Below are 71,051 nucleotides of genomic sequence, written 5' to 3' on the forward strand. Positions count from 1 at the left end.
AACTTTGATCTAATTTTATTAATAAGCGCTTAAGTTAAACACTGTTTCCGGGAGAAAAAGAATTATGCCGTCGTTTATTGTTATATATATATATATATATTTTATATATATATATATATATATATATATATATATATATATATATATATATATATATTTGATTATATGTCGCATATCAATAAGACTATATACAAAATAAGACTTTTCAAGTACATTTTTTACATTGAATTAAATTCAATGTGATGCTTAATTTTCAAAGGAATATGTAAAATCGTGATGTTAGTCTTGTAAGGAATTGTGAAGAAATAAATCACTTGTTACAATTTAATACTCCGTAACATAGAAAATTCCTTGGACAGGTAAACTAACTCTTTCAACTATTTGAAGGTGATCCGTCAACAAATTTTTTAGGGTCAATTTCATTAGTGTCGTGTATGACACTATGAAATCTAACACTAAATGATCTTTTCAATAGCTAAAGAGTTAACATTGCTAAATTATCCATTGTGTTTGTAACTAATTTAATGAATCAGATTCTATGTTACTAATTAAGACAGTTATATATTCTACAGTTTTTCAATCACATGTACATTGCTACTAATTAATGTACTAACAAAGTTAAATAATAATAACAACAACAACAAACAACAACAACAACAACAGCAACAACAGCAGCAGCAGCAGCAGCAACAGCAGCAGCAACAACAACAACAACAACAACAACAACAACAACAACAACAACAACAACAACAACAACAACAACAACAACAATAATAATAATAATAATTTTACTTCATTACTGTTGCTGATGTTTGACATTTTGAAGTCTTACACTAAATGATCTTTTCAATAGCTAAAGACTTTTCATTGCTAATTTATCCTTTTTTCTCTATAACTAATTTCACGAACCAGCATTCCATGTTACTAATTAACAAAGTTTTATATTCTACAGTTTTACAGTAACATGTATATTGTTACTAATTAATGTACTAACCAATTGAACAAAGATGGGGTGGGGGGGTATTAATAATAATAATAATAGTACTAATAATTATAGTAATAATAAACATACTAATAATGGTCATAATAATAATCTTATAATAATAATAGATGAAGAAGAAGAAGAAATATCATCACAATAACAAGTATAGTGAGAATTAAGTTTTTCAGTTACATTATTTACATAGAATTAAATTCAAGCCAATGATTAATTTTTCAAAGGAATATGTCAAATCGTGATGCTATTTTTGTAAGGAATTTTGAAGAAATAAAACACTTTTTACAATTTAATACTCCGTCACATAGAAAGTTCCTTGGACAGGTAAACTAACTCTTTTAACTGTTTTAAGGTGATCCGTCAACAAATCTATTAGTGTCAACCAAAATAAGGGTTGCTCATGTATGACACTATGAAATCTTGCACTAAATGATCTTTTCAATAGCTAAAGAGTTATCATTGCTTAATTATTCATTGTGTTTATAAATAATTTCATAAATCAGCTTATCTGTTACTAATTAACAAAGTTGTATATTCTACAGTTTTTCAGTCACATATACATTGTTATAAGATATGATATGTCGCATATCAATAAGGACTATATACAATCTAAGACTTTTTAGTTGACTTTTTTTTACATAGTATGAAATGCAGGTCACGATTATTTTTGTAAAGGAAATCATGAAAACGTGATCCTAGTCTAGTAAGGACTTGTGAATAAATAATACACTTACTATAATTTAATACCCCGTAACATAGAAAGTTGCTTTGACAAGTAAACTGACTCTTTTAACTCTTTGAAGGTGATCCATCAACAAAATTTATAATGTTTACGTCATTATTGTTGTTCATGTATGACACTATGAAATCTTACACTAAATGATCTTTTTAATGGCTATACCTAATTTCATGAATCAGAATTATCTGTTACTAATTAAGGAAGTTATATTCTACAGTTTTTATGTAACATATATAAGGTTACTAACTAATGTACTAACCAAATGAAAAAATATGAAAAAGCAAGAGTTTATGACCTGCCTTTGGTTTATGACTTCATACAAAAATTAAAACTGACTTTGATATAAGTCGTTTAATAAGGGCTCAAGCTAAACACTATTTCCAAGTGAAAGAGATTATAATATTGACAAGCTCTTTACCGTCTTTTAGTATTTTATATAAGATATGTCGCATATCAATAACGACTATTTACAAATGAAGACTTTTCATTTAAATGTTTTATATAGAATGAAATACAAGTCAATGATTATATTTCAGGGGACCTTATCAAATCGTGATGCTAGATTGTTAAGGATTTGAGAAGAAACAATACATTTATTACAATTTCATATTCTGTAACATAGAAAATTCCTTTGACAAGTATACACGTACTTTTTAATTGTTTGAAAGTGATCCGTCAACAAATTGATAACATTTACTTCATTATTTTGATTGTGACATATGACAATTTTCACACTAAATAATCATTACAATTGCTAAAAAAACATCATTGCTTGATTACACAAGATCACTATAAATGTAACAAAAAAATATAATAAAAGGAAGAAACATTGCCTTAAAATATTCACGTTACTCGGAATCGATATGTGCTTACTAAGATTTATAGTATGTTTTGTTTGTGTCGTTTTCAGACTTGTGTGTACCATGTATAGTTTCCTGAGTTACTAAAAAAATTTCTAATAACATTGTTCGAGTATTTTGGGGGTTTTCCGCCATTGTCGACGACCTAACACCATTCTCAACCATTGCTGTTGTCGAGTTTCAAATCTCCTAATTACTTATTAATCAATTTGGCCCTCGGTTACTTGTGTGCCTATAACAAATATAGTATTCCAACAAAATATCCAATTTTATTTGAAATCGATAGGACAAAGAACATACCCATTTCACTGTTTCAATTGAAAATTAGTATATTCTGCAAACATACTCATTTACAAATAGGGGACGATTAATGGAGGAAGAATAAGTCAATTAAACTGCATAATATATAACACAATAGATTCTACAAATAATATATAAACGTTTACACAATTAACTGGAATAAATCCAATTCAAAAACCCCCAAATCGAAAATTTCAGAAACCTAATTAACTCAAATTTCTCAATATTCTCAGGTAAACAACGATTATTTTGTTCAATTAAACAAAAAAATCTTTGCGGATGATGTAAATTTAAGCTTCTGCATGTATAATGAAGCAACTTCAAGGTTTTTTTGTTCATCTTCCATTGTCGCCCATATCTTCCTCTCTCTAAAAGTTGTTCATCGATGTTGCAGAAATGATTTTTTTTTTAATTTTTTTTTTTAAAAAAATAATAAATTAATTGCATTGGAAATGACAAATTAATTTGAATTTCAAACCTTTGAATTTTCATTCAAATTTGAATGAAATCTGAAATTAAGTGGAACTTGGGCCCCAAACAAACACCCAATGAAAAGCTGTCATGTCACAATGTATGTGGCTCCCACATACAGTGAATGTATGTGTAGCTTTTTCGTTATCCACCCAATTCAATTATTTCATCATTAATTTATAATTTAATCTATTAAATACATTATTTACACACTAATCTAAACCGTAAGTTTTTACTAAATACGAAGATAATTTTGAAGATGATGATAGACTTGTCTTTCATAGTATTAATGTTTTTTTTTTTTTTTTTTGACAGAATAGTATTAATGTTTGTAATCTATATTGATTGGCAAATAAATACAATTATGGTCAAGATTAAGTGTTAGCAAGCTAGCACTAAAGTCAAGCTGTAATAACTAGTGTTAACATCTCTCTCTCTCTCTCTTTTTTTTTTTTTTTTTTGAAAGAATACTTTTAACATCTCTAAATAAAAGAGCTTATTTCTTAGGCGTATTATGTTAGAAAATGAACAATAAAGGAGTACAAGTAAGAGAAAATATGAATTGTATGATAGGGTTATAGGGTTACAATTAATAAAATAAAAGTAGTTGAATAATAAACCTTTTCCAATCAAATGAGGAAAAAAAAAGACTTTTACTTTAAATATAATATATAATGAAAAAATTAAAGATTATTTAGAGATTGAGGAAGTATTTCATAGAGAGAAAGAAAAGAATAGAAAGAAACCTTTTATAAAGGGGAAAAGAAAAAAAAAAAAAAAAAGCAATCGGAAAAACTACAATATTTTTTGTGAATTGATTGGTCTTTATATTTTCTTTGTTGGTTTGGTAGTCATAAAGTAAAAGGTCTGAGTCATTAGTGATTAGTACTTGATGAAAAACGACAACTTTTTTACTGCATTGGGATTGACAAGCATGGGTATGACTCAAAATGGCATTATTTTGTTAAGAGTTGGAAATATGTCCCCCCATCTCTTAAAGTTTCCGATGTTTAGGGTCTTTGATTTGGAGATAGATGGTAATGACCATTAAGGGGGTGTTTGATTAGTGTATTTCTAAGAGCGAAAACGGATTCGATTAAATCGATATTATTACCGTGTGTTTGGTTAAGGCATGGTAACAATTACTCTTACCTAAGAGTAATGGTTACCCCTTATTTGTTAGCTCTTAAAAACTTAAGGTAACAAATACTTTTACCCTCCTGGCCTCCTCAATCACAAAGTTCTATTTCTCTCATTTCCATGGTTAAACTAAATAAATGAAAAGGTAATAGTTGTTTGATTCTTTTCCCCCCTCTTGTTTGTTTCCTTTACACTCTATTTACATTATCCAAACCATACGCCCCCAAGTGTTCTTATTTATAACGACTGGCAATAATACTTGTATAACCTAAGACCTAACTCAAAGTCATTAAAATCAAAACTTAACTTATATGAGAATAATTTAATAATTTTATACGATTTAAATGAAGTATTCTTATATATGACGACTAGAAATAACATAAAGTCAGATCATTCAATTCATAATCTATATATATATGAGAACAATAATTTTACATGATTTAAATTTGCAATTATCTAATCCAACTAAATCCATAATTCGAATTGATATGATAAGTTGATAACCCAATAACCTAATTAGACTACAAATACTGCATATATATTAAATAGATGTAGAACTAGTTGTTAACTTTTGTATTCATTATTCTGGATATATGTTAAATTTACTTTCGATCTTGAGGGTATCATAAAAGTAGAAGGCGAACAACTCTAGCATATATTCATTTAGAAGAGGAATCTCAAGATCTCTCGTTTTAAAGTGTATTATACTCTATATTTATATTCATTCTTGACTTTAGTCTTATAACACATAGTTCAATTCCCTTTATGGGTAAATTTCCACATATAAAAAAAAGCAACTTGACCTTTTCTTTTATGCTTTCTTTGAAGCTAAGAACCTGGATGTATGTTGAGCATACAAAAGCCAACATTTAAGAATTTCTTCTTCCTTGTAACTTATTCCAAAGACACTTGTTTTCCACAATACTATCACTTTGTGACCTCAAATTTGGTATCAATTAAATTAACCACTTCTAAGGAATATATAACGACTACCAAAAAGCATATAAGGGTTAAATTAATATTGGAACTTGGAAGGGAATAAAAATACAGACTATATTAAAAGAATAAGAATCATGTCTTTTTTTGATAGATATGGATAGAAATTAGAAGCACATTTAAACAAGTTTAAAGCACTATAAAAGTAGTTAGCAGAAGAATCTGATCATCAACAATGTACTATAGTACAGGATGCTTTTAACTGACAAAGAAACTTAAAAAAAAAAAGAAAGAAATGTAGTATGAGATTCTCTAATTTTTTACACACAATTAAATGTCAAAGATATCCCCATTTTTAAGCTTTATTTTTTCTCTTCATTTTGCATATTGCATATAATCATAGTACTTGTAGAAGATATCCCATTTTTTAGTGTCGTTGCACCCCCACCCCCTTGAAATGAGTGCATTTATGTACATTACACCTTCTACTATACGGTCATTGTCAAAGCTCCAAGTGAGCCCAAAATAGGCCATGGATTTGGATCTATCAAATGAAAATAAAGTAACTGAGATTCAATCGTAAAACACTTTGCCTCAGTTATATGTATACCCCCTTCACCCGCACCCCCCTAAAGTGGTAAAGAGGGGTTCTTTAGGGTCTCATTTTCTTTCGATTTAACAAGACTAAGGGCCTGTTCTCATTGACTGAACTCAGCTGAACTGAACTGAACTGAACTCAGCTGAACTGAACTGAACTAAACTGAATTGAGTTGAACTGAACTCAGCTGAACTAAACTGAACTGAACTGAATTTCAACGTAAGAGAACAGGCCCTAAGAAATTCAAAAGGATGATTCTTTCATTACATTGATAGAAGTCTAACTAGAAAAAGATCTCTCTGTTACTTTGTAAATAAAATGTTGGTTTGACCTAGGAACCATGTGGGAAAAGAAAATGGACCTTCTTTTTTTGGTTTTCAACAAGCTAGCTAGTATATAAATACCAAGTACATAAAACAAACAATAAATTAAAAATTTAAGCAGATTACAAGTGAGAATATATATACTTGTATATGTAGTAATAATTTTGATTTAATCATAAAATAATTGCATGACACAATAATATTTGTGTTAAATTTCTTTAAATATGTTAAACAAATTTTTAAAAAGGGAATTGAAGAAAATATATAGAGAGAAAATACAAAAGCTTACATCCACATCAATCCAAAATGAGCAAAATGACATTACATGTTAAAACCTCAACACCAAACTCATAAAGGGTGCAAGAAAAATCAATAAACTCCCATTACAAGGCTACATTTAAATTTTTAAAAATTGATGAATAAATTACACCTCTATATAACTAAAAAATTTTGCTCTTGCACCCCTTTTTTTTGGAAAAAAAAAATGTCACATGCTTATTCTGGTAATACATTCAAACTGGTAAAAAAAATTGAACATTTTGTATAATTACTTAATTAGCTTTAACATCATAAAGATCCAACTCCTTGAGAACCTCAGGGCACTCCTTAAGGGGCTCCTTCCTCATGAAGCCGAGAGCATTGGCGCTGCGAATGTCTGAAGCTTCACCATTGTTAGATGTTAGACTAACCTTAGCACTTTGCTTGGCATAAACATCATGTGAAACCTCAGAGCATTCGCTGTTCGGGCTCTTAACCAACTCGATTTCACAGATATCGTCCTCGAAATCACCATCAACAGGGATGCTGTACTGTCCTACCTTGTTTGTGACAGCTTCAGCTTTGAATGTCTGAGTTCCTGCAGTAATGTTCCTGCATTCCAATTTCACAGTTGCCCCTGTTTTACCAAAATTTCAAAGTTTAGGCATCATATATTCATATTATTAGGATATAATTATATACTATAGTCTAGATATCCACTTTTATAATTGACATAACAGAAGTTTAAACAATGCATGTGTACGTTTATTTCTAGTGGATCACGTAACATACGATTAATTCTTACGTGACATTTATTTTGTTGTGACATTAGACTGTCTCATACTAAAATTTGCGATATATATTGATAGATGAAATAAAGTTTACGTACCTTCCAGTATTGTGCTAACGCGGGTCATAAATTGGATACGGCAAGTGTCACAGTACACCATGCCCTGGACTTTGAAATGGTTCTCAGCGGCGTTGGTGACACCGGCCAAGGACAGGACGCAGAGAGCGCCAACCAAGAGAAAAACAGCTTGACACTTCGCCATTTCGTGTACTTTTATTATAAACAAGATTGATCTTCCTTGTATGATGAATTGTAAAATTCAAGGACGAAGGTTAAGGAAATAGGTGAGGATGATTTTTAGTTTATAAAGAAGGGAATTAGATGGCTTTTTTTAGATGATATAGCTGGCTTATTGTAAGAATGTAGTTTCTGGTCATTTTTACTAAATTTGGAAAATTTATGCATCTTTAATTTGCATGGTTATTTTGCTGTCTTGGTTATCTTAAAACAAGGAGGTTCACAAAGAAATTTAATCTTACGTTTTTTGTCAAATCCAAATTTAGTATAATTGATGGTTGCAAAATAACAGACTTTTATTTCAAGAGTCCAGCCAATCAACACAAATTAGAAAAGTGTATGTATTTCAATGGCTCAATTTAGATGAATAATGACTACCATGTGGACCCTCTTTCATAAAATGCGTAAAAACTCTAATTGTTACAACTTGTTAAACCCGAATCGTATGACATTGAACCAAACAACACTTGTCAAACAATTAAGCTGTTTTATTGATTAATTACCAAATGTCTTTAATAATAAAAAACTAGATAGAGTATTTCTTAATTACATAGAGACAAATTAACAAGAACTCAGCTCACATTAATGCTTATCCTCAAATAGGAAATATTGAGATCATAAAGTACTACCGTACTACTCCGTATAAACTATGGCTCTAGGACTAATGTATTCCAAGGCTAAAAATGTTACTTTTAAGATATTGTTACATTAATAATTCAATGTAAGAAAATATTGTTACCGCATAAGTATGTTATTACACCGTTTTGTTTACTGATACAATTGGCTTAAGATATGATTACACTCATAAGTCACTTTTAACATAAGAGATGTATGACATGCATTATTGTTAATTTGTTATATATATTGCTTTCATTAAATTTGAACTTCAAAAACTCCAAATTGCTTTTGTCAAAAAAATTAAAAAAAAAAAAAAAAAAAAAAAAAAAAAAAAAAAAAAAAAAACTCAAAATTAATCCGATAGAATACTTTTAAGCCTTAAAACAATCGATCCATTCTTAATTGATGATGGCACTAATCTTTAAATAACTACATATAATAAAAATAGATATGTTTCAGATATTATTCTGAATTTTCTTTCTCAAGCTAAGCTATTGTACTAGAAATTGAATGTTTCACATGTTCGTTTCACTAATCTCAAGTTACTATAATATGAAGTGAATGCTTCAAAGGTTCCTTTCATCATTTTCGCTCTTCCATAGTGTAAGGTTATCCCTCAAAAGATTCAGGATAACCTTACTGTCTTTTGAAGAAGACTTGCCGCCTAAATCATCCAACTCTAACATAGCTTCTTCAAAAGCTTCCTTTGCCAATTGATATGCCCTAAAATATAAAAAATACGTACAAGTAAGTAACAATGTAATTATAACATACAAGATCATAGAGAAATTGTAAGCTTATAAATGTTCTATACAAGTACCTTTGATAACAGTTTGAAACCTCGTAGTAGAAAACGGCAAAATTTAATGCCAAGCCCAAACGTGTTGGATGAATTGGTGAAAATTGAAGTACTGCTATGGCCATTGCTTCCTACAACAAAAATTTAATTGCAATTAATCACTTGTAAAACGAAATGAAAATCGAATGATATACCAAATAACTTTAACCACAAAGTTAATGACAAACACTTCTAACTTCGGCCAATAATAATCATTCTTTATTTTTATTTTTTTTAAAAAAACCTTCGACTAATCACATAATTAGAAAACCGCCACTGAATTAGATTTATCTAGTCATATTTCTAACAAAAATGCTACATTATTATCAATATATTCATATTCTTAAAAAAAGAAACATTATTGGTATTATTATATTCTATACTCGTACATAGACCCAAAAAAATATATATATATATAAAAAAAGACAATTCTAATATATAGGAAAGAATTTATATGAATGAAAATTATAAATAATGTAGAAGGGCACTTAAAAATATAGCAAAAATCATGAATTAATACACCAAAAAATGCAACCAAAAATTGAGTAATACAATAAAATCGAGCAAATATTTACCTTATATGTTTTCAATGATTCTTCAGCGACTAATGTTTTTTCATCACCGGTTTTGATTTCGGCCATATATCGGTAATGATCCGCTTTCCTGCATCACATCGCTCTTCGTTAATTAAACAAAACAAGTCTTTACTTAAAGAATAATAATACACGTAAAAATACGGTAAAATAAATTAATTGCTAAAATAAAGACTTAATTTAGTTCAAGAATATGCAAAATACTTAAAAAATATACTCACATCTTTAAGTAAAAGACGGTGGATTCGGTGCTCGACGCAAAAGGAAGGAGATGATCATCAATTAGAGTTATAACGTCGTAGCAAATGTTAGCAAGATCCGACTCGACTATGTTACGATAATCTTGAATACACTTCATGTACGTCTCGTCTTTGTATATTGTATCCTCCTCCTGCTCAGTTTTTGAGAGAAGTTTGCATGATTCTCTCTTTGGTTCGGTCACTTTCTTGTACGCTGTCGAAAGGAGATTACGCTCTTCGGCTGTTAAATCCATGTTATACTTCACCAATTTCTTCATTGCATCGATCATATCTGCAAATTTTAAAATATAAAATCATTAATTTTTTTTTTAACATATAGTTTCATGATTGAAAACGCACAACTTAGTGGTATATCATAAATTTCCTACAACAATAATAATATTTTAGTACGTAAATTTGGTATAAACTTTAATTGAGATGCATTAACAAGATTTCACGCGATTATATTATTTTCTTAACATACACTTTGAATTCACAAAAATTAGTCAAAGATTATGTAAGTAGTGTAATATTGGCGTAACGTTGTGTTTTTGAAAAGAACGTAGAAGTAAAAAAGGAACTCAAATCCAACTAAAATTGAAGCTTTAGTGAATTGAAAGATTTGAAACTCGTACGTGAAAGAAAGTGATCGATGAGGAAGAACATACCATCATAGCGTTCGGCTTGGGCGGCAAGCTTAGCGAGGTAGATGATGTCGTAACGTTCGCTTGAAGAAGCCATGAGAGGAGAGATCAAGAGAATTAGAGTACTCGTGAAAGGTTTTGAGAGGGTTTGAATATTTTGAGGTAAAGTGTATGAGGAAGAATTGAAAAGTGGAAAAGAAGGCATGATAATATGGTATATATAGCGTTTTTTCATAGAAAATATCATCTTAATTATTTTATTTATGTTAGGAAAGTATAGCTTATGTCTAGAAGAGTTAGAAGATGTGTTACTTGTAGGATACGTAGTCTTATTTAAATTCATTCTAAACATCTACAAGTATTATTTTCATTTTTGGAAATTAAACATGCTAATCTACTTTAATAGTTTAATGTAATACACAATTTCAGTTTTTTTTATCTGAAATTAGTTGACATGGTACTTTTTGGAAATTTTACTTTAGTTGACATGCGTTTATTTTAGGTAATTTGTAATTAGAGCATGTATGGTGCATTGTTTTTAAGAGGTGTAAGTCAAATTAATTAACCGATTTTATTATCAAATTATTACCATTACTTAAAGGTCAGGTATTCATTACCACCAATTTAATGCGTTATCTCTCGATCTTTTCAAACTATTAGGGAAGCTGGGAAGGTAATGCGCGCAATCATAGCTAGCCCTATCCGAAATCTCTTTCGGTTTGGCCTTACATCATAAATTAAGTTGTTGGTAGTATTAAGGAGTGAAAATATGTAGACAAATATATTTAGGGATATAAATGTCCATGCACTATTCTAAGAGTTAAGAAAAAATCATTAATGAGGAAAATAAGTAAATAAATATTTTAGAGGGTACTATTCATTAAAAAAAACATTTGTACATATTAATGAAGAAATATGTATGTAAATACACATTTTGTAGGATATAATTGGCATTACACTATTCATAAGAGTAATCTTTTGCGGAGTACTTTTTATAAGGTAGGGATATATGGTAAGACGGATTTAGGAATTAAAATATAGATTAGACCATATCTTGATCTCTAAAGCTTATTCATAAATTAATCTAATTTTAAATTACTACAACAAAAAATAAAAAGAAAAGATTATTAGTATGGTTTTGGTCTCGAAACCAATCAACAAATGGGCTGTAGTCTGTAGAGCAGGAATGGAACTGGATCATATGTACAAAGATTTTTACATTTTTACATATGTACAAAGTAGAGTTTTTCTGTATCATGGGGTGGATCATGGCCTGGACTTGCCATCCCCTAGATTTGTGCCTCCTAGATCCTCCATTTACCAATGATTTCTTTTCTTAAGAAAGCCGTACAATTAATAATGGATAACATTTAACAATATTCTTTTCGATTTTTTTTAGGACAACTAAGCTAGGGCCTGTTCACTTCAGCTTAATTTCAGTTCAGTTCAGTTCGATTCAGCTTCAATCAGTTCAGTTCAGTTCAGCTCTTAATTTCCTTCTCTCATAAAATATTCATTTCAGCTCAATCAGTTCAGTTTAGCTCCAATCAGTTCAGTTCAGTTCAGTTTATCTTTATTTGTAATAATATCGCTAATGATAATTAAAGCCAAATTTCATACTTTTTAGCATATATTACAACAACGACAAACAACAACAACAACAACAACAACAATAATAGTAATATAATAATAATAATAATAATAATAATAATAATAATAATAATAATAACAGTTCAGTTAAGCTCAATTCAGCTCTAATAAGTTCAGTTCAGCTCTAATAAGTTCAGTTCAATTCAATTCAGTTCAGCTCAGTTCTGTAAATCAGAACAGGCCCTAAGAAATAATAATGACATAAACTAGAGAAAATCAGAGAAAATCATAAAATTTAGACATAAACTAGTTATAGGCCCGGGCGATACCCTGGTGTATTGTAAATTTATAAATTTTATCAAAATTAATAAAAAGGGTTAATGTTGAACAATTATTATTAAGTGAAAACTATAATAATCTACTAGGTTATATCCCATGCCATATACGGTAATTTTCAATAACTATTATTTAATAAACAATATATTTACTATGTCTAAGTTATCACTTCTTAAAACAATTTTATTATTGTATGATTTATGAAGGAGTCTATTATTAGAAAAATAAATATTTTAAAATACGCATGTATGTATGTTTATATACATTACATTTCACCAACAAATTTATATCATTGTTTTCTTATTAAGTAAATGAATATCTTAACAATATGTATTTAGTCCGTAAATAAAGTTTCTTTTTTTACCCACTACTCCGTATTATTCATTCTCTCTTATGCCTTAAAATCTTTTTTCATATCTTTCCTAGCAAGCTTTTCATTCATAAACTAGTTTTTGGGCCCGGGTGATACCCCGGGTTATTACATAGGTTGATCATTAATATACATTGTAATTTATAACTCAATTTTCTTGTAATTAAATTTGTTGTTCATATTGAATTGTCATTTGTTACATATTAATATTTGTTTTCAAAAGAATACATAAAAAAAATAACTTAGATTTGTGGTAAAACACTTAGTTTTAGAGGTTGCGTGTTCAAATCTTGGAGAGAGCTTTTTTATATTATTATTACAAGTGCATGACGTGGTGTAATGATTAGTTGAGTAGGTGACGTGGCATAGTGATCCTAGTTTACGTGGCACGTAGACGTTCTTAGGAACACCTTGTGCATGACGTGGCATAATGATTAGTTGAGTTGGTGACGTGGCGTAATGAGGGAGCCTACATGACACATGGACGTTCTTATAAACGCCTTTTAATATATTAGTATAGATTAATTACAATATTATTTTTTTTGATAATAAAACCTTGTAAAAATGGTAGATTAGTACACAATACTATGTATTGAAGGAGTTTTGTCTTTGATAAGTGCAATTACTAGATATATCAAGGATCACTATTATGGAGATAATAAGTTCATTCTCTTGGGGCGTCATCCTCTGTTGCTAGACTATGAGAGATGATCTTTGGACTACTTAAATGGTCCAAAGCCCATTAGAATGGTTCCTATAAGATCACACACAAGGGTAATGGGTTAAGTAAGTTAGAGACCCATTAATGGGCCTCATGAGCATTTAACTAATCATGAATATGATTGGGCTAGTGTACTTTGACTGGGATTAGGAGTTGGGCTTTGGCATGGATTCCTATTTAGAGATATGATCTATAAATAAGAATCATGCCTAGGGTTGATTAATAACAGTCACAATTATTTTACAGTGAATTGTGAATCTAAGCAACCAACGTCCAAAGCCCTAACCCTCCTCTCAAACTCACGGCTAGGGATGTCAATGGGGCGGGGCAGGGTGGATGTTGGCCTTCCCATCCCCATCCCCACGGCGGGTCTAATATTCATCCCCATCCCCACCCCGGCGAGTACAACTCCAAAACCATCCCCGCCCCACCCCCCACTTGGATATCCATCCCCACCTAATCCCCACCAAATACCCGCCTAATCCCCACCTAATCTCCGTCTCTCAAATACACAAACCTACATAATTAATGCGGATTTTAATATTTAAAAAAAATTCTTAATATTACACACATATTTGTTTATAATATAATAAGTATAGTACAAAGTATTATATTAGTATTTTATTTCACGTAATTATTTTATTAAATAGTATAAAACTATATAGATGTGGATATGAGGTGGGGATGGGGCGGGTACGAAGTGGGGCGGGTGGGGCGGGGCGGGGATGGGGTGGGTACAACTTAAAATCCACCCCCGCCCCATCACCCATGGCGGGTATGGTTTTTATCCCCATCCCCGCCCCACCACCCGCCAAACCGAGACCCATCCCCGCCCCACTGGGGCAGGGATGGGGCGGGTCTCCTAATTGACCCGCCCCACTGACATCCCTACTCACGGCACCCCTCTCTCTCCCCTCACACCCACGGCCGGCCACCCCTAGTGGCATTCGTGGTGTTTCGTGGTGAATCTTGACTAGTTCATTGTTCATACTTCTCCGTAGAAGGTCTATTGAAGAGTTCTATCGCGACTAACTAGCATTAGTGGAGGTCTTAATCCGTGCCCGTGGACCAAGTAGAGGAATCACGTTTAAGGTTCTTTATTTCCCTTGTTCTTGCTCGATCACTAGTGGAATCACGCTTCAAAATGTATAATTCTTACTTCTTTATGTGTTATGCATGAGATCCTTGGCTAGGTGCTTTGTGAATGTGATTCATGTTTATTCCGCAATTAGTACCTATAATCTCCTACATGTATATCTATCATAAATTATGTTAATAATTTGATTTTATTTTCATATTCCTACTTAAGTTTATGGTATCAATAATATATATTGTGCAAAGATACATTAAATCTTTTGTATTCATTTATTTATGTAAAATATTTTATTTTAAAAAAACAAAAAAAAACCTAGGGACACACCAGAACATGACATTTGTCATGCTGGTGTCTCTTTTAGTATATATAGATTAATCTCGTGCGATGCACGATTCAAACAAATAAAATATTCTAGATTTGTTCATTTTCTCACATCAAAATTTAAAAAAAAATCCCAAAATTAATAATACATTCATCAAATATTTTATTAAAACATATAGAGCTTATAGAATAATTGAATGATGAAATACTGATACCAATAATAATAATAATAAATATAGCTAAATCAAAATTTTAATTAAATAAAATAAAATTTACTACCTCCGTTTCGTATTAGTTGCAACTTTGGAATATTTTATATCTCACAAATAATACCCCAAAGTTGCAACTAATAAGAAACGGAGGTAGTATAAAATAATGCCATCATATATAATTTTGGAGGGAAAAAATTTAATGACAACTTGACATGTGTTTTGGATGATGTTAGCGGTTGTTATTTTAGTATTAATTATAAATTATAGATTATAGATAGATACTAGGTTAGGTTCCGTGCCATGCACGGTTATTTTAATTACCTCATATCTTCTTTTGAAAAATTAATTTATTTATAGCTTAAATTATAAAAAAATTTAAATATCTTGAACAAAATTGAACATGGAGAAGATCAAATTCTTAAAAAATATTCCACCAAAATTACATCCATCTCCTTGAAAAAAGATTATATATTTCCTTATTATTCCACAATTAATTTCGTATTTACATAAAATTAGTAGATATTATTGCTCATTTATATAGTTGACAAAATCAAACTTTTTTTTAAATAACTTCTTTCTTTAGCTAAGCTATTGGAATGTTTCACATGTTCGTTTCACTAATCTCAAGTTACTATAATATGAAGTGAATGCTTCAAAGGTTCCTTTCATCATTTTCGCTCTTCCATAGTGTAAGGTTATCCCTCAAAAGATTCAGGATAACCTTACTGTCTTTTGAAGAAGACTTGCCTCCTAAATCATCCAACTCTAACATAGCTTCTTCAAAAGCTTCCTTTGCCAATTGATATGCCCTAAAATATAAAAAATACGTACAAGTAAGTAACAATGTAATTATAACATACAAGATCATAGAGAAATTGTAAGCTTATAAATGTTCTATACAAGTACCTTTGATAATAGTTTGAAACCTCGTAGTAGAAAACGGCAAAATTTAATGCCAAGCTCAAACGTGTTGGATGAATTGGTGAAAATTGAAGTACTGCTATGGCCATTGCTTCCTACAACAAAAATTTAATTGCAATTAATCACTTGTAAAACGAAATGAAAATCGAATGATATACCAAATAACTTTAACCACAAAGTTAATGACAAACACTTCTAACTTCGGCTAATAATAATCATTCTTAAAAAAAAAAAGAAAAAAATTAAAAAAAATCTTCGTCTAATCACATAATTAGAAAACCACACATATAATTAGATTTAGTCTAGTCATATTTCTAACAAAAATGCTACATTATTATTAGTATATTCATATTCTTAAAAAATGCAACATTATTGGTATTATTATATTCTATACTCTTATGTAGAAAAAAAAAAAAGAAAAAAAAAAGATAGGAAAGAATTTATATGAAAGAAAATTATTTATTTATTTTATTTATTTATTTATTATTTTTTTTTTTTTTTGACATACAACCAAAAATTGAGTAATACAATAAAATCGAGCAAATATTTACCTCATATGTTTTCAACGATTCTTCAGCAACTAATGTTTTGTCATCACCAGTTTTGATTTCCGCCATATATCGGTAATGATCCGCTTTCCTGCATCATATCGCTCTTCGTTAATTAAACCAATCAAGACTTTACTTAAAGAATAATAATACACGTACAATAAATTAATTGCTAAAATAAAGACTTAATTAAGTTCAAGAATATGCAAAATACTTAAAAATTATACCCACATCTTTAAGTAAAAGACGGTGGATTCGATGCTAGACGCAAAAGGAAGGAGATGATCGTCAATTAGAGCTATAACGTCGTAGCAAATGTTAGCAAGGTCCGACTCGACTATAGTACGATAATCTTGAATACACGTCATGTACGTCTCATCATCTTTGTATATTGTATCCTCCTCCTGCTCGGTTTTTGAAAGAAGTTTGCATGATTCTCTCTTTGGCTCGGTCACTTTCTTGTACGCTGTTGAAAGGAGATTACGCTCTTCTGCTGTTAAATCGGTGTTAAATTTCACCAATTTCTTCATTGCATCGATCATATCTGCAAGATTTTAGATATGAAATTATTAGTTATATTTTAACATATAGTTTCGTGCTTGAAAACACACAACTTAAGTGGTATATCATAAAATTCCCTGCAACAATAATAATTTTTAGTACGTAAAAAAGTTGACAAGCTAAGGTTCCATGTTGAAATAATATTAATTTTCTTTGCATATACTTTGAAATCATAGATAATAGTCATTATGTAAGTAGTGTATTACTGCAATACTTTGTGTTATTAGTAAGAACATAGAACGGTCCTTTAATAAAAAAATAAAAAACAGACATAGAACGGTAGAAGTAATCAGAAGAATCCAAACAAAAATTGAAACTCCTACGTGAAAGAAAGTGATGATGAGGAAGAACATACCATCATAGCGTTCGGCTTGGGCGGCAAGCTTAGCGAGGTAGATGATGTCGTAACGTTCGCTAGAAGAAGCCATTAGAGGATCGGAGAGATCAAAAGAATTAGAGTACTTGTGAAGGTTTTGAGAGGGTTTGAATATTTTGAGGTAAAGTGTATGAGGAGGAAGAATTGAAAAGTGAAAAAGAAGGCTCTTTTAAAAAAAAAAAAGAAAAGTGAAAAAGAAGGCACGGTAAGTTTGATATTTATAGCTATTTTTTCATAAAAAAATCTTGATTATTTACTTATCTTAGGAAAGTATACTACCTTTAGATAAGTTAGAAGTTGTGTTACTTGTAGGATACGTAGTCTTGTGTGACTAGGTCTTGTAGATTTTAAAATAATTCTAAATATCTACAAGGTTTTGTTTTTGTTTTTTTTTTTTTTTTTGTTTGTTGTTTTTAAATTTTTTTATTTAGGAAATATGCAATTTTTCCATTTGAAATTAGTGACGTATACTAATAGTACTTTTGGAAATTTTCCGTTTAGTTAATATGTATTTATTTTTAGGTAAATTTTGAAGGATGTTTGATATAATGCTTTTATAAGAGATGTAAATAGAACTAATAATCCTTTTCATTACTCCGTATTAAATTGTTACCTCTTCTAACAGACCAACACTATTGTAAGTCGGATTCAAGAAATAAATATAGATTATGTCATATCGATCTTGATCTTTAAAGCTTAAGCCCTGTTTACTTCACCTTAAAATAATAATATTAAGTAAAAATAATTTTAGTTCAGTTAAAATAAGTTCAGTTAAGTAAAATAAATTCACTTCAGTAAAAATAAGTTAGTTCAGTAAAATTTAGTTACCTTAGGCTCCGATCTCTTCACCTTATTTTTGCATAACTGAAATAATTTTTACTGAAATAAAATTATATTTGCTGAACTTAACTTATTTTTTACTGAACTTAAATTAATTTTATTGAACTTAAATTATTTTGCTGAACTGAAATTATTTTTACTAATTTTCTATTATAATTCTTCTTTAGGAAAACTGAATTTTACTGAACTGAATTTATTTTTACTAAACTGAAATTATTTTTACTATATATTATTTTTTTAAGGTGAAGAGAACATGACCTTAAAGAAGAATTATAATAGAAAATCTATAAAAATAATTCAAGTTCCGCAAAATAATTTCAGCTCGGTAAAATTAATTTAAGTTCAGAAAATAATTTAAGTTCAGCAAATATAATTTTGTTTCAGTAAAATAATTTCAGTTCAGCAAAAATAAGGTGAAGTGAACGAGGTCTTATTCATAAATTAAGAACCAAATTTTATCTTCTACAACAAACTCTAAAAAGAAAAGATCATAGGTGGACAGTTTTAGCTCCTTAAGCTATAATTTTTTTTAAAAAAAAATAATAAAAAATAAAAATAAATAAAACAAAAATAAAAAGGTTGAAAAAACAAGGGTAGAACTAATTAAGATTGAAAAAACACAATGATTACATAAGAATCTGACAAGACTATAAAATTTGAATCTGACAAGACTATAAAATTTAGACAAAAATTTTAAACACCCCTTATCGTTACTGTACTCAAGTAGTCAAGTTTCAAGACATACAAATTCTTAAATAGACCTGGTTCACACTAATTTATTGTGAAACACTAACATTAGAGACAATATGATTGTTTTGTTAATAAAAAAAAAGTCACTATATTAAAATAAAGGTTGCTATGTTGAAATAAACATGAGTGTGACATTAAAAGCTATAAGAGGTTATTTTTTTAATGATATCTTTAATATAATGGTCAATATGAATAATAAAGATCGCTATGTTAAGATTAGGTCGCTATTCGACATAATTTCGTACTTTAAGTTCATGAAAATATTAATGGTCACACAAGTTTTAAAAAAGGTTACTATGTTAAAAATAAGATTACTATATTAAAATTAGGGGCCACTATGTTGAATATAATGCCAGTTATGTGTATATAAACCTTAGGTTCACAATAATATTATTGTGAACCAGGTTCACCCAAGATTTTCTGTTCAAGACATATGTTCTTCGCTTAATATAGAACATACTGCGAAGTATTCAAAAAAGAAAAGAAAAGAAAAGAAAAGATACGATGTAAATTGAACCTGCAAGAGCTATTTTTTAAACCTTTATCCTAGCAATCCATTGACCATGAACGGGCCTAGTTGAGTCATCTTAATCGAAAGAAACATGTTGAATACATATTATATCATACGTATTATATCACAAAACAGAAGACATAGGTTTGATGTACTGGAAACTTTTACATAATATTACCGGGAAAAGTGGTAGAGTCAAACTACACTAGAAATGCTTTGAGGTAATTAAGAATTCACTTGACCTTTCCCTCATTCTTGAAGAATCTAACTCCTCGCTAATTATATTCGAACCAAGTTAACCAGTGAGCTAAGACAAATGTAAAGAACATTCTGGTCTATAACGAATATTTTTTCAGCGATATGTCATATGTGATACGTCTGATGCAATTATACATTTATACCGCATAAGTTCATTGTTACACTGTTAATTATGTTTACTGATACAATTGGCTAAAGATTACACTCACACTTAGGGTCTGTTCTCATTGACTGAACTCAGCTGAACTGAACTGAACTGAACTGAGCTGAACTGAAATGAATATTTTATAAGAGAAGGAAATTAAGAGCTGAGCTGAACTGAACTGAACTGAATTGAGCTGAACTGAACTGAACTGAACTCAGCTGAACTGAACTGAACTGAACTGAATTGAATTTCAACGCAAGAGAACAGGCCCTTACTTTAAGTCACTTTTAACCTTATATATGTGTGGTATTCCGTGTATGTCAGCATTGATATATACATATCCATAGAGTTGCACTATATTGAACAAACTTAATTACTGCTTTCATTAAATTTGAATTTCAATAACTCCAAATAAAACAAATACAGTAGAACACTTCTTGGCCATTAAAAACATTCCTTAATATATAATCAGAAATGTTTTAGAATTTAGATATTGTTATCAAGCTATTGTAATATATAATACAAATTAAATGTTTCAAATTTAGGTTCCTTTTAGTATCACTTAAAAAATTCAGGATAACCTTGCTGTCTTTCAAAAAAATCCATGTCTAAATCATCCAACTCTAACATATCATCATCAAAAGCTTCTTTCACCAAGTGATATGCCTAAAGATACCAAAAATACAAACATCAATACATGTATGATGTATGTAACAATGCAATTCTAACAAACATGCTTGATCCTAGAGAAGTAGTAAAGCAACTCCAATGGTTGTAGCTAGGGACTTGTTTGCAATTACAATAATTCTTTAGCTATTAGCTTGACCATTGGAGCTAGAAAACTCAATTAGCTTGGCTAAGCAAATTCGCTTTGCCAAGCTAATTTGCTTGAGAATTAAACTTGCCAAAATGATAATGCTTATTGCACCATTAAGCTCTTTCTATGTATTTTCTATCCAACAACTACTACTAAGCTAATAGCTAGTCATTGGAGCAAAAAGTAGGTAAAATAATAATTAGCTTAAAAACTTATGTGGCATGACAAGCTAATTATTGTCAAATTAGCTTGCCATTGAAGTTGCTAGCTACTCCAATGGTTGTAGCTAGGGACTTGCTTGTGGCAATAATCCTAGGATTAACGTTAGTTTAACGGAGTGGGTATTGTAGAAGAGTGTGTGAATCCTTGTACAGATAAACAATATTTAAGTAGGTGTACCATTGATAAACACTCGATCCTTGGGTGTACCATATCATTGATAATTTTCCATTTATTTATTTATTTATTTTTGACGCAGAAAATGGGTATTTATAGTAGTATGCATGTAGTATGTATTTCGGTCAATTAACCAACTTATGAGAATAAGCTAAATACTTTAGCTAGATTGTTCTAACTAGCTTAGCTTATGTTATTAGGTTGTTAGCCTAGACTTTTTTAGATTAATTATCTACGTACATTAGAAGTTCTAACATATCATTACATATTTACATGTTAAAATTTTCTAGATTACTCCTTTTAACGAATACTTAGTCATTAAGACAAGGACAATTGCTGGGAATAATCCCGGCCCACCTTTGAGGTATCCGCAAAAAATAATCCCACCTTTGGAATACTACTCCCTCCGTCCCTTTATTACATGCATATTTCTCATTTTGCACGGGAATTAAGAAAGTTAAAGATTCCTTAAAACTAAAAATTGGGAGTACAAATATGCATGTGGGGTTAGAGAGAGATAGAGAGAAAGATAAAGGTGGTTGAAAATTAGGAGAGAGAAAGTATTGGGAATTGATGTAAAGTACAAAAAAGAAAAGGAAAAATGATGACAAATCATCAAAACAAGAATAATATTGGCAAAAAGTACAACCTATAAATAGAAACAGGCATTTAATTTTGATCACCCCAAAAAGGAATACAGGCATGTAATAAAGGGACGGAGGGAGTATTAAATAATTCGACCTTTGTACTCAATTCGCTTAAAATGGTACCAAGTGACCTGTAACTGGTTGAGTAGGTAAAATTTTTGTATTAAATTTAATTTACACGTGTCACCACGTGATGGGTTAAAAAAAGTTTTAATTTTAATTTTGTTTTAAGAAATGATAATTAGCAATTAACATTAATTAATTTTTTTAATTTTTTTTCTAAAAAAATAAAAAGAAAAATAAACCCAGACCCTAGCTTCACCGCTACCACAACGACCTCCCCCTTATCATCAGCCCAGACGATGCCCAACGTCGCCATACCCTCAACGACCAAACCTCAACTAACCGGCCACCGCGCCACTAAACCACCATAACCATGACCGAAATCAAGGTGTGGGAAGGGTAGAAGGGTTGAAATCGAGGTGTTTAAAGGGGATAAGGGACAAAATTAGGGTGTGGGGAAGGGGAGGTAGCCGGAAAATGGACCGGGGAAGAGGAAGGGCTGGGATCGAGACGAAAATAGCGTGTGGGATCATTTGTGGCTTGCCAGAGCTTCGCTTGGGGTTTTCTAAAAACCGCGCCCAGGTGTTCGTGAGGGAGGGGGTAGGTGGTTCATTGGAGGGAGAAGGGGCCCGGCGTTGCCGAGGTGGGAGGCTGGAGCCGCATGGCAGGGGATGGGCTCAAGCGGTGGTTGGTGGTTTTTTATTAATTTTTTTTCGATAAAAAAATCTAACTTTTTTTAAAAAAATTTATTTTATTCTTTTTTTATTTTTTTGACCAATCACTGGCGACCACGTGTCATGTAACTTTTTATAACATGTTACATGACCGGATGGGATCATTTTGAGCAGATTGAGTCTAAATGTCGGATTATTTAAAAGTATCCACCCAAAGGTGGGATTATTTTTCGCGGACATTTTGAAAGGTGGGATTATTCCAAGCAATTTTTCCTTAAAACAATCCATTCTTAACTTTTAATCTATTGATGATGGCACTTTTCTTTATATAAATATATAAAATAAAATTAGAGATATTTCAAATTCAAATATTATTATGGTGTAAATAAAATAAAAAATTAAAATAATGTTTCAAATGGTCATGAATGCTTCATAGGTTTCTTTCATCATTCTCGTCCTTCCATAGTGTAAGGTTATCCCTCAAATGATTCAGGATAACTTTACTGTCTTTCAACAAGGATGCCCTGTCGCCTAAACCATCCAACTCTACAATCGCCTCTATAAAAGCTTTCTTCGCCAAGTGAAATGCCCTAAAATATAAAAAAATACGTACAAGTAAGTAACAATGCAATTATAATAAACATGATCATTGAGAAATTGTAAAATTATAAATTTATTATATAAGTACCTTTGATAAGAATTTAAAACCTCATAGTAAAAAACGGCAAAATTTAATGCCAAGCCCAAGCGTGTTGGATGAATAGGTGAATAATTAACCACCGCTAAGGCCATTGCTTCCTACAACAAAATTTAATTACAATTATACACTTGTAAAATGAAAAAGAAAATCGAATGATATTCTGTACAAAATAATATTAACCTAGATAATGAGAAACACTTTTAACTTCAATTCGGCTAATCACATAATTAAAAATCCACACATATAATTAGTCTAGTACTCTAGTCAGTAATAATATTTATATTCTAAGAAAATGCAACATTAGTAATAATATTCATATTCTAGAATACCAAAAAATATATATAAGATATTATATATATATATATATATATATATATATATATATATATATATATATATATATATATATATATATATATATATAGGCAAGAATTTATGGGTAAATACAAGTTAATCTCTAAGATACACAAAATTTGTTAACGACACTTAAAAAGATAAAGCAAATTAAAATTCATTTTTTTTTTTTTAAACTTTTAAAAAAAACAATTAAAAATCATGAATTTAACTAATTACACACCAAAACAAATGCAAGAACCAAAAACGAAGTAATAAAAATCGAGCAAATATATACCTTATATGTTCTCAACGACTCTTGAGCAACTAATGATTTTGCATCACCAGTTTTGATTTCGGCCATATATCGGTAATAATCTGCTTTCCTGCATTACATAGCTCTCCGTTAATTAAACCAACCAACTCTTAACTTAAAGAAATAATGAATAATCATAATAATAAATTACGGAGTGATTGCTAAAAGACTTAATTAAGTTTAATAATGTGCAAAATACTCTAAAATATTACTCACATTTTTAAGTAAAAGACGAAGGATTCGACACTAGACGCGAAAGGAAGGAGATGATCATCAAGTAGAGCTATAACGTCGAAGCAAATGTCAGCAAGGTCCGACTCGACTATTTTACAATAATCTTGAATACACTTTATGTACGTCTCGTTTTTGTATATTGTATCTTCCTTCTGTTCGGTTGTTGAGAGAAGTTTCCATGATTCTCTCTTTGGCTTGGTCACTTTCTTGTACGCTGTTGAAAGGAGATTACGCTCTTCTGCTGTTAAATCGACGTTTAAATTCACCAATTTCTTCATTGCATCGATCATATCTGCAAAATATTAGATATGAAATCATTGAACTGGTTCTATTTTAGTAGTTTTATGCTTGACAATAACGCACGACTTAAGTTCTTTTTTACTTGATCTGTTAGTTTCTTTTATCACGCTTGCCGATTTACAACTTTAATCATCAATAACTTAAATTCTCTCTGGGTAATTAAAAATTGTAAAAGTTATATATTATGATAGCACTTGTTTAGACGATTTTAACAAGATCCCACGTTAACATGTTTTAACTTACATATAATTCACAAAAGATGGTCAAAGGTGAATAGTGTAAAAGTCAAAGTAGGTCAAGTAAAAAAGAACGAAGGAAGTATATGATAAATATCCTAGAATTAACAATAAGTATTGTTTAGGTTAGTATTAACAAGATTACCCATAATAAATTAATAATATTGTTTTTTTTAACATACACTTTGAAATCACAAAAATAGTCAAATTAAGATTATGTAAGTAGTGTAAAACGGAGTATTGCTGAAACTCCTACGTGAAAGAATCGAAAGTGACGAGTTAGAACATACCATCATAGCGTTCGGCTTGGGCGACTAGCTTAGCGAGGTAGATGATGTTGTAGCGTTCACTCGAAGAAGCCATGAGAGGATCGGAGCGATCAAGATTCAAGATAATTAGGGTACTAGTGAAGGTTTTGGCCAATTGGGAGGGTTTAATTTTAATTTAAGAATTGAAAAGTGAAAGAAAAGGCACGGTAATTCTGATGTACATAGCTTTTTTTTCGTACAAATATAAATCTTGATTATTTATTTAACCTAGGAAAGTATAGTCTATATCTAGATAAGGTAGAAATTGTGTCACTTGTAGGATAAGTAGTCTTGTACAGTTTTTTTTTTTTTTTTCTTTTTTTTTTTTTGACGGGCTTGTACAGTTGTACTTGTACGAGTAGTTTTTAAAATAATCCTTTTATTTTTTATTTTTTTATTTTTTTTTTTGAAGAAAAGTTTTTAGAATAATCCTCAATATCTACTACGTAGTATTTTTTTTTTTAGGAAACATGATACTTCAAGAGTTCAATGTAATATACGATTTCAGTTTTTCATTTGAAATTAGTTGACGTATTCATGCTTGATGCTACTTCAATATTTCAATGTAATATATGATTTCAGTTTTTCAAAAGTTCAACTAGTGAGTAGCTAGCTTGGGTGTTACTACTATTGTAGGCATGCTATAGATAATTTTTTTAAAGGCTTTTCAATTGTAACTATTATTGTCAAACAAAAATTGAGTTATTTTTTTAGTATTTTATTTAACTAAACCTTGTGGTTTGCACTTATATAATTCGTTTTACACATTAACAATGGCTTAGATGGTGAAATAGTTATCTTTGATATATAAGAGGTGTATTTGGAATTAATTAACCGTTGTTATTATCAAACTAATATAAAGGCCAGCTATCCATTACCACCACTTTGTTACCTCTTTTCAACACTATATATGGTAACTTGGTAAGACAGATTCAGGAATTAAAATACAGACTAGACCATATCTCTTGGTCTCTAAAGCTTATTCATAAATTAACCTTATTTTATTTTACTACAACAATGAATAAATAGAAAAGATTATAAGTATGGTTTTGATCTCGGAACCAATCAATTACGAATGGACTCTAGATATTAGTTAATTTATTGCAGCTTAAATACACCTTTATTCTACAAATTCTTGGTTGCATTCTAGTGCAGCCAAGCTAGCTGCAACAACATTAAATATAAACATATAGGACATTAAAATGAACATCAGTTTTTTTTTTTTCTTCCTCATATCCTAATTCTCTTTCTTCTTCTTCTTCCTTAGCTCTATTATTTTTCTCTCTCTTCAGTTTTCTTCACAATTTAAAATTTTCTCTCTCTTCTTTACCTCACTTCCCTTCAATCTTTAAATTTTCCTTCTTATTTATATAAATTTTTGAGTTAGTAATTCGTGTTTTGATGGGTATACTCCTTTCTTTCTAAATTTATGAGTTTTAGATTCAATCATTTGGCTTTATCAAAGAGGAAAGGAAAAAATGGAGGAGAGAGAAAGTTGAGGTCAAAGAAAACAATGGAGGTTAGATTTTATCAATTTGTAATTGTTTTTTGTATGATTTCGTTGATCATGCATGATGATTTATTGTTTGATTATTTGAAATTATTATGAGTTTGTGATGAATATCAATTAAATTGCTTAATTAATTGTTAATGAATATCAATTGTATTGCTTAATTTGTAGTTATTTTCTCTCTCTCTCTTTCTTTTGATTTCTAATCATGTTACAAATCAATAATTATTTTCTCTATGATGAATCAAGATTAGATTTAAGGTGTATATTCAATTTTTTAGAGTTTCAATAATTACAATTGATCTTGAATAAAATTTCTGTAAAAAAATGAATACGTAGGAATTTAAAAATGAATATCTTTTACAAAATGAGCATTTAGTATACCGAAAATGAATATTAAATACATAAAAAATGAACATATCTCAACAAATTATTTTATCTTTATTTTTCATTAAAATTATGTACAATGAATTTGAACCTTTATGAAAATCATGTTCATTTTAATATCCTAAATGTTCATAACTTTTTGTTAGATGTTCATTTTATAAGTGTTCATTTTTTAATAATAAATGTTCATTTTTATTAGGTTGAAAGTAAAATATAATACGTTGAAAGTTAAACTATCTAAACATTTATTGTTGAAAATCTGAACAATTTATTATGAATATATATGTTTCGTTATTTTTTACGAACATATCTATTATTGATTATGAACTCATATGACATATAGAGTGATTATTATTTACATTTTTAAGTATTGTACATGAATTGATGATTATATATATGGGTTGTCAAAAAAAAAATGATTATCGTGTTGGAAGCGAGGGACTGCTTTTGTATATATATGAACATTCTAAATAATTATTATGAACATATTTTGTAATGATTATGAAACTTCTGATTATTTGTTATATTTTAGTGAGTACAGATTAATTGTATTTGTAGAAGACAAAGACTCTGAATTAGTGAAGAAACAAGTAAGAAGTGATGAAGAAGTATATGATATGTACAATGAATTTGCCTTTAGGTTGGAGAATTTCCGATGTATATGATCCCAATTTTATGGTTGTATGATAAAGGTTCATTTCTAATATACTAAATGTTCATTTCTTTTTTTTTTTTTTTTTTTTTTTTTTTTTTTTTTTGACATGTTCACTTTTTATTACTGAATATTCTTTTTCTTTTTCTTTTTTTTTTAATTTTTTTTATGTGTTCATTTTTCTAACTAAATGTTCATTTTTAAGGTCGTGGTCTAGCAAATTTATGATTATATGATAATCAGATTCATTTTTAATAAATGATCATTTCCTTATAAGATGTTCACTTTTTAGTATTAAATGTTCATTTTTTTACGTGTTCATTTTTTGTTATTACATGTTCATTTTTTTTTCGTGTTCATATTTTTCAACTAAATGTTCATTTTTTATTTGGGCCGCGCGTTTTGGGCCTCACTTGTTGTAGCTATCTTGGCTGCACTACAGTGCAGCCAAGACCAATTTATTGACCAAGTATGGGCCTAGATGAGTCCTTCTAATGGAAAGAAACATGTTCTTCTAAATACTTCCACTGAATTTATTAGTCATACATATTATAAATTTTACATCTTACAACTAACGGGCTGTTTGGTAAGTGGGATTATGGGTTGGGAATGGGAATGGGAATGGGAATAATAATCACTAGTCTTTGTAAACCCATGTTTGGTTGGTGGGAATTATAATATAAAATGGGAATCGGCTTATGAATAATTAGCTTGTATTCCCTACATTTTATTACTTGGGGGTGGCAAGTAATATTTTGGGGGGAATTCACTAAATTGTTAAAAAAGACAATACTACCCTTGTTTTGTGGCATATATTTTTGTGGCATATGATAATAAAAGAGCAATCTTGTAATTTTGGCTTTTAATCCCTCTATTATTCCTACATACCAAACATTATAGTATTTAAAATTTCTCAATCTTATTTCCAAAATATGTCAAACAAGGGATTGAGATTATTTCATGAATTCCCACCTATTAATTCCCATTCCCACTCCCACCCTAATTCCCAATCCCATTTGCCAAACGCCACGTAAAGGTAATGGGATCAAAGTATCAAACTCCACTAAAAAACACTGTGAGTGGTGAATTCACCTATTTTTCCCTCATTCTCAAAGAACTTAACTCGATAATTCAAACTAAGTTAACCTGTAAGAGATTTCGATCCAATAAAACCCTTCTCCTTACCTATTCACGAAAAAAGTGTAGTGTTAATTAATTGGACACGGTCAACATGTGAATGAAAAGCCATCAACGACCCAACGAGCCACAAATTATCCTGCTAAAAAATCCAACTTCAACGCCCCAAATCTATCCACTACTATCTCTCCATTAACACCAAAAAAAACTCAACTCCTCTTCCTCTGCACTTTCCCCACCAAATCCGCTTCTTTCAAGAGAGTGAGAAAAACCCAGAATTATCCTTACATTATGACTGCAAAATTAAACCCACCCATTTTTTAATCTTTCCATTTCATACCCATTTCCAAAAAGTATGGGCATTTCGTATTTTCAACGAAATCCCATTTTTTTATGATTAGAAATTGATTATAATCTATTAAAATATTCGATTTTTATCTATTCTTGGATACCCAACAAAAATTAGAATTAAAGATTTGATTTTTGAAGATAGATTTATATATACATGGCAGCATCACCTTCAGCATCAGCTGCTGCTGCGTCGGTGAGTTTATTATACGCGCGCAACAATTCTTTTAGTTCTCCTGTTTTCTCTCTTAAACTTGGTGGTGGTGGTTCTCTTCCTTCTTCGTCATCTTCATCGTTGTCGTCTTCGTCTTCGTCATCGTCGTCTTCTTCGCATTTTTGTCCATCGAACAGTTCATGTAATTTCTCTGGTAATTATTTAGTATTATTTTTGTAATTTATTGTTATTTTTATTAAATATTTGATTTGGGTTTTTTGTTTTGTTGCTTATATTATTGAATTGAATTTGCAATTGGGTGATTATTTTATGTGTTATTGTATTGGTGGGTTGGTTTCTGGGGTTTGGGCAAATGTTGGAATTGTAAAATGTAGGTAGAAAAATGAAGGGGGAGTTTTTGATTGAGCGAATTTGAGGGAGTTTAGAAGGGTAATTGAATATCGGGTTTCGGTTAATTTCGGGAAATAGGGATTACTATTGCTTGAATTGTAGAAGCTTATGAATTATGATTGCCATTGTTGGAGTTTATGGTGGGAGACTTTATTGATTGATTTCTTAAGATCAACTAGTTGTTGGAGCTTGGAGATTAGAAATTTGGGTATAGAGATGCTAAGAATTATTAATCATATTCTCAAAGCTGATTGATCTTTATTTATCTCTTATTCTGGAAGGGCAGCTGCTAGTGCTCCTGCTTTTTGAAGCTTTTGCCAGTGATGGTGGAAAGCATGAGGGTATTGCGAAGCAATGTAATTTCGTGAATTGTCGTATATGGACATATTATTGGCTGTTAGCATAGATAAAGTATGAGAGGAGTATTAAAAAAATATGGGGTAGGTATTGTGTTAGTTGTCTTTTAAATGGTATGTTATTTGTATGTTTGTGGACTTAGAAAGGTTAAGGGTGGATTAATTAAGTGGAATTTAGAGAGCATAATTTGATGGTTGACAGTTTGCAGTATGAAGTTAACTAGTTAAGGAATATATGTGGAGAATTCGGTGGGATATGTTTGAATATATTATATATGGAATTACTGAAGAAGTTAGTATCATGCATATTCTATTGTAATAATGGCATGTGGGTTTAAGGTTTGTGTGGTTATGCCAAAAGCTTTGCGTGTGATACTGTCTCTTTTGTTCCACTGAAGGAGAAGATTATATTTTTGTACATGAACTGTACAAAGAAGATAATGAGTGTTATGGAATGACATATACTAGGTTCTTATTTGAATATGAAGATACTGTTTAATGTCTCCGGTTTCTTGGAATTGTTGTGTAAGAGATAGCTAGAGTGATCTCCTTGTCTTTCCTTGCCGGTCCTTTATGCTTAGAAAGAAGTTGTTTTAGCAAGGGGGCTGAGGCATGGTTTAGGCTTGTTCATTAGTAGATCAAGTAATTCATTCTTATCATGTATAATTGGTTCAAATGTTCACAGTTGCCTATTTTCTCATTGGTTGTTTTGTACAAATTGTGTTCTCTTCAAGACATTATGTGTCGAAGGCTTTTTATTTCTTCTTAATTTAGTCTAATGGACATTGTCTATAGTAGTAACTTGAGAAATTGGAAACTTTTCTGGGTTGCAGTTGCTTGGAGAAGCAGAGTTTAAGTTGTCTCTGTGGTGCTTAAAATGTGACTCTTTATGTTGGCAGAATGAGAGACAAAGGGGGAAGGCTTTTGCCAAAGGAGGTATTTTCAAGAGATTTTTATGAAGAAACTGTTGATTGTACATTTATTCTGCCCTTGTGGTAGTGGAGTGTGAATTGTGCAGTATGATTGTTATAAGCATCTAACCCTTAACTAATGGATGGCAACTAGGTTTGTTGGTTAAAGTCTGGGGATGTGGTTCTCAAGACCTAGGGTTGAATTTTACTAACATCATTTTCCTTTTGTGATTCTCTCTATACCAAATTAGAAATCTATCCTTTGTTAAGTATCGGATTACTTTTTTGTTGTGGATTTTATCTCATGTATGAGGGGGAAGCGTCATATGTTTTAAGTGTTACTGTCTTGCTATGAAAGATTTTTTTTCAGGAGTGATGCATTTCTGCTTAGTAAGAAGGGGATAAAGCATATTTTGATCCACTCAAGCGCATAGAGCATGTATTTTGATCCATTTGGATCCTTGTTATGCTTGATGTTCTTCGGGTTCTTTAGCTCTCTTGTCTATATTTTTAAACTTGGGATGTTTGATGTTGATATTGGTTTCACTATTTTTTGTATTGTATCTGCACTCCTATTAAGAGAGAGTAGCAGCTATTGATGATTATACTGATGACGTAAATCTGTAATGGAAGCTCAGAAATTACTGTTAAATCAGATCAACACAGTTATTTCGTTGATGATACTATCATTAATTTTTGCTATAAGGAAATATGAAGAGCATTAATTTCTAAGTGCATTTTCTTGATGACAACTATTACAATATTGAAATTTTTTGAAGGATTGATTTTGCATGTTTTGATCTGTATGGAATTGCTTATCTTAGAAAATTATGAAGTAGAAATTAACTGTAATAAACCTTATCCTCTTTATCTCCTTGGTCTTTCATAGCTTTGGCTTATTGATCAAGATTATGTTTTCAGGGGTGAATGATAGCTGGCAAAACCAAAGGTTTGAGTCTCATGCAATGAGTACTACAGCTGGAAATAAATCATCTTCAACAGTCAATGGAGAACGCGGGCCTGATCATCTTCTTGTACTTGTCCATGGCATCATGGCTAGGTATATGTTATTGGAATCTTTTAAATATTTTAGGAGGTTTAAACTTGCGGTCTTGACTTTTCTTGCTCAATTTTTTCTTAGTGTGTGAGCATCTGGCCTAATAATGTGACAATTTGCTAGTTTTTAGGTTTCTATGCAAATGTCCTTCAAAAAAAAAAATTTCTATTCAAATAGATAATTTTTCTACGATTCTTACTTTCATTAGGTATGACACCCACGTATGCTTGACTCTGATTCTACTGTCTCAATGATCAAGAAGTTCATGCTTAGATAAATAGTTTTACTTTTATCCTTGTGGTGCAGCTTAGCAATCAAGAATGGTAATCTGTTCCTTAATTAAGTTTCTTAGAACTGCAAATTTGTTATTATGTATATGATTTATGCCAAATTTTTAGCTAAGCTACCAACCCCTTAGGATGACATTTTACTTTTGTTCTTAGAACAGCCCAAGTGATTGGACATATTTTGAAGCGGAATTGAAGAAGCGCTTGGGAAGAAATTTCTTGATTTATGGTGTGTTTTACCTACTTCTCTTACGTAGTATGCCATTTTATTTATTTATTCATTTAAATTTTTTGGTTGCAATTTACTTTATTGTGAACTGTGAAGAGCCTCATAAATCTTTACTCTCTAGTTTTAAAGTTGCATCTTGGCTAGGTGTATTGCAGGTACAATTTTAATTAGGTATGGCACAAATCTTATGTTTGATATACCCTCCTGCACTGCTTGACCTTGTGATTATATAATTTCTATGTTGGGATTTACAGAGTACTATGTTTTAAAGTACTAGAAGGATCTGCTAGGATGCAAATGTGAAGAGAATTACTTTAATTAGAATGTGATTGTGCCACTTCAGTTTGTCAAAGAATATTAAGTAGTCGTAAAAAAAAAAAAAGCATTGTATGTCTGTAATACCCTAGTCGCTTCAGTGCTATCATTCTTTGTCCAACTTGTTCTATGATTTTGTTTTGCACTATTTTATGGATCAATCTTTGATAATAACATTTTCATTTGAACAATTTCCCGATAATTTTTATAGTGCTGTGGTCAAACAATTTGTTTTTCTGGAGCCCATTTATTATTATTATTATTATTATTATTATTATTATTATTATTATTATTATTATTATTATTATTATTATTCAGTATTCTTAGTTCGGATGCTTAAACTGCTCTTTCTCTTTCTAATATCTTCAGCAAGTTCATCAAATTCCTTCACTAAAACTTTTGGCGGTATTGATGGGGCTGGGAAACGTTTGGCTGAGGAGGTGAGCTTTGAATACATCTCTTGCTATGTTTGTAGTTTTACATAAATATTTTCCTTGAAACTAGTTCATTATGCTTAACAGGTCAGACAAATTGTACACAGGACAGAGAGTCTAAAGAAAATTTCCTTTTTAGCCCATTCTCTTGGTGGCTTGTTTGCTCGATATGCTGTTGCTGTCCTTTACACACCAAATAACTTGGGTGATGGAGATCTAAATGATGCTTCAATAGCAGGCCGCTCAACAAAGCATGGTTTGATTGCTGGATTGGAACCTATAAATTTTATTACACTAGCTAGTCCACATCTTGGAGTAAGAGGGAGGAATCAGGTCAGTCCTCTTGAAAGCTAGTAATTTTTGTAATTTTGTTCTGTATCATATGTTCATCTTTTCGATAGTTCTTTAACAGCTTATGCTATAGTTCGTTTTACTGGATAGATTCAATTTCATGTGACGGCGGAATGTGTGGCAAGCATGTCATTAAGAAAGTTGCTTATGCTATAGGGACATTGCTTGCCTTGGTCAATTGTCATAGATATTGAAAGGGAAAACAAATGTTACTTGCATAAAAGAGTCTTTGATACACTATCATATTGTTATAAATTACTTGTCATTTTTATTGTAAGGGGTGAGGGAGCAAAGTACAAATAAAAATAGGAGGCAGAGGATGTTTTCCATACTTTATTGGAAGGCATTGATTGTTTTGGTTCTTTTCCATGAATAGGAGGCAGAAGATACATGATGTGTGTGTGAGATTATTTTTATAAGCTTTTATTTTGCTTTTAATATGAAATTATCTTTATTATTATTATTATTCTTTATTTCCCGCATTGTAATGCGTAGCTGAAATCTATCCTAGTAATGACTTTTGAGCTCTTTAGGGATCAGTGTGGCTACTGGCTTGTATGATAATTTTCATAATAAATTTTCCTTATGGACCATTTATCTGACATGACTCTTTTAGTCTAGAATAGGTCTGTAGAGGCCCTCTCAGACAGCCAAAACTACACCTCTCCTAGAGATTATCAATCAGAAGTAGACTTAAATACTGTCTTAAGTTGTGAAGGCCTTCTCAGACAATCCAAACACACCTTTCTTCAAGATTACCGACCAGCAAGAGAGTTAAAAATTGTCTTAAAAGAGCGTATGTGATTAATCAGGAACGTGAAGACGAAAGGGAAGAAAACTAAAAAAAATGAAAACATTTAATGTTACACCTTTATTAGAAATTATTGGTCAGCAGCTCTCCAAGAGACTTAAAGATGCATATGTGATGAATCAGGTACGTGAAGGCTGAAGGGAAGGAACCTGAAAAAAAAGAGTAAAAAATGCATGTGTGGTTAACAACCTTTGCATTTTAAAAGTATTCTAGATTATGTGTTAGCAATGACCAGTATATACACAGGAGTGATAGAGTAAAAGAAAAAAAAACAGAGAGAAATACAGCTGGAATAACCAAAGGCAACTGTTTTGAAGAAAACTGGAATCATGGAAGCATATGTCAGTAATACATTAACATATGAATAGACATGTGAATTTTAATTGTTTTCATATACTTGTAGTACATTTCTGTTCTTTTTTCATAATGTACATTTCTGTACTTATATTCATATACCCCGTACCAAAGACACTGCTTGTTCAGAAATTTATATTGAATTCTAGGTGTTAAACTTGGATACATTTTAATTAAGTCAATGTAAAAGATTGTGTTGCGGTCTTAAGTCCTTGACAGGTCTTTGTGTAAGCATTCACCTGCTCTTTGTATGTTATCTTGCTTGGCTTTGTTTATTCAAAATGATTGATTTGCAATTTGATAACTGTCGAATGGAAACATGCCTCCAAAAAATTCATGATTTCCAATCTGCTCTTAACACGTGAGTTTTGGTGTTAGTTAATGTTTCCCTTTTTATCTGCACTGTAAATAATGGTGGTGTGAATAATAAGTGCTGCAAATGCTGACAGTTAGTTCTATTAGCTTACTATCTAATTATGTTATCTTATTGTATGTCCTTTGGAATTGAACTCTGTGGTTCTCTTATTATTTATTTCAGCTGCCATTCCTTTTGGGACTTCATTTCTTGGAGAAACTTGCCCCATCCTTTGCATCAGTTTTTGTTGGTCGAACTGGTAGTCAGCTCTTTCTTACTGATGGTAAACCAAACAGACCCCCACTTCTTTTGAAGATGGCAACAGATTGTGAAGACGGCAAATTTATGTAAGTTAAAATGCTGGAAGAATTCCATTAAAACTATCGTGACTTAATCTATACTTTTTATTTGGACATGAGATGACAACTCATGATTGAAGCGCTGAAATCGACTAGGTTTGATAACAATAGCAACTAATGTATCCTATTATTTTGATGCTTTAACACCTTTATATTTAGATGTTTAATTCAGGTACAATATGATTCAAGTACTATTTCTGGTTTAAAATTTAAAAAGAAGATAATAATAATAATGATGAGGACAATAATTTATTTCTTAACTGCTCCAATATGAGTCAATTCCTCCTTTTACACACGTGGATATGGTAGAATAGGGGGAGGGGTAAAGAGAACACCTGAGATTAATCTCAAAAAAAAGGATGTTTATATATATATATATACACCTTATAAAAAGTACAAAAGAACTCTTATGAATTGTGTGATGACTTTTTTACCCCTAAAAATGTTTATTTACCCATATACCCATTTATGTCATATTAACTATTATGCTTCCCTTATTTATTTCTCTTAGCTTCTTTAGTCTTCCTTCCCATCCAACGCTTAAAGTTATTTTTCTTCTATCTAATGTTAGAAGACAAACCTATTTAACTTGCTCTTCAAGGGGTGGGGGAATAGGTTGGATATAAACCACTTTGTTAATAATTTCATTAAAAAGAAATAAGAAAAAAAACACACACACAAACCCACCGAATTTAATTTCCTCATCTCCTAATTAGACATTTTTCTTTGAAACCTTCTCCGTTAGCTTTTAGCTGTAACATTTTAACTTTCACGCTTGTCAATACATAATTTCAATCTTTTGTATCTCAGATTATAGACATGTAAAAAACTCTAAAGATTAAATATTTAAAACATATATAAAAATCGAGATGAACCTAATAAAATCCCACATGAATATTATGCCCAACAAAAAAGGCAAAAAAAAAAATAAAGATCAATTATAAAAAAAAAATGAAAAAAAAAATATATATATATATTTTCAAGCGTTGCAACTAAAAGTTACGAATGATGTATATTATAATTCACAACAAAAGCCATATTGCACCATAAAAAGCTTACAACTAAAAAGTGAATAGTGTATATATATTTTCAAGTGTTACATTTCTGTACCGATGCAAGGATATAATTGTCAACAATTTATTTCTTAGTTTATGCATTCAAAAGCCTAGCAGACAAATTTTTGGTGTCATGACAAGCTATTAGTCTATTACAACTCGACCATAAATATCGAATATATCGCACGCAACGCGTGCGTAGGCTCCCCTAGTATATATTTAAGTGAGAAAATGAGAGTTAGAAAATTTCTTGAACAAGGTGATGAATTTGTCCTTAAATTTTCTACGGTATTACCCCCTCCCCTATGTCTTGCAGGTTTTGCTGTACATTCTAATGCCTGAAATCAAAATTATTCTTTTTCAAGGGGGAATTAATATTTCAATGAAATTTTCAATTATGATGAAATCTCTATATTTATTGTGTAATAAGGCAACTTTTTATTTTGTTAATATAAAAATAAATATAATAATAATTGTTGATCTAGCCTTTTGTCAAACTGTGCAATATCTTTCTAACTTCCTTTCATCTATCTTGCAGATCTGCCCTTGGTGCATTTAAATGCCGCATTCTATATGCGAATGTGTCTTTTGATCGTATCCTACTACAAGTATTTTATAAAATTATTAAACCGTGCTGTCTCTCTTTCTTTGATAAGGCAAATTTCCTTAACGTTTTCTAGATATGGTTGGCTGGCGCACATCTTCAGTTAGGAGAGAAGATGAACTTCCCAAGGTAATTTAATGTGCTAATTTTTGTCGTTCTTGAGTTTTTTTTAACTCTTACATATGATCTTTTCATGACTTGCAAACCTGGAAATTACGAAGTTGTTTATATAGCTGCTAAACTTTGGCGTTTAGCCTGGAAGTTTGCAACTATTATGGTATATGTTTCAACAACTTGGGCACAAGATAATATTTCTTTTTGTCGCTCCATTAGTCTATGCAACATTTAATTATGTGACTTAATGTTCTATCTTCTGTCTACTAGATTGAATTGCCAGAGATCAATATATCTATTAATTTTGTGAACAGGGATAGTATGTACATGGAACCTGACATAGTGATTTAACCTTGGATAAGATGTTGACCAATTGTTTAACCATATACAACCAATGCTTAAATATGGGATGCAATTAGTACAGGGGATTTTTGGGTATCATCCCTCTTTATTCAAGTCACATCTGTGCTTAAATGGTATCCTATTTTATTGGTTCTTTAAAACCGTACATGTGAAGAAAAATGTAGCTGCTATTGTCAAAAATTGTAAACATAATTAATCAACATTTAGCTAACTGTTTAAAGCAGTTGCTTTTGGTTGCTCATAGAAAAGAATTGAAATTTGGAAGAGCTTTTCTGGAGGAACCTTTCTTTTTCTTTTCCTTTATATTTTTTAAAACTATTTTTTTAATGGTTCTTTCCACTTGTTTACTTACAAGAGATATGATACGCTCAACTTATTTTGGTCAGTGAGATATGTAGGTTGAGGAAATCCTTTTATGTATCAAGTTAATCTTTCACTTAACATCTAGCTGCTTGCTTGTATACATTGTACTTTTCTCCTGGTTCAACCTCGATGTACTGTTATTCCTTTTCCAGCCTCCTCAGCGATCTTTGGATGGTTACAAGCATGTTGTAGATGTTGAGTATTGTGCCCCAGTTTCGTCTGAGGGTCCCCAATTTGCTCCAGAAGTTGCCAAAGCAAAGGAGGCTGCACAGACTGAACCTAGCACTCAAAATACAGCTGAATACCATGAACTTGTGGAAGGTAAACCAGTGGCAATTATATTTGCTTGAAAGGAGTAACTAAAATCATCTTTCATTGAGTTAATTGTATTCATTGATGAAAATTTTATTATTGGATTATGCATTCGTAGTTGTAACTGATTGTGTACATTAATATGTATGAGTAGTCTGTTTGTCTCTGCAGAGGAAATGATACGTGGCTTACAGAGAGTGGGATGGAAGAAAGTTGATGTTAGCTTTCATTCTGCAGTGTGGCCCTTCTTTGCTCATAACAATATACATGTACTAGCATCAATTACTTCAATTTTGATCATGTATGTTTTGGCGACCTCTTCCTATTTCTTAAAATTCTGTTACAATTTCCTGTTGTTTTGTTCAGGTAAAAAACGAATGGTTTCACAATGCTGGTACTGGTGTTGTAAAACATGTTGCTGACAGCCTGAAGCAGCAAGAATCTTCATATCTCACTGCAAACTTATAACACTGAGAATTGTAAGTACCCTAAGTGCCCTTAAAGCTGACTCAAGACCATAGTGGGAATGTGGGATTTCTTCCTTTTCTTTAGTGTATTGCTAGTGCAAGTGTTTTGCATTTAGCTTGTAGGCTACTAGGCCTACTACATCTGTGTACCTTCAGAGTTGCAGGGTGAGGTGCATGGTGTTCGATGGACATTATCTCCATCTTATCTCTGGTTCTAAACAACCTCTTATCCCCAGAAGAAAGTTTAATACATACCGACTATTGAACATATACTAATTTGGTGCAACTCTTTCTCTGGGCTGTTATGTGCATTTGTATTAGGTCACTGTTTGCATTCAACAATATGATAAAATCCACTGTTTGTATCACAAGCCTATTATGAGATAATTTCTTTCCATAAGCCTGTGAATGGCTGGCTGTTAAGGAAAATTTAGTACAGAGCACGAGCTATTCAAGTAACTAGCACTCTCTTGCTCTTGCAGGTCAGTAACACGTGTGCCACGGTGCTAGCTTTTTAACATCTTTTGAGCCTTAAATGAGGAATGGAGTTATACAATTCTTGTATAAATCGTGATTGAAATGTACCTATACCATTGTTGTTGACCCTCCTCATGTAAAATCCTCTGGGAAATATAGGAAGAATGCTTGGTTATGTCTTCTCCTCTCCCAATATATTTTTAGTGATCCACATTTTCCTTCGTCGTGGAATGCCTAGTGAATTGTGATACAACTATTTGATTGCCTTGATCATAGGCAATTGAGAACTCTTGATGTAAATTGTTTATTACTTGTTGGCATATATGTAAAGGCTGTAATATTTTAGCTCAATTGGCTGCCGATTGCCATAATAATGACGATTGTGTTCTTTTCACTGTATAACGAGTTTGTATTTGAACTTTATCTAGGGTTGCAACATTTACTTTAAATATTAGGTCATACTATTAAGGTTGATGTAAGTTTACGACACAAAACTTTATTAAAGAAATGAGACTTATCCTTTGATGTTCTCATATTTTGATCAACTTTTTACACCATTTGGATAATCTGTACTACATCACTGAACATCCGCTTGGATTATCATCATTGAACATAATGAATGCATCATCACCATTATCGACTAAAGGAAGAGGATCAGAACTACGTTCATGGACGATGTTACCATTCTTGTGGTGTGAGGTAGGATTAGGCCGGTAAATGAATGACTTGTGGTGTTCATAGAACTCATTGAAATCTTGAAATTGAGGATTATAAGGCATTGTCCATGGCTCAACTCTAAGTCCTGTTTTCATGATTGCTTTATGTATTTTCTTTTGTTCAGCCCACCCTGCAACGGTCACTTTTTGCATAGGTATGTCGATTTCAACATCGTTAACTCCTGAAATTTTCGAATGCCATTAAAAATATTGTATAAAATTGTTACTTCAATTACTCTGTAAGTTATAAATCTTCGTTGCGTGTTACTCATATGACTATAGTTTTCATATCTGTAAGTAATAAATAAAAGTAATTGAAACCAAGCTTGTTTGGTGTAGTTGGTTTGAGATTCACTTTATAACATTTGAATTTACAAGGTTACATCCTTCCAACTATGGTACTTGGGGAGTGAGTATTTCCTTTGCCTGACCTTCTCCCCCCTCACTTCCAAATATGTGGCCCGTAAATATTGGACCTCACATTTTGATCAAAAAAACCGTGAATATTGAAGTTTGGTCTGAGCCTTCTCCTTACCTTGAAAAGAAAGTAAAAAGTAATTAAAGGAATCATACCATCTAGCTTAAGAAGAGCTTTCCTCACTTTGTTCTCGCATCCTAAGCAATCAATACCAACGTGAAACTCCACTATCTGATGTGAAAGAGATAAAAGAACACACGTTTTACAAAGCGATTTAAAAGACATGAAAGTCTAATAAAATACAAGCTCAAGTTTTTGCTAAAACTAATACTTCAGTCTATTAATCAAACACCTTCTATTCTTTAATATGGGACAACTAATTCGTAATTGAACTTACTCATGGGTTATTTTTTAAACAAATTGTTTACTAACACACTCTAGAATATCATTTTTTTGGTGACACAAGTTATTTTTTAAAGTCAGAAATATAGGGTATATGTTTGACCAAACTACTAAAACAAGCCTATTACACATATTGTTAGGGTTGTTCATTTTATGTTCAACATGAAAGAAAGAAGATGGAAATGATAGGACTTCCTTGTAAGTGAAAGCACATTCCATTAGTATGAGGCTTTTTTTTTAAAAAAAAAAAAAAAAGCGAAAGGTGATTTGAACTTACCGATGACATTTTTACACGCTGACCAAATCACATGCAAAAGTCTCAACTCAAGTACGAAGTATGATTTTTGAGACGCAAGTTATTGAAGTGGAGCATATGAAAGCGTATACTATATAAGCTTATATAGTAGTAGCAAAAAAATTGACATGCTAGAGTAAATTGACATGCTAGAGTAAATTACATGCCATTTTCACACATTACTTCCTATAACAAGAAAATGACGTAGTTAATAGCTAATATATAACACTCGTGAGTCATAATGTCGTAATACCAACCAAAATATAAGATCAAATATTAGTAGTTTAGATTAAGCTTATTTCATTAGATAAGTTCATAAGTAGTACCCTGTCATTTATTTTTCATTTGGAAGCAAGTAGTATCAGTATCATGATTTTTTTTAACTTTATGTTTGTTTTCAAATAACAAGTTGAAGTTATAATAGCCTTATTGGAAATTACATGGAAAAAGTGCTAGTCTATGAACAAGTTTAGTCAAGCAATTAAGCTAGAAAGTCAAATCTTGTCAGAAGTTTAAATTAGTCAAGTACTCTTGACATATTTTATTTATTTATTTTTTAGAAAAATTGTTCCGTATATCCCTAAGGTTTTAAAAAATGCACCGTGTACCCCTAAACACTTTTAAATGTACCGTGTATCCCTGAGGTTTGTAAAAACAATGCACATAATACCCGTAAACTCATGATTAATTTCTTAGAATCTACACGTTACTATGATCATAATTAACTTTAAATATCTTAGTTATAATTTTTTTAAAAAGTTGATATCATGAAGATATATTGTAACAAAAATTCAAAGTCATTTTACATAAAAAAAAAAAGGTCAAATTAACATATGTGAATATGTTAAGAGAATGCGGTAATGCAACGATTAATTGTAGTTAATAATCAATCAACAAAGGAATTCTATAAAAGATAATACTACGTATCTTAGTTAGGCTAGTATCTTAGTTAATTTCTTTTTAGCTTGCTAGACAATTATGGAATAAAACAATTAAGAAACAGATTGAGGGAGTAGAAAAGATGCAATGCTTGTGTCATTCTATGTAAGCAATGCGTAATTGTTTGTTGAATGAATGCGTGAAAGTTTTTGGTTCATATGCTTCTGTGTAATCAATGCGCAACTCTTATAATGAATGTCAACTCAAGTTTTTCTGCGCATAAAGTTAGCTTACTAATCCAAATTAAGTTAGACCAAGTGATTTTAATTAATCATATCAGTGTTATTTTAATATTTTTCCGTATGTGGCCTCATCGTTCATACTCCAAATTAAATCTAAAGTGAAGAACACATTTGACAATTATGATCTTTAACTTGATGACTTATTAAAACATATAAGACATATCGTGTACCGAAATACTAAGGAAAATTAAGGTTATCCAATACTCATAATTGAGAAAGATGTAAGAGGATTATTATGACTATACAATATATGCCCTCGTACCAACTTGACTCATACCCATTTCTAGATATTTGTGAAACAAAATTACTGATAAATTGGTAATGGTTGGACGATTATTTCACAGCATAAATTGAGGGTATGATGCATCACACAAAGAGTGCTTATTGTTTGATAGCCCAAAAAGTTGAAGAAAATCATGGTATTTTCCTTAACATAAACTCTAAATCTTGCGTAATATTTGTTTAAACTTGTCCAAGTCTTGCTAGTAGCAGCTTAAGCTAAAATCAACTAATGGAAAATCCATGTGCTATGATTCAATGTCAAACTATTATACTTCGTATAAAAGGGAATTCTCATGCACATTGCTCAGCAAACAACTTCAATCTACAATCAAATGCTGTAATTCAAACTATCTTTAAAAGCAATATCATATTAAGAATTCTGTAATCAATATAAATAAGACTCGTTTGACATCAAACCCAAATAATCCATATTATTTAGCAGTCAAAAGCTTCAAATGGCAAAAAGTTTGCAGATCCTAACCCCATTTTTTCTATCCATCTCAATACTAATCATCTTGATCCATGTCACACCTGCTAAAGCAAAGTACAACCAGACAGAATTCATAACTGAGGTCCTAGAAGGACATAACGCTGCCAGACAAGCAGTAGGGGTGTCGCCTCTGAAGTGGGAAAATTTGCTTGCTAAATATGCAAAGATATACTCAAGGCAGAGGCGACACGACTGCAAACTGATTCATTCTTTAGGTCCATTCGGGGAAAATCTATTCTCGGGTTCAGGGAAACGGTGGATTGCAAAGGATGCAGTCGCAGCATGGGTAGCAGAGAAGCAATGGTATAACTATGGTAACAACAGTTGTAGTAGTGGATATGCCTGTGGGCACTACACCCAGGTTGTATGGAAGCAAACCAAATTGGTTGGATCCTCCAAGATTATATGTGATAACGGGAATTCATTCATTACCTGCGAGTACTATCCTACAGGAAATTATGTAGGGGAAAAGCCATACTAGAATCACGATTTACATAATTTCTCTGTGGTCGCCTGTATTGATTACTCAGAGTGAAAAGTATTATATTTCCAGTAACACCTTTGATAGATATATAGATATTATGTATATTTTCCCTATTTTGTGTATTACATGTTGTGTAATCAGTGAGAAAGCGGCTGATACATATCAGACTCTTCATGGAAGTCATTCTTATTTTCTGAAGTTCCTTAATTGTGCAGTCAGAAATAGAGTAACAGCTAACAAGAGCTGTATTACCTTACACCTAAGCCCTAAATAAACAATCAACCGTAATAAAATTTCATAACTGCTATTTTCAGTTCAAATGATCCAGGAATTGCAAAACTAGCAGTTAGATGCCTATTCGGAAAAAAAATAAACCAGAATTTTTTTTTCAGGACATTGGTAGTTGACGAAACGGATATGATGTATTCAGGTATAACAGCAGCAAGCAGTTGCAAAAGTCATAAGATATACCAAGAAACATGAATGTATTGTACAGAAAAATATTGACAATCTTAATTCATTCATAAATTGGATATGAAAGCTTAATTTGTCAGAAAACTTCCCCTACACCATATGTCCATATACACAATCTTATATTTGCTATACAATTTACCCCAAAAATGGCCTAGTAACTGTATTAAGAAAATTTCACCTTAGTGCCTGATTGAATCTAAACAACTCGTTTTAGACAAGACCAGATTTAAACACATACAAGCCTAACAAGGCATTGTAATGGCCCTTCTCGATTTCCTCCTCTTTCACCTGATGCAACAGGAGTGACTCAATGATAAAATCTTCCCAATCAATAGTATCATGACCTTTCTTTCTCTTCTTTCGGCTATTGACATTTTCTGCAGTGCTTATACCATCACTACTACATGATTGAGCATACAACCCATTATGCAGGAAAGCATTACTAGATTTAACAATCGGGGGATTGATAATGCTATTGATGCGCTTCTTAGCCTCTCTTATCTTTTCCCGCCTCTTTTTTACTGCATTACAACCACGAATATAAGACGGTGGAAGCACATCCAATCCAACATCTTTCTCCAACAACTGCTCCATCAAAAGCTTTTCACACATATCTGACCTCCCACTCCACCACTCATCAAAAAGTTCAACATCTAACCCGCTTAGTCTATCTCCATAGTCAATTGTATCGTTCTTATTCGTTAAATTACGATTCAAAAACTCAGCCTTGAACTTTGAGTAAACTTTAGCCATTTCTCCATGTGAAACCTTCAAATTCTCCAATCCTTCTGTTCCATTTAAACATCCCAAGCCATCATCAACAGCACTATCAACACCATCAATCCCTTTATACTCAACTTCCTTACTCAAACACTCCTCAACTACATCACCCAAATCAAACCCCGAATTCCCATCCGAAAACTTTGATTTCTCTCTACCTCTATCCTCCATCGACTTCATCTCCATATACTTCAATACAAAAGGTGCATTCTTCACAACATTCTTAACATTCACATCACTCCCCCAAGGCAAGTTTTGTGCAACCTCCACCATTGCTTCCAAAAGCTCCTTATACCTCAACTTACAAGTCCTAATCGCCACATTCATCTCCTTCGCCACATCCTCAATCCGAACCTCAACCCCATTCACCGCGCCCACAAAAACCAACACCGCCACAGCAACAGGCCCCGGCCTCCGGCCCGTACTCAAAAACCACTTAATAGCACATTGTATCACAAAAATCCCCTGTTTCACCATCAAATCAATCTTCTCCTCCTCAACCCCACTAAACCCAGAAAACCCTCTAATCATCTTCTCCAACAAACCCACCAAATCAAATTCCTTCAACTCTAACCCTAAAAAATCAACTACCCTGTTCACCATCTTCCCCATTTCATACAATTCACAACCCACAGCCCCAATAACCTCAGAAATTGGCAATGCCTTATCATTCTGACGCATAACAATGTAACAACAAGCACCAACAAGAACAGAAAACCAATTACCTAATCCAAATTCACCATCAGTTACCTTATTAATCATGGATTTGACTTCCCGGGTTCGGGTATCGCCGAAGCTGAGACGAAATGTGATGTCCTCAATCATCTGATTTGATTCATAGAGCTTTCTTTCCTTGTAAGAGTAATCGGTACCGGTACCGGAAGTTCCGACACGAACAAAGGTGCCTTGAGGGCCGGAAACACCGCCGAATGTATGCTGGTAATCGTCGAAATCTTGGACAATGCCGCAAGATGAACATACTGTGCCGCCGGTGACGGAGTCGGTGACGAGTGCCTTGGATTTGCAGCTTCGGCAAGCTGCCATTGATGGAGAATTGAGGTGAGATGTGAGAGAGTGTCTTTTAGGGTTTTTTTAGTTACGCTGAATTTGAGAATTTATAGGTTTTGAGTTTCTAACACTTATGAATAAAACGATGTCGCTTGGGGGGTTTATTTTGTTTTAATCATATCTATATCTATCTATACTTAGTTATTAGTATTTAAAAACACAAACCATCATTCTCATAATGTCACATGTAAATATATTTTTCACCAATGCCACAAGTCATTTCATTTAGCTTTTCTCGTATTAAAAAAATACAGTAGTTTTAATTCAATACCTGAATGAATGTTTGGTTCACTTTCCCCCGACTTAGGCCCTGTTTGATTCACCTTAATTTTGCTGAACTGAAATTATTTTTACTGAACTGAACTTATTTTTACTGAACTGAACTTAATTTTACTGAACTGAAATTATTTTTACTGATTACTGAACTGAACTTATTTTTACTGAACTGAAATTATTTTTACTGAACTGAAATTAATTTTACTGAACTGAACTTATTTTTACTTAATATTTATTTTTTAAGGTGAAAAGAACAGGGCCTTAATATCATCTTCAATTACAATTAATTTTCACTCATTTTTCTCCTTTATAAACTATTCATTTTTCAATAAAAAAAACATATTATAAAATAAAAAAATTATATTATATTTATAAACAATCCGTGCATTGCACGAGCCAAAAGGCTAGTTTTTTTAAACAAAACAATTACTTTTTTTTGGGCCACTTAAAGTGTGATATGTGGCGATTTAAAAAAAAAAAAAAAAAAAAAAAAAAAAAAAAGAGTTAACATTTCCAATGGTCATTTGGGACCTTTAAAAGTAAATGTGTATGAAAGTTAGGATCTTTTAGGAATAACTCAGACTCGCGGAGTTGAGACTTTTAAAAATAAATCGTCTAAATTTGGTATTTTTAAATCTAATTTTTACTATTTATATTTCGTATAGGAGTAAAATACTAAGAAGTATACATATACTTAGGGCATGTTCACTTCAGCTTAATTTCAGTCCAAACCAGTTCAGTTCAGCTCAGCTCTTAGTTTCCTTCTATCATAAAATATTCATTTTAGCTCAATTCAGTTCAGTTCAGTTCAGCTCAGCTCCAATCAGTTCATTTTAGTTCATTTCAGTAAATGTAAACAGACCCTTAAACTCTAACTTTTTAATCTTAATAAGTAAATCCAATTTAATTAATTTTTATTAAATTATTATGTAATTATATATTATCTTAAACTCTAACTTTTTAACCTTAATAAGTAAATCCAATTTAATTTACTTTTAATTTATTTTTAACCTTAAATGTAGCTGGTTTTTTTTCTCTTCTTTAAATTTAGAGTTCTTCTCTCACGATCAGTGAGCTCTAGGGTTCCTCTTTTTCTTCAACAAATTAAGTTTCAATTTACAAGATCCTTCCCCATTAATTCACCTTCTCTTTTGTTCATTAAAGGGGTTTGGTTTCCTCCTTCTTCGTACAAGCTTTCTCACAATAGTTATTTCCGTATGTTTACTTCCTTTGAGACGGCGAAGCGGCAAGTAAGCACTAAGCAGGTGTCCTATTCTACTTAGTCCTTCACCGAACTTGTGCGATATCCTTTTTACTAGGATAGTGAGTGGTAAGTGGTCTTTGTTTTTTTTTATAAGAAGTATTAGCCAAACACAAACTTCGTTCTTCTTGGTACTTAGACACAAGTTTATGTACTTTCTCTAAGCACAACACCGACTCACCCTAAAATAGAGTACTTTCATCAAAGCTCCCCTTTACTATAGTATGGATTACGACTGTAATAGCTGGGCGCGCGTGATTTAAACTTGGCTTATTTTGGGAAACAGCCCTGCCCTGGTAGGCTTGATGAGCATATTAATTGGGACTGCTCTGCTATTGGTTGTTTCTTTGGTTCCTCCCCCCATCGTTACCTATAGTACAAGATCTTGTTAATCATAGGTGGGTCAAACGAGGACCAATCAAGGTGAAAATGATTGGAAAGTATTTGTAGACATCTACTTTTGGTCTCCTGTCCCGACAGGAAGTGTTATGACGATAAACCATCTTCGTGTTGGATCAACGTGAAGAATACTTGTGCATACTTATTGAACCACAAGAACACAAAAATGACTACACTAACCCAAAAACAAATGAAATAAGGTCCAATTAACTAAGCCTGATTGTAATTAGGCTTAAGCCCGAGGTTAAAACCTAATTATGGCGGATTTAGAAGCGCCTAGGTTAAAAATCAATGTTGCCGCAGAGAACTCTGCGTGTATCTCAATGAGTCTCGCTGGTCTGGCGCACACAACTTATTCAGTTGCGCGCAACACTCAACACAACTGTTAGTGATGCGCTAGCGGAAGATTCAGAATTTCATTAAAAGTATAAAAATCGAATCTTGCCATAATATCGCGCGCAAGATCATCAGTTGCGTTGCGCATAGCATAGCATTTCAATCACTTGTGCTGGGCTGTCGCGCGCAACCCATTCAGATGCGAGCGACACCTACTGTGGCAGAATGCTCAAAACCCTAAATGCACCCATTTCCTATAAATAAAGACTTAATACGAGGCTCAAACAGACAAAAATTAACCTAAAACTGTGATAGAAACTTTGTGAGCTTGTTTGCTACCAAACCCTCTTGTCCTAAACACTCACCCTTTTAATACCCTAAACACTCACTCCTGAACAAGAAGGAGTCCATAAATGTTCTAAACGAAGATCTAGCAAAGAGAAGTGGTATCCCGAGCACTTAGATCAATCACCATTATTTTCTTGTTTAGAATAACATTAATTAATTAATTAGTGTTGTTTGATCACATTAAAAGAACCTTTTAATTAATTAATTCGACATAGTATCTTGCATTAAATAAAGAATTGAATTGAAATTGTTGATTGATCGCTTAAGCCAAGGCGAATCTTGTTTATTTTTTGTTCTTTTCACGAATATTGATTAAATTAGAATAACTACTTTTGCAATGTAATTCCTACGTGATTGACGCGTGTAAATAGAATGAACTAACTTAGTTTTTAGGTATCACGTTGCATGTATTGTTTGGTGACGAAATTGTGAAAAATGAAGAGCTAGTAGAGGTCGTACTAGGAACGTTATCTTGGTACCCTCGCTTCCGAACTCATCTGGTTCATGTAGACCAATTTGGGCATGGGTAAACTTATTCGTGCTAAATATCACTTGAACTCTACTTGGGAGAAAGGCATGAACGAGGTTTATGAGTTTTCCTAAAACTCATTGGCGATTCTTACTTGTTCCTTACAAAAAAAGTGTGATGATAGGATCAATTCTAGTTCAAGGTCCCCTAAACTGTCAGGAATTCAAATCTTAATACACCATAATAAGTGTAAAGTCCTAGGATTTTAAAGGGCCATGGGCATTTAAGGAGAAAGATCCCCCACGATGGGAACACCCTTCTTACAGTATTATGTTGTCCTCTTCTCAAATGACAAGGATGTTCTCTCTATACTTCAGCAACATACTGCAATCATGGAGGGGAGGGTTATTACTATTCGTAAGGGATATATGGGTCTAGTACTTGAAGATATCAATTTCAACATGGCCAAGCTTTGGGTACGTGTATAAGGTCTTCCTCTGAGCCATCTCCACCATGAATGGGGGGGTGGAAGCTCTTCGCCATGTAGGATCTATTCAATCGATGGATTGCGAAAATGATGATGTACCTTTAGAGCCGGATCTTTCTCCCTGGTTGTTTTTTTCCTACCTCAATGAGCAATGCCGTTTGGGTTAATTTTAGGTATGAAGGAAATTTTAAATTCTGCAAGATATGTGGAGGGGCGGGTCATTGTACTTGTCATTGTTTTTACACTACTTATGATGCAAAGAAAAAAATATTAGCGCGTTATAAGAGGTTTGACTTGGAAGGTTACACTGTTTTATATGGCCCCCCTTCCCAACCTTTTTAGTCTAATATGATCGAAGGCTTACCTGATCGATTTCATCATCGTAGCACAAGGATGAACCTGCTAGTTTACGATTATGATCCGTCTACTTCTGTTGCTTACTCTGGCTTTTCTCATAATGGAGATGACGCTAATGACAATCAGTGGTTCATGCAGGTGCCAGTACGCTGCATTGTACAACCGTTTTGCATGAAAGAACATAATATAGAAAAGTGAAGAACATATAACTATAATGAAAAGAACATACTATTAAAATGCAATGAACATATACCCTTCAGTGAAAAGAACATATTTACACCAAAAAAGAGTGAAAAGAACATATGTTCATGTTATTTGATTATCTGTATAATGTGCTTTTATTTGTAACTGATGAGTGACATTTATGGCACTCATTTGATCTCTTTTTGGATGAATTTCATTTCATTTTATAGCTCTTTTCTTTAGTTTTCCTTAGTTTTGCTCTTTATTTCTTTACTTTGTGCTTTTCGTAGTTAGTTTCTTTATTTTGTGCATTTTCTTGTTTATTCGTTGTTTTTCTCTATTACTTGTTTGTTTTCTTTTGTTTGTAGGTTATGATCGATCATCCAAAGATTTTCGAGCTTCCCTTCAACAATTATCATTGCTTTTGATGCCTTGTGCTAGTATTTTGAGCTTCAAGTCAAGAGGAACTCGAAGGGCAAGTTTCAAGACCGGTGTACGCAAGCGGTGGGGGCATCATCTATGCCTCAAACCCACCAAAATCTCCATGAACTTGCTGCCTACTTCGATGTTCATTACCATCACCAAAGTCGTGTTCACTGGATGATCAAGGTTGAAGAAGGGGAAGGAAAGACCCTCCTAGGTGCGGGCGCACAGGGGGCCTGTGCGGGCGCACAGGGGGCGCGTGCGGCCGCACATGAGGCGCGTGCGGGCGCACCCCTGTGGGTTTGAGCTCGTGCGCCTTCTCTTCTCCCCTATGTGCGGCCGCACCGGCATGGGTCTATTTTTGGACATCGTAACCGACTTTTCCCTTGTATATATAGTTGTTTCCTTCTATTTTTGGACAAGTTTTACATTAGAATTCATTTGATTAGTTTTTTATTAGATTTTTAGAGAGAGAATTAGAGCTTTGATCATATTTTGTAGAGAGAGAAACTCAAGTTTGAAGAGAGAGAAATTCATGGCGTATTGTTGATGATTCAAGATTTCTTCATTGCAATTGGTCTTTGATCAAGTTTTGTAAGGTTTACTTATCTTTGATTTCAATATAAGTTTGATTTTAGTTGATTTCATTTTTTTCATATGATTGTTGATTGTTTAATGTTTGATTGAAGTTTGATTGAAGTTTCATTGATTATAATATTGATTTTTAGATTTCTAATATGTTGATGATGAAATTGTTGATTAGTTGTGTTTTGATCTTAATTACTATGATTAGTGAGTAGTTTGCTTGCTAGGGTAATGGTGAAGCATGTATGAGTAATGGATTAGTGTTAATTGGGGATAATTAATGGAGTTGATGATGTGATTAAACTTGGTTGATGAATCATGTGCATGTGTGTGATTAATTGAAGATTGGCCGACTATGATTGTTGCACTAGATTGCATTGTAAGTTCACATTGATACGGACCATTGATTTGTGACTTGCATTTACACGATTGAGGTGTCTTGTGATGTTTCCTAGCTAGAGTTTATTGTAGTTGACGCTAGTTAGACATCTAGGAGAATAGCTTGATATGCTCTTTTGGTTGCATGATTGATTTTCCCTCACATCAATTGACTCTCTGCTAGCTGGGTTCCTTTGGGAAAACAGAGACCAAAAGGGGATGCACTGGGTAAGTAAAGATAAAGTCAACCTTCCGAAGGGAATGGGGGGTTTAGGGGTCCGAAGCCTAGGTTGCTTCAACGAGGCTTTACTTAAGAAGCAGGCGTGGAGATTATTTCACAATCCTTAATTATTATTACTTAGCTAAGGTTAATCCAGCATGGTTTTAATCTCCAGTCTTAAAAAGGACTCAGGTTTGGGTGACAAACAGGAACCTATCTTGGGGCATGCGGGGTTTTGCTAGAGCCAAGAATAACCTTCTTGGGAGTTGTGGTTGGAAGGTAGGGAATGGAAACTCCATATTGGCGGGTAAGGACAGGTGGATGGAAGGTAAGGTTTTGGTTTTAATTCCAATATCATGCTCCGTCAAGCTAAATCTTGGAGGGTGAGTCATATTTTGGACCATCAACCTCATGACTGGAGCCAGGGGCGCCTTATCTTTGCCTTCAAACCCAAGGATGCTTCGGTTATTGCTAGCTTGGAATTACCAGAGCAAGCAGAAGAAGACTACATGTTCTGGAATTTTCACAAGTCCGGAAGATTCACAGTAAAATCGGGGTATATGCATTCTTTAAACGTTTTGCCGTGGGCTCGCAATATGTTGGACAAGTGGATATTTTTAAGGTTCTTTGGTCCCTCAACATTCTTCCTAAGTGGAAACTTTTTATATGAAAACTTCTCTTGAATGAAATAGCTACTAAAAGTAATTTGGGGAGAGGTGGGCTTCAAATTTCTATGGATTGCAACCTTTGTGGGTCGCAGGAGGAAGATTTACAACATCTGTTCAGATTTTGCAAAGCTGCTCAGGATGTATGGAGGGGTGGAACCTTGCAGATCCACTTAGAAGCTAACGCAGACAAGTCTTTTCAAGATTAGGTTATGTATTATATCCGCCTATTTCTAGGTCAGAATGGTCACAATGGTCATATGACTACTTTTTTTATTGCAACCTTGTGGGGTTTATGGATAGCACGGATTAACAAGGTTTTTAGATCCTCAAAGACGGCTAACCAGTGAACGCCAACGATAATATCTGAGGGATTGTGGCAGCAGGGTTTGTTCTCCAAGAAACTTATGGTTGAAATCCTTACACCCGCTAGAGATGGATTACTGTAGGGAATATTTCAAGCATCCCAAACTTGAAACCCACTGTGATCATACACTTAAGCATGGTGGAGTCCAAAAGGAAACAAGTTAGAGCAAAAGAGTCGCCAACAAGTTTTAGAAACTTGTAAACTATTCACAAGGCTAAGGTTACACCCCTTCACGATCTGAGAGATTGCTAACTCCATAGTGGCCTGGAACCATGACTGAAAATTCGGGGATGAAGGTATGAATCCAACCTAAAAGAGATTGGACCCGCCCTAAAAAGTAGACCTCTACTTTATTCTTCTCAGATTCATGTGCGCTTTCTGAATAACATGCAATCATTAGGCTAGCCCTAAACCTGCTTAATCTATGTTTGTTGATTATTAATTAATGCACAAACAAATTTATTATTGGCAATCACTTGAATTAAAATCATATTAGCCTAAACCAAATTATTAATTATCTTATTAAGCGTGATTTCAAGTACAAATTCCCTTTAAACCTACAATAAAAGACGTAATCAAACAATAACAATAAATATATATCAAGAAACATGATATTAATATTATAATTAACACAACAATCATCATCGTCAAAATCATAATCTCATCAAAACATAATATTAATAGCAAGATCCTAGGCATGATACTAACAAGATTAAATAACAAATCCTAGCATGTCACTTAACATTAAGGATTAAAGCATTATCCTTAACATGATACTAACATGATATATGAAAGAATTGGAAGCAATCTGAACATGATACTTGTAGGCGTCGTTTGAAGTGCGCCTACGTAAAAGCATAGTGGTGAATATGCTTGGCACTCATAGGAAGTGGGAATTGACATACGATTAGGGACAACGATTAGGGACAAGGAAAGTAGGGAGCCGCCAACAAGTTTTTAAGGAACTTGTAAACCGTTCACGGATCATTAAAGGCAACCACGATTAAGGGACAACGAAAGGCAACAACGATTGACCCGTGAAGGTTACACCCCATTCATAATCCATGAGATTACTAACTCCATATGGTTCGGAACCACGAAAGGAGGATCGGGGATGATGGTACGAAGTGAGTCATGGAGTCACATTCGCCCGTATTGGCCTCTACTCGATTCTTATAGTGAAAAGTATTCCCGTGATCTCAAAGGCATGCAAACAAAGATTCAATTTGCTCCAAACTATTATTATGCTAAATTGGTTGAATATTAATGCAACATATAATTCTACAATATCGTGATCACTTCGAATTGCTACATCATGAATAAACTGTTAGTAACTTCAATAAAAATAAATCAAATGGAAATTAAATTAAATGAAAAGTAGAGTTGATTTGGTCCAAACCCTCAGTTAATTCTACCTTTCACGCCTTGGTTTGAGTATAGAACTTCGGGTATTGTATGGACTCCTTAGAGTGCTTAAGGGATATAAAATGAGATAATAGGGTGGCTAGAATTTAGGCTAGAGCAAGAGAGAGAGGAGATAATATTTTTTGTGTAGAGAGAGAGGAGAGAATATTTTTGGTGTAGGGAGAGAGGATGATTTTTAGTGTAGAAGAGAGGAAGAGAGAATGATTTGGTGATCAAGCTTGTTGATGATTGAAAAAGGGGAGATATGACCTCTATTTATAGGGAAAAAAGAGGGGGTCGAATCAAGAAAAGATAAGAATTCAAATCGGATAAAACTCTTGCGATAGACAGCAGTTTTTGCGGTTTTTGTTTTTATCATATCTTTTGATCCAGAAATTGGAATAAGATAAATAAGATATAGTTGGAAAGCTCTTGAAGTCTACTTTCTAACCCAATTTGAATCAGATTAAAATATTTTTTAGAATAAAATATATAGCCGAAATAGTGGGACGGTGTCAGTTTTGGATAGAGTTTCGTATTTCTTTTATATCTTTTTCGTTATAGCTCGGAATTAATATTATAATATATCATTGGAAAGATAATTTCAAGAGCTATCCAAACATATAAGAATTAGATAAAAACTATGAAGCACGAAAATAATATATGACTATCTTTGAACGTCTTTCAATTCAAATCGAATTACTAGAGGAGTTTTATTTTATTTCAAACTCTTTAATCTTATCTTTTCAAAAAGGATAATTAAGATCTTTTAGAAGCTTATAGAAGCTTCCAATATTAATTGGATTAGGAGTGGAATTAAATCCTTTGGACCCTCCACATAATCATTGGGTCGTAGGTAAGGTGGGCTTAGGTTCGGTTTGGACTCAGTTTAGTATTTTGGCCATAACTTATTCGTTATAACTCGGATTTGGGCTTATAATACATCGTTGGAAAGCTCTTTTAAAGCCCCATCCAAATATTTAATCATTGGACCCAGATTATGGACCAAAATAAACTGGTCTAAACGTTTTTATAAAAAGGACACGAAATGAATGATTTTAATGGACACGAAATGAATTATTTTGTGTTTAAAAACACGAAATGAGGAAAACAAGTTATGGTTTGGGAAAATGGGCTATGAATTGGATTGGTTTATAAAATGTAATGAATGGAACATGGATTTAAGCACTCCAAAGATTAAATACTCAACCCGACCAATAATGGCGGTGAAAGGTTGTTCATCATCGGGTTTGGTTTTGGGGAGAAATTTTTAGGTGTCTACAATACTAGAAAAAACATTAAAGGACATCCTAACATGATAGTAGGAATTAATAAAATCTAAAAATGCTTTGTAAGGAAATAGAGTAATAAAATTACTCACTTTAATGCCTCGTACCTCTTTCTAATAACAAAATACATGCGTTAGTAACTTCAAGGAAAAAATAAAATATTAAGTCAAATAATTGAAACAAGGATTTGGGACCAAATTAAACCCTCAGAAAGTATCAACCTTTTACGTCGAGGGCGAAGACAACTTCAAGCTTGGCTAGGTGTGTCTAGAACTTGTGTATGCAGTATTGTGTTTGTAAAAAGCTAGTTTAGAAAGCAAGAGGGAGAAAAAAATAAGCTATTGCTTAAAAGAGAGAAGAGAGAGAATTGTGAATGATTAAGCTTGTTGATGATTGTGGATGATTTGAAAACGGGGAATAAGGACCCCATTTATTATAAGAAAAATAGTCCGGGAGCGATTGAAAAGAGATCGAATTCCAATGGGAATAAAATTGTTTCTGTCGCGAACGACAGCATCTAGCGCTAAACGACAGGTTTCACGCCGTGCGACAAGGTCTGTCGCAGTACAACAAAACTGTCGTTTGACACTGATTAAAAGATAAAACGCGCTTTTGTACGAAACCCTTTTTTTTAAAATATAATTAAGTAATTAGACTCCGTGTTTATCAGTTTTAAAATCAGATTTATCATAATAAAACACTTATTTTATTTCAAATAAAATTCTTTATAATCTAAAAATATATTTATTAATCCTAATTCCACTAGAATTTACAAGAATCTTCTAGATTATTTTCTAGAAGATTAAAGTCAATCCTACCAACTTTAGGAATAATAAATAATAGGATTTTATTCATGTAATTCAGTATTTTTTTTATGACATTTTATTCATGTATTTCATTATTCTTGATTTTTATGACATTTTATTCATGTATTTCAATATTTTTTTTTATTTTTATTATTTTTTTTTTTATTATTAGAGTGGATTTTGATTTTTTTTGTTTGTGTATACTCGGTTTCAGCAACATAAAGTGAGAGAAATTGGGCTTGGGCATCAGATCCTCTAGCATTGCTTTTCAGTTGCTCCATTATACTGTAGTAACCAATGTCTAAAACCTGGTTAGTATCACCCCTTATACTATATTTATCTATTTGTTTTAGTGCCTCAATTCTGGTTATTGTTTTGTTGTTTGTAGTTTTTAGCATGCTGTGTTATCTTTTGTTTTGTTCTATTCTGGTTTGTGTTCTGTTTTTGGCCATTGTGCTCAGATTTGTTTCAAGTTGAATTAAGGACTTTCATCATGGTCAGACTTCATTAAATCAATTTATTTATCGTGTTGAGTGAGGCCAGTATTAACTTTGAGAACCACACTTTGTAATGTGTGAATTGGTGCATAGTGTAAAATTGTACTAGCTAGGACTACTTTAACAGGAGCAGGTTGTGAATTGTTTTTTCATAGATGTTGCTGCTGCTTTCTAGCTTCCAGGCAAAACTGAGTTAGACTTCTTGATATATGATCAGTAATGGTTGTTTGTCAGATTATTCTAAATTCTACTACTCCCTTCGTTACTTTTTACTCGCAACTTTTACCATTTTTAGCCGTTACACATTACTTGCAACATTTTTATTTCTTTCCTTTAATGGTAGGTTTTTAATGACAAAATTACCAATTTACCCTTATTTTTTTAAACCCTTTCTAATTTCCACTAACCTATTCTTATTTAACTCCTAATCTAATTCACTAACACTAATCTAATCTAACCATTCCCACCAAAAAATTCCCACCCCAAACTGATTTCATCAGAAATCATCCACCCTCTCAACTACCAGAATTGAATGAAGATCATTCAATTCATTCAATTCTCCTCGTTCATGGTGCCCAGAATTCCCTTCTTCTGGAGATTTCTGTAGAAGAACCCTAGATATACTCCTTTTTCATCCTTTCTCTCTCATCTGCGTCCTTTGTTCTCTCTTCCTCCTTCTCTATCAAACCCTAACTGCGCTCTCTTCCTTTGTCTTCTCTCTTTCCCCTCTTGTTATCTAAGAAAATGAGTTCCAAAAAACGCGAATTGAAGTCCCTTGAACTCCCTGAGGAAGATTCCAACACCGTTACTCGGTATCGTCCTCAAAGGGGTACTGGAGTCATGAAACCAGTACGGCGGTGTTCTTCTTCCTTTTCCAAGTACAAGAGGGGGAAGATCGGGGCTAAATTGGTGGAGTATATCTCCAGTGACGACGAGAAGGAGGAAGTGGAGGAAGATCCGGCGGTGGTGGGTCAAGATCTGGTGGCTGTGGTTGCTGATGTCCCTGCTGTTGGTGGTGAAGTGGTTAGCGTTGATGATGGGAAGCAGGAAAGCCCTAAAAAGGCTGATCTGGGAAGAAGACCACCGCTGGTACTGCTTCCGGCAGTGGTGGGTCACCTCGTGGACAAAAGAGGCGCAGATCTGTCTAGAAGGATGATTACAGTGACTGGGATCCCCGCTACATGGCATATTTGAAGGACAAGTACCCTCATGACTTCCCACCATATCTTTGATCTTACAGCGTAACTATTACTAAACCCTAATTCCTTGATTTTTGTTTTAATTCTGAGTCCTTTATGCTTACATATGCATTTGAGTCCCTTTTGATGTTGTTGGCTTTATTAGTTGTTTGTTGTTGCCCTGTTTGAGGCTTTTTCATGTTGTTGCTGTTGTTTGGTGGTTGTGGTAGACAGATGTGGTCATGATTTCATAATTTTGACCATTTTGAGTGATGATTTTGATGCTGGTTTGTGTGATTATGTTTGTCCTGTGCTTTAAATTATTATTCAACCTATGAGTCCCCTACTGGTGGTGGCTATGATTTGTAGTTGATGTGTTGGATGTTTGTTGGTTGGCTGTTGAATTGAGTCCATAAGCATGCAACTTGGAGAGTTAGTGTTATATGGATGATGACCTATTGGGTTGTGGAATAGACACTTAGGTTTTATGGTTTGTTGTGTGCTTCTGTTCTTGGCATTGTGTACAAATACTTTGGAGTCCCATTAGGTGTTTGTATTGTTGATGCTTTGAGTCCCCCCTTGTACTATGCATCAAAGTGTAAATTAAATTCCGAATGATGAAGGGACTCTAATGACTTGAGCCCATAATGGAAGGATGCTCCAACATTCTCCCTAAAAGAGATGTTGTTGAGGTGCCTACTTATGGTTGCTAACATGGTTAATCCATTCCCATCTGATGGAATTAACTAAGAATGACCCTGCCATACATGAGCACCTTCAAATCATGTTAATATTTCCACTTCATTTGGGCAAAAAATTGTCGATTTTACAAAAGCACTACTTCATTGGAATAGCATGTCATGATTGCCTAGTCAATCTATTTAACAAAAGTCACCTAACCATTACAAAACATACAAAAAGCCTAGTGTTAGTGTAAATGGTTATGTGTGGCAGTCTCTGATCTTCTGTATGTTGTCACTTGTGTCTTCATTTGCAAAAAGTTGTTTGTTACTTACAAAAAGTTGTGTCTTCTCCCCACCTCTGTCTTCATCACCTACTTGCATCATCATCAATCTGCATCTACTTCCATCTCTTCATGATGTGGTTGAGGGCCTGTTGTTGGGACAAAAAGTGTGTTGAGATACTCCACTGTGTCAGCTACCAGTTTCTTGTCTACCTTCAAAATATCCTCCAAAGCCCCCTGCCTGTCTAGCCTAGCCTTTCCCATGTGTGGTGGATTAAAGTTGTTTCCACCTTGCTTTTCCAACACTTTAATCATACAAGGCTGAAGTGTGATCCAAGTGTATCTGTTTAGTGTTGGATCAAACATCTCAAATGCCTCAGCCACCTTCTCAATTAGCTCATCCAAGTTAGTTGGAAATGATTGGTACTGAATTGATTGTATAGCCTTGAATAACCCAAGATCCAATACATTTAGGTCAAGGGATTGGGCAGGTTGGAATACAAACTGAATGTTGAACCCATTAGCTTGAGTGGCAACCAAAAACTCTTCATCTTTTGGAACTTGGTGAGGCCTAGCATTGTCCCATTGTATGATTATGTTTTTGGACAATTCTGGTGGCCATTCTGCATGTATTGTTGGAATGATTTTGTCCAAAATCATTTCCCTAATTGCATCCTCGTTCACTCTTTGAATGGCTTTTGTTTCAATTGTCCCTGCCTCTCTGTTCTTGCTTTTCTTTCTTGCCCTTTCATGCTTCACAAATGGGAACAAACCATACTTCCCTGAGTGGAGCATAGTCCCATCTTGTGCATATAATGGTTTTCCAACCATACCCATGAACATTGCCTTCAATTTAAATCTTTTTTACTGTTGTGCTCTGTAAGGAACCTCCTCATTTGGTATAAGATAGAAGGTCCTTGTCTCTAGGTTCAAGTAGAATCATTTCTCATCAATATGGATGTAATGTTGCATATCCATGAATGAAGGGTCCCCCTCACTTGGAACTGGAAGTATGTGCTGTAGAACCCACTTGAGCCTTGCAATCTTGTGATTATCAGTTAGTGCAGGGTGATTACTTGCTGAAACTGTCCTGAGTTTGCCTTTTTTTTTTAATCTGTGAATAAGAACATGGTTGACATTCAGAGTTGCCCCATAGCTTCTGTTTGTGGTTCTCTTGTACAGTGGCACTGACATAAGCCACTCATCAGTATATTCAGTGGCCTTTCTTCCTGTTTTGCCTAGCTTCTTGGTTCTGACATCAACTACTTCTCCCAGTTGCATGTGTTTTTTGATTACTTGAAGCCATCTGGTTGTAGTTAATTTGTGTACATGATGTTTCCTAGCCAAAGAGGAGAGCATTCCTCTTGGGAGTGAGCCACCTTCCATATTCAGTAGAATATCATCTACTATCTGTCTTTTCTGTTGAATGCTGAGTTCTCTGCTTTGCCTCCCATTGTTTGCTGCATTATTGTCTTGCTCTTCCTCTGTATCTGAGTCCCCTGTCTGACTGCCTTCACTGTGTTCCTGTTGAGATGATTGTTGTGATTCTGTCCCTGACCCTGATGGTGAATGGATGGAATTTTCTTCCATCTCTGTCATATGCTCCATGAGCAATTGGTTGATATTGAAAAATTCATCCTCGATTTCTGCCATGACTCCCTTTTTTTTTTTTTTTTTTTTTTTTTTTTTTTTTTTTTTTTTTTTTTTACAGATTTGATGGTAGGTGATGAAGTGGAGGTGACTTGCCTTTTTTTGAGAGCTTTCAATGGAGCCTAATTCTGTACAAATTCTCTAATGCTGCTACTACTAACTCAGCAATTAGGAATTAGGACTAATTCTAGATGATGTTGATTACTTTTGTAATTTTCAAACTTTGGTGTTTAGAATTTCTGGTCTGTAATTTAACAGTACAATTCGTATTTCCCTCCCCCTCCCCCCTCCCCCCCCCCCCCCCCCCCCAATTCCCTTTTGAAACTCTAATGGTGTTGTGGGTGTGGAATGAATCAATTTGGCCCTTTTAAAGGGAGCTTATGGCTTACATTTTGGTGTTTAAATTTCAATTTCAAACTTTTCAAATTTTCTTAAAATTTTGGAGGCAAAATAAATCATTTAGCCTCCAAAAAATCTGTCAGCCAAATAAGTAAAAAGAGAGGGAAAGGAGAGAGAAAGGAGAGAGAGAGAAAAAAAAAGTCACATGTACCCACTTGCAAATGGGTCCACTTCTTTTCCCTCCCTTTTTAACTCTACTAATCACATGCCCCTCCCTTTATAATCTTTCCTTAAAAACTTTTGTCTAGGAGTCCGCTCCTCCCTCCAAAGTTGCGAGTAAAAAGTAACGGAGGGAGTATTTTATTTTCCACAAATACAAAACCGAATAGAAGTACGATAACAATATTGACACCCGATATTTTCCACTTTCGTTTGTCGCGCACCTGCAAATAAAAAGATGAACCCCGGCCCACTGCAAACACATTATCCGTATATATAATGAGTCCTCTAACCGGATATCAACCTAATGCCATTACAAATTGACACCCGATCAATATAATATAATGAGTTATAATGGATAGTCAATATTATAATATAAATTGATAAATTAGGTTATCATAAACACAGAGGTGAATAATAATGCTAATATATTAGGTTAAATGGGATAATATATAAATTAGGTTATCATTATAATATTATCCGTATCAAATGGATCAAAATCAACTATAGTTATTATAGTTATTATAATTAAATGGCTCAAAATCAACTATAGTTACGAGTATTATAATTAAAAATGGGTCAAAATATATTAGGATAATACATAAATTAGGTTATCATTATAATATATAATGATAATATATAAACTAATAATATATGATAGTTATTATAATTATATGGGTCAAAATCAACTATAGTTTTTTTTGTTTTTTTGACGGGACAGAATCAAGTATAGTTATTGTAGTTATTATAGCTAAAAATATACTACGTACATCTAATTAATTCAAAATCACGTACCAAAAAGTTATCGCAAAAATTCACTCGGGTCTTTAGAACTTTTATTGTCTTATTATATAAAAAAAAATATTCGTAACTTTCCACTCTTAAGATAATTACAACTAACGAATGGTTTACAATTACCCACACATTATTAATTTGACACACGAAAATATCATTATTGTCACTTCACTTCTTTTTTAAAAGTTATTTTATGGAATACATATTATTCCTACTTTTTAAGTTTTTTAAAAAACACTCTATCAAAACAATTCATTTGAACTTCTCAAAGTATCATTACAACAAATAAGCCATTATTTTCCACAACAGCAATACGATCGACAATATCAACCTCCGATATTTTCCATTTTGGATTATCGCGTACAATAGGGCAACAAGTTCTAAATAAAAGCACTAAGGACCTATTCTCATTCGATTATTTTCAGTTCAGTTCAGATCAGTTCAGCTCTAATAAGTTCAATTCAGTTCATCAGTTTAGTTCCTAATTTCTTTCTCTTATAAAATATTCAGTTCAGTTTAGTTCAGTTTAACTGAGTTTAATCAATGAGAACATGCCCTAATTAGCGTTTGTTTCAAAAAATAAAAAACATACGCCTTTTATTTCAAGTTATGACACATAGTCCGTAGCAAATTTTCAAATTATTCTTATATGTAAATTTTTTTTTGGTTGATAAAGAGAAAGCCCTACCAGGCTGAAACCTTTCACATGTCTTCCCGATTCGAATTAAGTCGGTTAACGGGCTAGACACTTTTAGAGTGGGGAGAAGGGTAAGAGAATCTCCACCCTAGAGTGACTCAAATAATGAGGTTTTATTCCACTAGATGAGATACAAACTTTATCACTAGACTAAGCTATACTTAATGTAAGTAAATTTATTTGATGTCAAACATAGACAAAACCTAATGTATCTCAATCATAAGGGCCACCATTATTGGCTTATTGCTTTAGATTCATTGCGTTGTTATTTAGCAATAATACACAGTACTAGCTTCCATGATTGAGCAGATAAAAACAAACAAGATAAATCAAACGTACCGTTTCACATGCATTGAGATTTCTGAAAGTAATGTATGATAATGAATTTAGGTACCTCGTGTCCTCGTATGCAGTATTAAAGTATTTATTACTCATTCTTATTTTGTTCGAAATTCTAATCCAAAAATTCCAACCAAGTCAATTATATAGGGCCCTCATTGCACACGCTAACAACGTGCTCATTTCTCCATCCAAACAATAAAAAGTGGCCTTCTTAGCTTGTTTCTCGTTTTCTTCTCATTCCCAAATCCATATTACTCTCTTTGTTCCACAATAATTGACACTTTAAACCTAATTAATAAGTTACTCCCTCCGTCCCTAAATTACATTCCTCTTTCTAGCATTAATTCCTCACATAATAGAGAGAAAGAGGAATGTAATTTAGGGACGGAGGGAGTAATCATTATTACAGTATGCATTAAGTAAAAAAATATTTAAAAAAATTGCTCCCGCCTTATTTCAATTCAGTTTAAAAACTTTATTTTCAATTCACCGGATATACTTTATTTTCAATTCACCCGATATCGAACTTTGACTAATAATATCTTTATATATTACTCCCTCTGTCCCAAAAAGAACGACCCATTTGGCCAAAACTTTGTCCTAAAAAGAATGACCCATTTGCATTAAAACACCCACCAATTTGCTACAATATTTGTGCAAAATTAGCTTCCCTATATAAAAATTTGATTTTCCATGTTATTTTATTACTTTCTCTCTCTATTTTTTTTTTACAAAACCCATGTTAATTTATCTTTCCAAAATACTTTTACTTTTTTTTTACTTAACTTCCTTAATACCCGCGTAATCAACCCAAATGGGTCGTTCTTTTTGAGACGGAGGGATTAATAAGTATGCTGAGTATTTCTTAAAATGATTTCAATAAGTAATCACAAAACTATATGAAACACTATTTATAAATCACTAACATTGATCGGTCTTAGTAATTCAGATAAAGAGTGTAAAATTTCTCAATAATGAAACACTGAAAATTATGCAAAGTTTTGAAACGTCCAACAATATTATATAGGTAAGGTAAAAAGTTTAGTAAAAATTAAATGAATAATGCATAAAGTCAAAAGTAACTTTGCATATATTGACTATTGAGAAACAATAGTAGTCCCCTTTCCTTTTTTTTTTTTTTTTTTGATTCTATCCAACCCAATTATTCACCTTTTCGACTAATCTGAATTCGGGGTCTAGTTCTCCAATCTCCTCCTAATTTTTTGTTGTGGGAGATCGAACTTGCGGTCCTTTCCACCAAATACATCCCCAATTACCACTACATCAACTACCAATTGATTAGAAATAGTAGTAGTATATAAAGAGTATGGATTGTGTTGGATTGTAACAAGCTACATACATATACGAAGTACTTGATTGTATAAGACAGGTATGTATTTTTTTACGTTACTTCCATGCTTCCATACTAAAGCTCTACAATTTAACATAAAAATATACTTCTACCATGTTGAGTAGTGTTTGGAGAGTGGTAAGAAATTATGTGTATTTTTTTTTTTTGGAAGTATATAAGTTTAATATTTATAGAGATTATAATTGATAAAATAATTACCACATATCGGTTATTGAGGAATGAGGACAATCCCAGCGAATTTAAAAAACACTATTAAAGGCTATAGTAACAATAGAAGTTATATGAAGTATTTAATTACCATTCGTTGGGAATTTTTTTTATAGAAAATATAATCGATACTGAAAAATTAGAATAATTGCTATGAAAAAAGGTAATTTTCATAAGTGAAAAAATATATAGCACTTCGTACAAAGTAATGCCTACCAGGTTCTCCCTCTGTCCTCTCTCTCTCTGGTTTTTTTTTTTTGAGTCACATTTGACTTTTCATGGCCTTTTTTTTTAAACAAAGGATAAAAGGAAAGAAAACTAATACATAAAACTACTAAAGCAAATGAAATGAGTAGCAGCCTCCCCTGCAATTAGGTGCGCCTATGAACTCGTTGCCGATCCGCCTTGTATATACTACAACGCTGAAAAGTGGACCCTAAAAGTAGAATCTGCTGCATGAGCCATACATACCGAATATCTCCACGTCCGTCGCCGCGTAACAAAGTGACCAGATTGTAAGAATATGTAAATAGTAGAAGCGACCGAATTCTTGCTTTTGAAGCCCATTGCAGGGCATATAAACAGGCTAAGGCTTCCGAATGAAGTGAAGAAGAACACAACCCAAAATTACTCCCACCTACGATCCTTTCATCCAACGAATCTGAATTATCAAGACACCAGCCCATTCCTGCTCGACCTGTGTCTTTGAACCAAGAGCCGTCAACCTGAATCGTGGCTAGGAACAAGCCAGTGTGAAGTTGTCCTATATAGGCTACATGAAACCCAGGCGGGGGCAAACCAGAAAGAGTTGTCGGGGAGGGAGGAAGCTCCGTACCTGTGGCCTCACTCATATAGATAGTATGAGAATGTAAGATATCCAATATTTGCAGTGTAATTGGTGTAGTAACAGATGTATCGGGATTGAAAACCCTGTTATTTCTACATAACCAAAGACCCCATAGAGTACCAACAAAGGTGCTAATACTAGGACTCAAAAGCCCATCCTGACTAGTGAAAAGTCAGATATTATCTTGGATCCAATCTGAGAGAGAAAGGTCTCCATGTAATTCTGAGTGGATGCCCAAGGCTCCACCCCTCCAAGCTGTTCTTGCAATAGTGCAATCCCTAAATAGATGGTTAAGGTCTTCTAGCTGCGTTCCGCAGTGATCACATGTCACTTCCTGTATGGGAACCCCCCTACGTTGAAGTTCACTTTTCACCGCTAAACCATTATGTAGTAACTTCCATAAAAATAGTTTCCACTTTGGTTGCAACTGCAAGGACCAAAGGGTTTTCCAAAACGGACTAACTAATTGAGTAGAAAGCGGCTGAATGAGCATCGCATAGCCCGTCTTGACCGTGTACCTCCCCGAAATAGTGCGGGACCAAAAACGAAAGTCATCCTCCTGTAACGCTGGAGTTTCCATAGCAAGAATTGTGGAAGCATCCGCTAGCTGAAAACACCTCATGGCCTTCGATGTTAAAATGTATATCCCTCCATTTCTACAAGTGCAAAATTTATAAAAACTTGATGTTAATAAATTATACAATTATATAAATTCAACAAAATCCCACATAACAATATTATCTCTTATAGATTAATGAGAATTTATGGTCAAGTTATAAAATTTGATCCAAAGACCAAATATTAGTTATGGGGCAAAATCAGAAAGACCTACGGAGTACTTGTATTAGATGATCACAATTTCTATGTCATGATACTACTGTCTTCATTTTGTAATACAATAATCATAATACTAATATTTCTTTTGTTTTTTTTTGGTAGTTGCATCAGTTTGTAAAGTGCAGACTCCTAGACAATATTTGGAGATGAGAGAGATAAAGAGATATCAAAATAAATAGACCCAACTACCCAAGTGACAGGAAAAAGATAGAGAGATTATTGACTAAAAAGGAAAGTGATGCATGTAACTAACATAAAACTTTCGTTTTAGAATAGTTATGTAACTAAAAAGAAACGAAAGTAATACGGAGTAATACATTTCATTTAGGCACGTTTGTCAAATTACATACAAGTAATTTATACTCCCTCCGTCCCTAAATTACATTCCTCTTTCTCTCTATTATGTGAGGAATAAATGCTCGAAAGAGGAATGTAATTTAGGGACGGATGGAGTAATATAAATACCCTTTATTACATGTTATTAGCAATTTTTATAAAAATTTGATATATTAAGATATTAATACGAATTTAATAAAATCCAACATGATTATATTTTTATTTTTATTTAACACGAAACCACAAAACATTGTCAAAATTAATGTAATTAGTGTATAAAATCAAAATATGTCATCTTATTCGAAACGAAAGAAGTATAGACTATTTTTATGAATTCTAATTTCGTACCCTTGATCTCTCCAAATTCAAACCACGCCAGTTAATTGACCCATGTTGCATAACATAGGTGCCATATTTTTAATTTAATTTTTTTAAAAAAGGAAATTAATTAATTAAAAAAAAAGTCTTACATTATCAAAGCACCATTGACCTATATGCCTACGGGCCTATTCACATTTTCTTTTTTAGTTCAGCTTCAATTAGTTCAGTTCAGCTCTAATCAGTTCAGTTCAGTTCGGCTCCTAATTTCCTTCACTCATAAATATTCATTTTAGCTCAATTCAGTCCAGTTCAGCTCCAATCAGTTCAGTTGATCAGCTTCAATCAGTTCAGTTCAGCTCAGTTCAGTAAATGTGTACAATTGAACATGCACTACGTCGTATATAAAGAGACAATCTCTTTTCCTCTAACCTACACACATTTCATCTTTACTTAATTTCTTACCTTTCATTTCTCTCTACTATAGTTAGTGGTTATACACATCAATATTTTGTTTCACTCAACACAAGCTTTGGCTTAGTTTCGTTGTAAGTTATTCTAATCTCCATACTCTTCCCTCTTTATTATTATTTATTTATTTATTAATTAGGATCTTTATATACTATACTTTAATTTGGTCCTTAGTTTATACAATTTCTGTTGTCAAAAAAAAAAGTAATAATAAAAATAAAAAAAAAAACAAACAATTTCTACTAAATGAACTTTGTTGACTAAAAATTAAAAACCATAATTGTACCAATCACTTTTTACGGTCTCTAATGCACTATTCTTTTCTCCTCACATCTTGATTTCCTGATATCCGTAGACTTCATAATAAAATAGTGCTAACATTTTTTTTTTTTTTTTTTTTGGAGTAAGTTACTAGGTAAAAATGCAAGAAGGAAACAAGAAAGCATGGCTTGTTCTAGCAATAGCTATATGGATTATCCTTCAGCAGGTTAATGCAGCTGATATAACCTTCAAACTCGAACCAAAACCAACACAGAATACTTACAACACCTTTCTGCAAAGTATACGCAACCAAGCTAAGGATCCAAGCTTAGTGTATGAGGGAATTCCGATGATCAGGGCACCAACCAACCCAGACACATATATTTTGGTAGAACTTGAATCTAAAAAGGATAATAATAAAATATCCATTACACTTGCTTTGAGTAGAAACGATTTGTATGTAGTGGCCTACGCTGATAAATTTGGAGGCAAAGTACGCGGCCATTACTTCAAAAATCTTGGAATTTCTACCATTGATGAAGCAAAGAAAGTTTTTCCTAATGTTCAAGATTTCATAAATATAACATATGGAGAAAGTTACAATCAAATCGAAAGCAATGCTGGTACAAATCGGTTAAGTTTTCCGTTGGGGTTTGATAACCTTAAAACATTCACGGATAAGGTCTATGGGATGGATACTACGACCGGAGGTTATAGCAAAACTGAAGCTCGGTTTCTACTTATCGCGATTCAAATGGTTGCAGAGGCAGCACGTTTCAAGTACATCCAGGGGAGAGCTATTGTAACTACAGCTCCTAACGATCATAAGATATTGTCGTTGGAGAATAATTGGGGAGCTCTTTCGAAAGGCATTCGGAATGCTGTTAAAAAAGTCATTAATCCACCGATAACTTTACAATACCCTGATGGTAAGCCGTGGATAGTTACACAAGTGAGTGATGTAAAAAATGATATGGGACTCTTAAAGTACGTTAAATAATACTGTATTGTGTACATACTCCTCCGATTTTTATTATTTTTTAATTTTTTTTTCAAATTTCAATAATAAAAAGAATCGGATTGGAGTGAGTGTTATTCTAGCTAAGAAACTTCAATAAATAAGCTCTATGATACGTTGTAATATCTAATGTTATCATATGATATTTGTATTACTGTGTACTGCTTGTGATACTTCCTTAAAAGACAAGTGGTGCAATATTTGTGATATTTTCCTAAAATAAAAATTGTGCAATATTTTGATATTTCCTTAGAAGGTAAGTTGTGCAATTAAAAACAAACGAATGAATATGAATATGATATTTGTATTACTGCATGTGTAATGCCGAAAGAATATGATTTGTTTTCCTGCACTAGACAATGACAATTCCATATTAATTAATTAATGAATTAATAATAATAATAATGTGTAATGATAGAGTAGGTTTAATTAACTTTTTTCTTAATTTTTTGATAGTTATATGATCTTGAATACTCTTTTTACATTGGAGTGTATTATATTTGGAGAAGGATGTATGGTTCTACCGTAGTCGTCGACTACGGACGACTATGGTCGACTACAATAAGAGACTAAATCTGAACCGTTGATATTTTTTATTGCTTAATCTTAGCCTTTGAATATTTTTTATAAAAATAATTTAAAAATCTAAGTTACACGTCATTTAAGTCATGACTAGTCAGCGACCAGTCAGCGCCCAGTCAACAAAGGGTTGTTTGGTTCATTACTTTTAGAGGGTAATTTTTTTTTTTTTTCAATTAATCCAAGTTATAATATTATAATTAATAAATAATCATTCAAAGTTATAAAATTGATGAACATCGTCCAAAATAAACAATTGACAAAATTAATTTGTATAATTTATCCATATTTTGATAGCTTCATCCATCTTTAATGGCACACCTAATTTTTTATCTATTTTAATGGGTACTCCATCTTCAACCTCCAATCTTCATTATTTATCTAAAAACTATCAAATTATGCATGGAATTAATAAGATTAATGTTTAATCATCATATATATGCTTTAATTTTTATATTTTAGAGTTGTATCAATTTAACTATCTGTATTAAAAAAAAAATTGATTGAAAAATTACTAATTATATCTTTCGGGATTAATTGTTAGAATTGGAATGATTTTTTTATTTAATTTAGATCAGTCATATGAATTCGTGAGTAATCATCCACCATTGTTGAATACTTGAATGTTGAAGCTTGGACATGTGATTTAATGTTGAAAATGAATTAAAATAAAACCAAATAACTAAAAACTAATTTGCATTATTGTTCTTGATTAACGTTAAGTTGGGGTTTGTCAAAAAAAAAAAAAAAAAAAAAAAAAAAAAAACGTTAATTTGGGGAGGACGATTTTTTTTTTTTTTTTTTGTTATTGGGGTGTGTATATATGGAGAATATATACACAAAGCAAGTATTTCCTAAACCCACGAAAACACCAAAAAATGACCTCCCTGCCGCTAAAAACCCAAAAGGCCGTTTGGGGGTTTTTAGCGGCGGGGAGGTTGTTTAATTTTTAGGGATTATGGGGGTTTAAAGGTTGGCGGATTTGGTGGTTTTGGGAAAATGGGAGCTGACACGGGTCTAGAGTTGTCGGCGCGGGAAAAGCGGTTCTAGTCGGCGTATGGGAGGAAGGTCCAGACCGCTGCAGTGGTGGTGGCGAAGGTGGAGCGTGGAGGTTGGCAGCTTTTCTAATTTTTTTTTTAAAAAAATTAAGTTTTTTTATTGAAAATAAATTATGTAAGTTTTTCTTTTTCATTTTTTATGTTTCAATTAACCAATCACATAGCGACACGTGTCATCTTAACCTATTATACTCCCTCCATTTTTAAATACTTGCTTCAATTCTCCATGCGCGGAGTTTTAGGAGAAATTGGAGAAAGTAACAAAATATGGAGGTGGTAGGGTAGGTGGAAGAATAAAAAATTGTAAAAAACAAAAGTAGTGGAGAGAATTGAAGGACCAATTAATAAAATATGATTCATGGTAAGTCCACTAGGTGAAAGAAATGAATTAAATATTGTAAAAGCTTTTCAAATAAGAATATAAAGAAAGTATTTAAAAACGGCCGAAAATGGAAAATGGAGCAAGTATTTAAAAACCGAGGGAGAAGCAGGTTAATAACCAGTTAAGGACCAAATAAAGCGAATACTCCCTCTATCATTTTTTATATGCATCAGTTTGACCGGCACATTTACCGTAACGCTACTTTGACCATAAATATCTATAATTGTGTATTACTAAAAATTGTAACAAAATTATATTATGAAATTAGACATTATGACAAATCTAATGATATATAATATAATAACATTTATTCATTTTTTTGAGGTGAAAAAATTAAGTCAACCATGGTATGTGAATAGTGCAATTGTCAAAGTGATGCATATATATAAAAAAATTTTTTAAAAAAAACGGAGGGAGTACACCCTTAAGTTGAGATTTAAAGAGGAT

General features: G+C 32.6%; 9 protein-coding genes and 1 pseudogene across 14 annotated transcripts; 3 read left to right on the forward strand and 7 right to left on the reverse strand.

Annotated features, from left to right (window-relative positions):
* Positions 1-6,825: 6,825 nt before the first annotated feature.
* LOC145612492 (pollen allergen Che a 1-like) lies at positions 6,826-7,674 on the reverse strand. Its single transcript, XM_081667852.1, has 2 exons — positions 7,512-7,674; positions 6,826-7,259 (listed from the first exon to the last, which is right to left on the reverse strand). The coding sequence occupies exons 1-2, from the start codon at positions 7,672-7,674 to the stop codon at positions 6,916-6,918; spliced, it is 507 nt and encodes a 168-aa protein (XP_081523978.1). The 3' UTR covers positions 6,826-6,915.
* Positions 7,675-8,893: 1,219 nt separating this feature from the next.
* LOC145610822 (14-3-3 protein 9-like) lies at positions 8,894-10,738 on the reverse strand. The gene is made up of 5 exons (XM_081666104.1): positions 10,666-10,738; positions 9,980-10,289; positions 9,741-9,828; positions 9,148-9,257; positions 8,894-9,050 (listed from the first exon to the last, which is right to left on the reverse strand). The coding sequence occupies exons 1-5, from the start codon at positions 10,736-10,738 to the stop codon at positions 8,894-8,896; spliced, it is 738 nt and encodes a 245-aa protein (XP_081522230.1).
* Positions 10,739-15,939: 5,201 nt separating this feature from the next.
* On the reverse strand, positions 15,940-17,745 carry LOC145610823 (14-3-3 protein 9-like). Its single transcript, XM_081666105.1, has 5 exons — positions 17,673-17,745; positions 16,988-17,300; positions 16,760-16,847; positions 16,194-16,303; positions 15,940-16,096 (listed from the first exon to the last, which is right to left on the reverse strand). The coding sequence occupies exons 1-5, from the start codon at positions 17,743-17,745 to the stop codon at positions 15,940-15,942; spliced, it is 741 nt and encodes a 246-aa protein (XP_081522231.1).
* Positions 17,746-23,224: 5,479 nt separating this feature from the next.
* Positions 23,225-25,276, reverse strand: LOC145610824 (14-3-3 protein 9-like). The gene is made up of 5 exons (XM_081666106.1): positions 25,204-25,276; positions 24,360-24,669; positions 24,126-24,213; positions 23,483-23,592; positions 23,225-23,384 (listed from the first exon to the last, which is right to left on the reverse strand). Exons 1-5 carry the CDS (start codon positions 25,274-25,276, stop codon positions 23,225-23,227), a joined length of 741 nt encoding a protein of 246 aa, XP_081522232.1.
* Positions 25,277-29,041: 3,765 nt separating this feature from the next.
* LOC145611713 (uncharacterized) lies at positions 29,042-39,927 on the forward strand. 4 transcript variants are annotated; one of them, XM_081667066.1, is made up of 12 exons: positions 29,042-29,623; positions 32,009-32,147; positions 32,593-32,660; positions 33,345-33,415; positions 33,497-33,742; positions 35,464-35,627; positions 37,233-37,288; positions 37,375-37,427; positions 38,291-38,459; positions 38,622-38,719; positions 38,817-38,929; positions 39,400-39,927. In XM_081667066.1, exons 1-11 carry the CDS (start codon positions 29,413-29,415, stop codon positions 38,916-38,918), a joined length of 1,377 nt encoding a protein of 458 aa, XP_081523192.1. In that variant the 5' UTR covers positions 29,042-29,412; the 3' UTR covers positions 38,919-38,929; positions 39,400-39,927. The 4 variants fall into 4 exon arrangements, 2 of the variants coding, with proteins under 2 accessions (XP_081523192.1, XP_081523193.1); XM_081667067.1 differs by having other exon boundaries at positions 29,042-29,611; XR_014106436.1 differs by lacking the exon at positions 38,622-38,719.
* Positions 39,928-39,966: 39 nt separating this feature from the next.
* On the reverse strand, positions 39,967-41,216 carry LOC145610825 (heavy metal-associated isoprenylated plant protein 28-like). Its single transcript, XM_081666108.1, has 3 exons — positions 41,208-41,216; positions 40,684-40,759; positions 39,967-40,292 (listed from the first exon to the last, which is right to left on the reverse strand). The coding sequence occupies exons 1-3, from the start codon at positions 41,214-41,216 to the stop codon at positions 39,967-39,969; spliced, it is 411 nt and encodes a 136-aa protein (XP_081522234.1).
* Positions 41,217-43,143: 1,927 nt separating this feature from the next.
* On the forward strand, positions 43,144-43,659 carry LOC145610089 (pathogenesis-related protein PR-1-like). Its single transcript, XM_081665351.1, has one exon. The coding sequence runs from the start codon at positions 43,144-43,146 to the stop codon at positions 43,657-43,659; it is 516 nt and encodes a 171-aa protein (XP_081521477.1).
* A 569-nt stretch (positions 43,660-44,228) lies between these two features.
* LOC145612345 (plant-specific TFIIB-related protein PTF2-like) lies at positions 44,229-45,979 on the reverse strand. Its single transcript, XM_081667717.1, has one exon. It carries the CDS (start codon positions 45,958-45,960, stop codon positions 44,347-44,349), a length of 1,614 nt encoding a protein of 537 aa, XP_081523843.1. The 5' UTR covers positions 45,961-45,979; the 3' UTR covers positions 44,229-44,346.
* A 19,537-nt stretch (positions 45,980-65,516) lies between these two features.
* LOC145610826 (uncharacterized) lies at positions 65,517-65,966 on the reverse strand. Its single transcript, XM_081666109.1, has one exon. It carries the CDS (start codon positions 65,964-65,966, stop codon positions 65,517-65,519), a length of 450 nt encoding a protein of 149 aa, XP_081522235.1.
* A 1,316-nt stretch (positions 65,967-67,282) lies between these two features.
* Positions 67,283-68,739, forward strand: LOC145611756 (protein synthesis inhibitor PD-S2 pseudogene; annotated as a pseudogene). Of its 2 annotated transcripts, none has more exons than XR_014106448.1 (2): positions 67,283-67,383; positions 67,711-68,739. The product of XR_014106448.1 is annotated as a protein synthesis inhibitor PD-S2 pseudogene, transcript variant X1 (transcript). The 2 variants fall into 2 exon arrangements; XR_014106449.1 differs by having other exon boundaries at positions 67,298-67,383; positions 67,715-68,739.
* The last annotated feature ends 2,312 nt before the right edge of the window (positions 68,740-71,051 follow it).

Source organism: Chenopodium album, chromosome 24, assembly GCF_948465745.1.
Source record: "Chenopodium album chromosome 24, dcCheAlbu1.1, whole genome shotgun sequence".
NCBI lineage: Eukaryota > Viridiplantae > Streptophyta > Magnoliopsida > Caryophyllales > Amaranthaceae > Chenopodium > Chenopodium album.

What these genes read in the sequence shown, in the direction of transcription:
- LOC145612492 (XM_081667852.1), bottom strand. Translation starts at nt 7,674, where the DNA reads ATGGCGAAGTGTCAAGCTGTTTTTCTCTTGGTTGGCGCTCTCTGCGTC. An exon ending in CGTTAGCACAATACTGGAAG is followed by an intron (nt 7,260 to 7,511) that starts GTACGTAAACTT and finishes TTGGTAAAACAG; the next exon opens with GGGCAACTGTGAAATTGGAA.
- LOC145610822 (XM_081666104.1), bottom strand. Translation starts at nt 10,738, where the DNA reads ATGGCTTCTTCAAGCGAACGTTACGACATCATCTACCTCGCTAAGCTT. An exon ending in ACCGTCTTTTACTTAAAGAT is followed by an intron (nt 9,829 to 9,979) that starts GTGAGTATATTT and finishes GATGTGATGCAG; the next exon opens with GAAAGCGGATCATTACCGAT. An exon ending in AATCATTGAAAACATATAAG is followed by an intron (nt 9,258 to 9,740) that starts GTAAATATTTGC and finishes TTTTTGTTGTAG; the next exon opens with GAAGCAATGGCCATAGCAGT.
- LOC145610823 (XM_081666105.1), bottom strand. Translation starts at nt 17,745, where the DNA reads ATGGCTTCTTCTAGCGAACGTTACGACATCATCTACCTCGCTAAGCTT. An exon ending in AATCGTTGAAAACATATGAG is followed by an intron (nt 16,304 to 16,759) that starts GTAAATATTTGC and finishes TTTTTGTTGTAG; the next exon opens with GAAGCAATGGCCATAGCAGT. An exon ending in GTTTCAAACTATTATCAAAG is followed by an intron (nt 16,097 to 16,193) that starts GTACTTGTATAG and finishes TTTATATTTTAG; the next exon opens with GGCATATCAATTGGCAAAGG.
- LOC145610824 (XM_081666106.1), bottom strand. Translation starts at nt 25,276, where the DNA reads ATGGCTTCTTCGAGTGAACGCTACAACATCATCTACCTCGCTAAGCTA. An exon ending in TTCGTCTTTTACTTAAAAAT is followed by an intron (nt 24,214 to 24,359) that starts GTGAGTAATATT and finishes TATGTAATGCAG; the next exon opens with GAAAGCAGATTATTACCGAT. An exon ending in GTTTTAAATTCTTATCAAAG is followed by an intron (nt 23,385 to 23,482) that starts GTACTTATATAA and finishes TTTATATTTTAG; the next exon opens with GGCATTTCACTTGGCGAAGA.
- LOC145611713 (XM_081667066.1), top strand. Translation starts at nt 29,413, where the DNA reads ATGGCAGCATCACCTTCAGCATCAGCTGCTGCTGCGTCGGTGAGTTTA. An exon ending in TGTGAAGACGGCAAATTTAT is followed by an intron (nt 35,628 to 37,232) that starts GTAAGTTAAAAT and finishes TCTATCTTGCAG; the next exon opens with ATCTGCCCTTGGTGCATTTA. An exon ending in TGCGAATGTGTCTTTTGATC is followed by an intron (nt 37,289 to 37,374) that starts GTATCCTACTAC and finishes AACGTTTTCTAG; the next exon opens with ATATGGTTGGCTGGCGCACA.
- LOC145610825 (XM_081666108.1), bottom strand. An exon ending in AGCTCTTCTTAAGCTAGATG is followed by an intron (nt 40,293 to 40,683) that starts GTATGATTCCTT and finishes CGAAAATTTCAG; the next exon opens with GAGTTAACGATGTTGAAATC.
- LOC145610089 (XM_081665351.1), top strand. Translation starts at nt 43,144, where the DNA reads ATGGCAAAAAGTTTGCAGATCCTAACCCCATTTTTTCTATCCATCTCA.
- LOC145612345 (XM_081667717.1), bottom strand. Translation starts at nt 45,960, where the DNA reads ATGGCAGCTTGCCGAAGCTGCAAATCCAAGGCACTCGTCACCGACTCC.
- LOC145610826 (XM_081666109.1), bottom strand. Translation starts at nt 65,966, where the DNA reads ATGAGGTGTTTTCAGCTAGCGGATGCTTCCACAATTCTTGCTATGGAA.